General features: G+C 43.4%; 1 protein-coding gene across 2 annotated transcripts; it reads right to left on the bottom strand.

The window, feature by feature from the left end:
• Positions 1–20523: 20523 nt before the first annotated feature.
• LOC147431992 (DEAD-box ATP-dependent RNA helicase 40-like) lies at positions 20524–67439 on the bottom strand. Of its 2 annotated transcripts, none has more exons than XM_086491810.1 (7): positions 66291–67439; positions 24353–24592; positions 24203–24271; positions 23836–24105; positions 23386–23736; positions 23008–23285; positions 20524–22923 (listed from the first exon to the last, which is right to left on the bottom strand). In XM_086491810.1, exons 1-7 carry the CDS (start codon positions 67269–67271, stop codon positions 20835–20837), a joined length of 4278 nt encoding a protein of 1425 aa, XP_086347936.1. In that variant the 5' UTR covers positions 67272–67439; the 3' UTR covers positions 20524–20834. The 2 variants fall into 2 exon arrangements, with proteins under 2 accessions (XP_086347936.1, XP_086347937.1); XM_086491811.1 differs by lacking the exon at positions 66291–67439 and adding an exon at positions 64846–66232.
• Between the last annotated feature and the right edge of the window lie 4650 nt (positions 67440–72089).

Here is a 72089-nt window from a genome sequence, read left to right as displayed (position 1 = left end):
CACCATATTGTTGCTTCCATTTACATAATCGAGACAAAGAGCCATTTTACTGTCAAGCAATGTCCATATCCAGATGTAGCAGATGTTAAGAACGGCCATTAAGCCAAGCCAACCATCACACTCCCAACCATATACACACATACATAATATTCTAAGCAGAGGTGAAGTCCCTCAGCGGCTGTTTATAGAGCCATCTCATCATTTTGTGGCAAGCCCTAGCTTCTATGCAAGTTTTACTTTCATCAAAAAACACCAACCGTCGTTTTTTATGCACAAGTGATCCCAAGGCCATCAATAGTACCTAGGCCTAGCAAAATACCCAGTGACTCAGTAATTATCAAGGCCAAGAATAACCCTATTTTTTTGAGAGAAGAAAACCAGTTATGCCAAGATTTAGGTACAGCAAGCAAACGGCAATTCCCTACAGCATTTTTGCACATAGTTCCTTTCCCAAACAAACACAAAAAAAGGTCCCCTATTCTCTGATGTATACCAAAGTATTCCAGTTAAGTATTGCCTAAGAGGTGCCAACCATATAAATTATGAAGAGTCAACAGATCCCGACAGCTTACCAAAGAAGTGGCATGACCGGTCCAAGGTTAGGAGCCCCTCACATATTACCATGATGTTATATCCTATTATGTCAGCCCATAGCAGACGGCGGTATATTATGCCCCTAGTTACCATCCCATGCTAACACTATTCCTTCAAGTGTACAGTCAGTAAGATATACTAGAAAAACCCGATGCTTTGTATGCACAAGCAGTCCCAAGGCTCAAAAAAATCTCACAGTACAGTGGTCGAAATTATGCAGCGGCTACTTTCTGAGCCGATTATATGCAGGTAAAAGAATCCATTATTTTGCTCAAGTGCTTTAGGCAAAGCAAGAAGTACACAGTGTAAAGCTCAGAAGACTTCATTCCTCTCTTACTATGCAAGGTATTGCAACATTACTTGAACAAAATCCTAAGCTTAGTAAGGTACCTGTGTTACTTGAGTTGCAAGCTACATGTTGGCAAGATCAGACAGCAGCGAAAAAAGCAGAAATAAATACCTACTCCAGAGCTAAGTGAGGGTCAAGGTGCACCCTCACCTTATTTATAGAGGCTGAGCTGCATTTCCTGAACGTGATCAGTGAGAGAGGCAAGCCGCCCTCCTGTTAAGCGTCTTCAAGTGATGCACAGAAACTTTGCAAGGGGAGATCTCAGCCCAGGATGCGCAGGCCGCCTCATGAGAGCCCAATGTTTTTACTCACGCTTATTTTTAGGAGAGTTTTTTTATGCAAGGGCCTAGTCCCACCGGCCATGAGTGGCATGTTATGAGTAAGTGTCGCATGAGTTCTTCAGAAGAGGGGTGTTTTGGGGGGGGGGGGGGGGGGGGGATATATATAGAAGGAGGGTAAAAATAAAGCATTTAGTAATACCACAGTCTGTGTGTGTGTGTGTGTGTGTGTTCCAATAACAATATAACATATACACCAAAGAATCCTTTCAAATTACAAAAGACACTAAAAACTATGTCAATGAAAAGGTGGTATAATTCCCATTCATAGTACAAAAGAGTCTTTATACACTAGTACTGAAATCAAGAGCCAGAAGATATAAAAGTTCGCCATCTTCAAGCCAAGGAACTTTGAAAACCATAGTTGATAAGGTAACCCTCACCTGCACCCATGGAAACAACACAACATATAGTTAGTATTGGCATTGTATGCAGGTGACACATGGGTATCCCACATGTTATAGATGTCACCCACCTAGATTGCTTTCAAAGACAAATAGTAAGAAAGGTAAAGCTACACATAACATATATTCAGAGATGGTTTCATTTATAAGGGGTTGCAGGGAAACCAAGTGGTGCCCCTTTTGTTTTGCAAGCTCTCATGAGATAAGGTCAGAGACGAGTTTTATGAGGTTACCTAGCCCCAAAGTGGGCCACATATACATGTTTCTTAACTTTAGAGAGTTTGTCATTAATTGTCTCTATTTTTTTGGTTCAGTAATAGTGCTCATACGTGCAGTCAATCTATACTTTGGCATCCCCTGTAACACAAAGAAATGTTAGTAATTGTGTACTACTCCTACCTAGATGGAGTCAAAAAAACCATATGAAAGATAGTAAGTATGAATGTTCAATCCCCATTAGCAATAAACCCATAACGGTGAGACATTCTAGAGTCCCTTAGTTGTTCCATAAGCCAAGGGAGTTTATCATCAATGCCCATTACATAATATGAAAATGATGCAATAAGTACTGGTATATTGGTACTGATACACCAAAGAATCCTTTCAAATTACTTAGTATAGTCAAAAACATGCATCAATTTTATATTGTTAAACTGCTATACTAGTATTGATATAATGATACTGCTATATTGCAATACTAGTATATGTATATTGGTAAACTGGTACTGGTCTCAGATTTCAGTGCTAGTACTGGTAGTTATCTCAAATTTCAGTGCTAGTTTGGTATTGGTAGTATTGGTACTGATAGTACTGGTACTAGTAGTAGTGGTATATGTATACTGGTACACTACTATATTGGTATATATATATTGGTATACTGGTATCGGTCTCAAATTTTCATTGCTAGTACTGGTACTTGTAGTACTGGATTGGTAGTAATGATAATGGTAGTAATGGTAATGGTAGTATTGGTATACTGGTACTGGTACACCAAAGAATCCTTTCACTATGTCAATGAAAAGTTGGTATAGTTCCCATTCATAGTACAAAACAATCTCTATACACAAGTACTAAAATCAAGAGCCTGCAGATATAAAAGTCCGCCATCTTCAAGCCAAGGAACATTGAAAACCATAGTTGAGAAGGTAACCCTCACCCAAGGGTCAGAAGAAGTAGCCAACTATTCCCATAATAGTCATACATCGACTTAGTATATTCAAGAACATGCATGAGTTCTATTACCATATCAAAGGTGAATCACAACACAACCAAGAGCTCAAACAGTAGTCCATAATGGAGACAAAGTCACTTGAGATTGAGTTGGAGCAGCTAGCTCCACAATAGCTTGCTTGTCTTTGCCTTTTTCCATAGAGCCAACAACACACACCCTTGCGAGTTAAATCCTCACACTCTCAAGGTACAGACAACCTTTCACTAGTACACACACACACACACCATAGATGCACACCTATACCAATTCTAAGTGAGCATGGAAGCTCACCTTTTATAGGCTTCGGTGCCAGTAGCCACATTCCATTCATAGCAGCAAGGTGGGTCCGTCTTCAAGAGGGGGAAGAACCAACAGCACCGCCTCATACACACACACACACACACACACACACACAGACGCACTGCAGAGCAAGTTCCATAGCAGGGAGCCACCGCATCATCAAGCATATGAGGACACATTATACAGAGTCAGGCCAGCTCGTCTAAAACCCATTATCTTCCTTAACTCACTAGGTGTTAGGTACATTATATTACACAACCACCCACAAATTTCCTATAAGAGTTTCACCTCGTAAATACAAACCCCTTTTTTTACAAGAGATTTCCTAGGTCAATACAAGATATTTAGGTTAATCCCCAGTTAATTATACCAAGGCCGTGGCAACAAGCCACTCCTATATCCAAAAGGAGTTTAATCCTTGTATTAATAGTAGCATGTGTGTGTGTGTGTGTGTGTGTGTGTGTGTGTGTGTGTGTGTGTGTGTGTGTGTGTGTGTGTGTGTGTGTGTGTGTGTGTGTGTGTGTGTGTGTGTGTGTGACCACCCGTACCCAGGCACCATACTCAATGTTAAGGCAGTAGGCCCATTGAGTATGGGCCTACTGCCTCATCAAGTAGATGAGAGTAGAATAGTCGAGTATGAAGCTTTAGTGGCGATGTACCATATCAAAGTTTCATTGAAGAAAGTAAAGCCGATCTTATCAACACAATATTTGAAAATGTCTTCAAGGAAGACTATACTCTGATAGGAGTTTTAAGGCTTTGACAGCCAATTTAGAAAAAATTATGGTTGTCATTCGTAGTCTTTAGATGATGCATATCATGCTTTTGATCAAGACCATGAAAAAATACTCATACTGCGTACAGTCTGTTTGAAAGTAAAATGTTCTTGAAATCATCAAAACAAAGTTAATCAAGCATAGGTGAGTAGATTTGGAGCTAACTCTCCTTTGTGAGAAAGTTTCAGGGGTGGGAATGTTTTCAATGAATTCATATAACTCTGCCACCCCTTCCTTTTTAGAGTTGTTGACAAGTTGGGCAAGGGTATGGACACACTTATCAAACGACATAGTTTGAACCAAGGAGTTGGCTAGATTAGCTGAAGCCCCTACTATCAATGCAAATGCCATAGGGTGATGAATGCATCTAAGTACCTAAAGCGAGGCTTTAGTAAGAGGCTCCGTAGGAAGCTCTAACCCTTGATATAGTGCTAAATTTTGCATAGTCCATAAAAAGTTATTTAGAGAAATATTCACCAAAGGTAAGAACTAGTAGCCTCTTCAGCCTTCAACCAACCAAGAGAACCTATAAGGGACGTGTGAAGAGAGCCCAATTCCTAAAGGATCAGTCCAAGGTAAAGTTATCTAGGACAGACACCAAGAAACTAAAGTATGTCATAAAATATAATATCTAACTTTACCAAATGATTTTCTCATATTAAAATGATCACTTAATATGGGAAGATAAAAGGGGAACAAGAGTTAGTATATATATATGTGCTTCTAGACCTATCTCAACAGGGGATCGAAAGGAGAAATGGTTGCATCTCAATAGGGGTCCAAAAGGAAACAGTCTACCAAAGAGCAATGTGCAATAAGTGCTTCTAGATTTACCTCAGCAAGGGACCAAGAGGAGAGATGGTTACATCTCAAAAGGGGTCCAAACGGAGGTACTCTATCAAAGAGCAAAGTGCATCTAATGGAGCTTAAAAGACCTTAGGGTTAGCTTCATTAAAGACCTCCAAAATTTAGTGTTAAAAAGTCCTTTGACCTTACGCAAGGTAGGGCTAACCTCGAGGTGGGAATCGTACCCAAGCATGAGGTGCTAAGACACTTAAAGTGGTTGTGGGAACCTTGTCCAAATCTTGAGGTGATTTTTATGCTTAAATGAGTATTCAATTCAAAACAAATGACTTAAGAAGCATAAAAGATACATGCTTGCTTGATTGACTAAGTTCTTGAAGTATTCAATTCAACCAAATGACTTAATAAGCATGTTCAAATGATCCTCCACATGTGGCTCTCATGATGTGCTTGAATGCTATTGGTTAGGTTTTAAAGGGGTCCAATGAGAATTTAGATACATAAAAATAAATAATTAAGTTCTTTCTCTCAAAGAGGAAAAAGAGGACACGTGTCCAAATGAAATAATAAAATTATACGCGAGAGAGAGAGAGAGAGAGAGAGAGAGAGAGAGAGAGAGAGAGAGACCAAGCATGAGAGGGGGGTATACTCTCCCACACACACACACACATTCTCTCATTGTGTGGAGTGAAAAATGCAAGAGCTCCATCTCCTTCTTGAAGCTTGTGGAGAAGTGGAGAGCCTACACCAGCACTCTTTGCTATGGAATGCAAATCCAACCAAGAGCCATGCTTCAATGCTTAACTTACCATCTTCTTCATCTTCATTACTATGCTATTATGCTATGCTAAGCAAGAAGAGTGATGATAAGTGAGGAACTATTTCTTTCTCCTATGGAATGTTTCTTCTTCCTCTTCCCTACCCTCATTCCCTGCTAGCTCTATCCACCTTCGACGGTGTTTGAAGCCTTGGGATTGAGGCTTGGGATAGTTAATGCTTTTTGCAAAGTTTATGTTAAGCTCGTGATGCATGAAGTTTTCCATCTTCATAGCATCACCAAGGTCACAAGGAGCACAAAGATTGTATTGTAACAAAGTCTCTCTTGATGGGAGAATCTATAATACCAACGCCTTTTGGAGGGGGGACCCCCGGCTCCAAGTAAATCCGGTCCTCAACTATTGTCATGTTCTCTAATACTCTCTCTCTCTCTCTCTCTCTCTCTCTTACAAAATTATTGTTCATGCCAAGTTAATTAAGTACTATGTTTATGTTTCTACCATCAATTAAGTTCACCCTCTATGTTCTCAAAGTGATCTCACAAAAATGCTCACCTTAATTCTCTTAATTCCATTATTCTCAAAGTTCATAGGCCATTCCCATTATAAAGTATGGTAACTAGGTCCTTGAATAGTATCAATAGTAACTAGAATGGTCGAGACTGTCGTAAGTGCCGAAGAGAATGTCTCCACAAAAGCATACTATGGCAATAGCTACAACACAACATACGTCAAAGTATAATCACTGCTAATGATAGCAAGAAACTGTGTACAAACAAGCATCAAAAGTGCTTACTATATGCATAAATCAATATGCATACTCCCACCAAAAAACATAAATTGATGCAAAACTCTACCAAAGTGGATGTAGAAACTTGTACCAAATCCAAAAACACATGTAATCCAATAACTTGAAGCTGACTATGCCTCTAACAAACTAGAGACTGGGTTTGTTAAAGATTGTTATACAGACAGTCGTAGAACGCATATTTCCAATCAAAGAATCTCTTAATCTCTTAAAAAAGTAGAGAATCCACTAGATGCCTATAATACAACAAAAATCTCTAAACGAAGCATTGTTTTATGCTCCCAGCCTATAAACCCACTCTTGATGTGGAGAATACCAATTTGATCCTCTAGGGGGCACCACATGTACCTATGTTTTGATAAGAACTAACTCCACCTATTCCTCCTTGGTTGAGTTCAAATGCTCCCAAGAGTCACGTTCTATGTGTATCCAAAATCCTCTCTCTCTCTCTCTCTCTCTCTCTCTCTCTCTCTCTCTCTCTCTCTCTCTCTCTCTCTCTCTCTCTCTCTCTCTCTCTCTCTCTCTCTCTCTCTCTCTCTCTCTCTCTCTGCTCAACAGAGAAACCGTAAGCCTCCTCCCCTCTGTGCGTCTCCCCCTGGGCGAGGGCGGTCCTGTGGGGGGGTGTCACTTCATCAGCAATCCCCATGGGCCAAGAATCAAACCATCTATTCTGCTACCATTGCCCCTGCCGACCTGCACCCTCAGTGCAATGCCACCGTCTCTGTCAAACCCCTGTACACTCCGCCATTGGCGCCAGTGCTGCCTTTGTTCCCCCCCCCTCCCCTCCCCCGATAGTGCGGCCTCTGTGCCATCGAACCCCAACCCATTTCTTTTGGAAACCTATTTTTTAAAAACCTTACCTTCAATAGTGAAAGGGTATGTTCCCCCGAATGGCCACTCGTGCCTCATCTCGAAGCAAGTCCACCTTTGCGAGGATCGTGAGAACACCCCCTAAAACGGATAGTACTATCCGCCTTCAGCATGAAGTTGAAAGGCTCTGCAAGGAGAATGACGAGTTGAAACCATCATTGAGACCCGGCTAATCGCAGTGGAGAACCACCAAAAGAAAGAAATGGAACAGATGCAAACCAAGTTTGACAAAACAAAGGAAGAAGTGGAGACCACCCTTACAAAGGCGGTCAAAAATCAAGTACAAGAAGCCATCACCCACAAGGTTGATGACCGTGTGGCATCCACGCTACACGAAGGACAACAACAAGAGGATATTGCCGTCAATGTTTGCATTGGTGGGCTGCCAAGTGACTGGAAAGGGGAGGGAGACCTCAACCACAAATCCATTGCCCGCATCCAAACAACAAAACCCACATGATAGAATGGGATCCAGGAACAATCGACTCCATCACACATGAGCATTGCACCAATCATGTGATCCTCACTTTCAAGACCAAAGTGGACCAAATTAAATTCCTTGAGCAATCAAGGCTTCTCAAGGGCACTAAAATTTGGTTTGCAAAAGATCTTACCCCCTGTCAACTCAAGCACAAGAAGGTAGAACTACAAAAGGTGCGAGCAGCCCGCACGGCAGGAAAGTGGGCAGTTTATTGAGAAGGTAAAGCCATTATTCAGGAGTTTTGTACTCCCAAAATATTTATGTCCTCTCAACCACCCCCCCTTAGGTTTTTAGAGTTTTGTCTTTTGTTCACCCTCAATGGACCCTCGGTCCTTAACTGAGATGTATCTGACAATCCCATCTCTTAGAAGGAACCTTTTTGTAATGCGTTGTTTTCGGTCCCATAGGTCATATCTGACCTCCATGTATGATAATTCAATCTATCTGTGTGTGTGTGTGTGTGTGTGTGTGTGTGTGTGTGTGTGTGTGTGTGTGTGTGTGTGTGTGTGTGTGTGTGTGTGTGTGTGTGTGTGTGTGTGTGTGTGTGTGCACGTGCGCGCGCGTATCCCCGTCGGTGTCAAGAACTTGTCTTTGTCTCCTGCTCAAGTGATGTATAGGCTCATTTGAGATCCAAAATAGCTATCAAAAATTTTTCTTTTGATACGCTAATCAAATGGAGATTTTGGGGGAGAAAATGGCTTCAAAAGGGGGGTAAAATTGCAAGCCACCTATTGGGAATAATCTCTGCATGAGGAGTGTGCTACCATAGCAACCAAAATCAATACCCACCTTGAAAATGTGCGTGCACTAATTCAAACAAAAAGGCTCAACACTCAAACTCATATGCGATGAGTATGTGCTCTACTTCTTGTGCTTGCCAATTTCCCACTATGTGAGCTCTTCACCTACTACACTCTCTGCACAATACATAGAATAGATTTTCATTTCAATTCTTATTTGTGTAGCTCACCTAAGTCTACAAGCCTTAGCTTTGATTGGAGGGAAAGGTCACCCAATAAGAAGAGGACCGGAATTTCCAAGCTTGGTGCTAGTTGAAAGGAGTGTAAGTGCGGATGCATGCATGCGATGAGGAAGAGTACACATTGTATGGTGGAGTCCGTAGTGAGAAAACGCTCGTTAATTCCTTATTCATATTCAATATAAGAATAAGTTTAGCTATGAGTTACTATGGGTATCTTTGGTTGGCCATATTTCCCATTACCCCAACAATGGCGTCCATAGTCCTTGTTGTATTAGGGTATTAAACTAATAAAGACCATGGTTTGTTAAGTGTGATCAAATATGGCGAATGGTGGTGATCAAGCCACCATAGAGTCTGGTGTGTGTGTGTGTGTGTGTGTGCGCACGCGTGTGTGTGTGTGTGCGCACGCGTGTGTGTGTGTGTGCGTGTGCGTGTGCGTGTTGTTGTTGTTGTTGTTGTTGTTGTTGTTGTTGTTGTTGTTGTTGTTGTTGTTGTTGTTGTTGTTGTTGTTGTTGTTGTTGTTGTTGTTGTTGTTGTTGTTGTAAACCAAGTTGGTAGTGCTCAAGACACCAAAGGAATTCCGATGGCATGACTATGATGACGTTGAATTCCGATGGCATGACTGTGATGACGTTGAGCTCAAGCGATGTGCTCAAATCCCAAACATTATGAACTAAGAGCAGCCACCATCTCAAAATACACTAATGTACTTAGATAGGGAATAATAGCTCATAATGCAAAACCTAGAGCTAGATGCATAATGATAAGAGGAATAATACTAGTACTACAATTATTAAACTCTCGCTGCAATTATTATTTCTACTCATGAGCCATGATAGTGTGTTGGAAAGTAAGAGTGAGAGAGAGAACCCACACACACACACACACACACACACACACACACACACACACAAAAATACTAAAGCCACAAGAAACTAATGAAATAATTGTATGATATGCTTGAAAATACAATGAGAGTAAACTTGTATAGCCAAATACACTACATGCACACTATGAGAAATTATATCAATGAAAATTGTAGCTATTTTAGGGATAGTTGCCGATAGGTAGGACACTAGAGCAAGCACACAACCCATCCACACACTCCCCCCTCTATTCATCCCCTAGAAGAGATAATTTCAGGAAATGATACCTAGATAGAAAATTCTCTAAAAAATTAAATAGACCATTAAAAGCAGTGAACAAAACTAACTTAGCCCAATTTGGAGGTGATGACATAGCATGATTCATGTTACAATACGAATGCCAGTGGAGGACTGATCAATTGTCAACATATCTTGGAGATATGTACAAATATCTTCATAGGTTAAGCCTCAGATGATCCTTAAGATTACTCAGAGGATACATTTAGTCCCCGTTGAACACAATCGCTATAAAGGAGTACTATCCCCCATTAAAATATTATGCTTAAGTAACAATAAAAGATGCAAGGAATATGCCTAGTGTCTAAGCTCCTTACTCCAATTCTCTTGAGAGACCAATTGAGGAGAAACCTTTCAATTTATTGTGCAATGCATACTAACTAACCTATTTAGGTGGAACAATTAAAGTTAGAGGTTCCCAACTCAAATTTTGACAAGATTGTTTAGAACTTTTAGTGAAGGTGTGCTCAAACTCTTGATCAATTGTTGCAATCTCATCTTGTGAATCTCATTTTTAGACACTCACTCCACGCAGTTAAATATTTCCTGATATTAAAGGGCCAAGACACACAACTATGTTGGCTATTTGCCAAAGATACGTTGTAGCTAGATTTCAGTAAATAGGCCTTGATTGCAAGTTGCCTCTTGTTGTTGCATGTCTAACCATGACTAATAATGGCATGCCTTATTATCAAGCTAAATGCTTGATATTAAGATGATTCAATATTAATATCAACAATGATTCAGTAGAGATACATACCTTCTAACCATGATATCTAATGGCACTAAGTGAGACTCCAAGCACAAAAGACCCACAAGATAATGATATTATATGCTAGTCGATGCAAAGACAAAGTAGGCTTAAATAACTCAATTAAAGGCATGCTTGACATCATCATTTAGGCCTATATAGAGAGTATTTAGTAAGAACAGTTCCCACCATGTAGGATATTAGAGACTATTTAGTAAGGATAGTTCCCACTATGTAGGATATTAGAGCCAACAAGAGAAAAGGAATAGATTCTTCACCGCACCCTACTAACCATAACAAGAGGAAAGAAGTGTAACATTTTGTGTGGGACTCTACATGGTTGCTAGTTTCATTGTTCCTCAAAGCAAAGGCACATACAAAAACATGAATAGTTATAAACAAGGCTCATATGTGAAATTTAATCTACCCTTAAATAAATGCTCAACCACTTTTTGAGACAAGGGGCACACATATACATATGGATATTCAATCAAGCACATTGTTTTTGGATATTTAATCAAGCACATTGTTTTTTGTCATGCCAAAGTATGATTAATGTGTACAAGTTCTTTCACAAGTAAGCCCTATAAATAACAAGAGAAACCCATGCCCAATTCCCATCATCGTTCCAAAAAAAAAATCCCTTATTTCAAACAAAATAGAGACATGTACCACATGGCTGTAAAAGTGTTTTTTGCTGACTTCTTTTTTTTTTGCAATTGTGTTTGTTTGTAAGCCATTTGTTGGCTTTGTGAGAAACTCAAGTGCCAAGGCTTAGCCACTCAAACCTCAACCTCAACTCTCAAGAAGTCCTCAATGAAAGGTTTAGGGGGGATTGGCAAGTGTAGCATTCATGTTAACATAATTATTACACAAATTACTCAATGCAAGAGAGAGAGAGAGAGAGAGAGAGAGAGAGAGAGAGAGAGAGACAGAGAGTAGACTCAAATGATAACTTGATTAATGATAAACTAACAACATGCGTAAAGTGTGTACAAGAAGTGGCTACTTATATAGTAGCTAGAAGTGGTAGGGTGCACCTCTCAAGTCACACAAGCATCTTTCCCAAGGGTCAAGGGGCAACTCCCAAAGGGCAAGGTTGAGTCCACAAAATGAGAAAAGGTTGGGTGATTGGGAATAGCTTTTGGACTCTTGTGCAATTCACCTACCATGTGTGCTCAGCCATGTGCCCTCACGATGATTGGGTTGTTGATTTTAGAAGAGATGGTTCACAAAGCAGTTGTCGATATATGCTAAAGGCCACAATCGCAACAAACCTCACCTTGGACTTTGGACTACACTAGTGACCTACTACAAAGAGCTCACACTACCACAGAGGCCAAACCACAAAGGTTATTCCACAAATGCTAGACCACAAAGTTCATGGTGACTCAATGGACTATGGTGCAATGAAGGCCAAAGACATCTCCCCTCAAACACGAGTCTCTCAGGACCAAGCTATCCACACAGACCAAGAGCTCTCCTCAAAGATAAATCTAAACATGAGGCACACACAAAAACATGAATAGTTATAAACAAGGCTCATATGTGAAATTTAATCTACCCTTAAATAAATGCTCAACCACTTTTTGAGACAAGGGGCACACATATGGATATTCAATCAAGCACATTGTTTTTGGATATTATCAATCACATTGTTTTTTCTTATGCCAAAATATGATTAATGTGTACAAGTTCTTTCACAAGTAAGCCCTATAAATAACAAGAGAAACCCATGTCCAATTCCCATCACCATTCAAAAAAAAATCCCTTATTTCAAACAAAATAGAGACATGTACCACATGGCTGTAAAAATGCTTTTTGCTGACTGCTTTTTTTTTTTTTTGCAATTGTGTTTGTTTGTAAGCCATCTGTTGGCTTTGTAAGAAACTCAAGCGCTAAGGCTTAGCCACTCAAACCTCAACCTCAACTCTCAAGGAGCACTCAATGAAAGGTTTAGGGGGGATTAGCAAGTGTAGCATACATGTTAACATAATTATTACACAAATTACTCAATGCAAGAGAGAGAGAGAGAGAGAGAGAGAGAGTGTGTAGACTCAAATGATAACTTGATTAATGATAAACTAACAACATGCTTAAAGTGTGTACAAAAAGTGGCTACTTATATGGCAGCTAGAAGTGGTTAGGTGCACCTCTCAAGTCACACAAGCATCTTTCCCAAGGGTCAAGGGGCAACTCCCAAAGGGCAAGGTTGACTCCACAAAATGAGAAAAGGTTGGGTGATTGGGAATAGCTTTTGGACTCTTGTGCAATTCACCTACCATGTGTGCTCAGCCATGTGCCCTCACGATGATTGGGTTGTTGATTTTAGAAGAGATGGTTCACAAAGCAGTTGTCGATATATGCTAAAGGCCACAATCGCAACAAACCTTACCTTGGACTTTGGACTACACTAGTGACCTACTACAAAGAGCTCACACTACCATAGAGGCCAAACCACAAAGGTTATTCCACAAATTCTAGACCACAAAGGTTTTGGTGACTCAATGGACTATGGTGCAATGAAGGCCAAAGACATCTCCCCTCAAACACGAGTCTCTTAGGACCAAGCTATCCACACAGACCAAGAGCTCTCCTCAAAGATAAATCTAAACATGAGGCTGAGGTTCACCCATCTTTTTCCCACAAGTTGTCATTGTCACTACCAAGTCATGGGACACTTGTTTCACGTCCATCTCTTCTATTATGCTGCTCTTTGGATGTTGTTTTTGCTTCTACACTTGGAAGAGGGATGCCCCATCCGGGCTTGTAGCATTTCTTGACACCTTTATTGGATGCAAAACTTGATGCAATGCTAAAAGATATTGTTGAAAATGATATAATGTGGCGACTAATGTCAATGCTCTTCCCTTGAAGTGAATTTTCCTCTTTTCTCTCCCATTGTGAGCGTTTGGATTTTTATCTCAAAGCCAATTTCTAAACTGTGTACAAATTCCACATAATAATATCCTCAATGATGGATGTATAAACATGCATGATGTTGTGCTCGGATGCAAAGAAAATGGCTCTATATGACAATAACTTGCTTTGAAAAATTTCTTTGAACCTCTTGAAAATGGCTCTATATGACAATAACTTGCTTTGAAAAATTCCTTTGAACCTCTTGAAATCCTTTACTTGGAGTCTTCCTTGAAGAAGCCTTTTTATTGCTCGTAGTCATCGTATTTGAGGATTCCTAAGTAAGAGGGAAACTCCTCAAAGGTTTTTGCTTGACGCCTTTTTAGAGATCCTTTGAATTCCCCTTCAATACCTTGAATTCTTCTTGAAGGCTCGAAGACCCTTGTGGCTTGCTTGGCAACTGTTGCAGCATGGGAATGGGCTGTGAGATTGCTCTGTCGGAGCTCACAAGAAGGACCCCTTTGGAAAGGGAAATTGGGAGATGGCTTGCATGAAGGCCCCCTAAAAGGGTCGCTCGCAGGACCGTGCCATGTCATAGTCAAAAACGATCCAAAATTGGATGTGATGAGGATTGAAGTCTGATGTTGAACTTTAGAAAAAGGCTTGGAGCCTTTGGGACTTCAAGCGCGTGATTTCCCTCTAGCAGAACAGCTCTAGTTTCTCGATTTGAATTTACCCGCTTTCTCACGTCCATTCGTATTGCCTTAAAATGGATTACCTAATTTGAGCTTATGACTCGAGTCACCCCCCCTATTTAAGGGTCAAACCCACTAGCCACTTGCCTTTGCTTGTCCAAGGCTCCCAAACTATGAAATGTTATGCTTGGCTTATACAATGCTTCACACACAAAAGCACACACGCATACACACACACCTATATTTAGAAATTCAATTGGATGGGGTGGGAGTATTGGATCATGGGGCTTGAGAGCTCATCGGAGGGATGTCAGAGAGAACTACCTCCAAACAAGATCAATGCAATGATATGAGGCTTTGAGTGAAATTTATTTAGGTTGGAAAACATGGAAAAAGAATACTAAAATGCAAATGCAACAAATTAAACACACACTAGTTGCTACCAATCATGTGCTCCTCTCATAGATGAGGGTAGTGGCTCGCAATGAACGTTCCCTAAATCTATGAGAGTCGCAACATGATTATGTAGCTTATTGCTAACAACACTTGATAGAAAAGAGGGATCAAGTATGTAATTAAGAGGATCGAGAGAGTGATTAGAATGGCTATGATAAGGGGAATTGGTAAGCATAGAATTCATGTTCACATACTTAATAATTACACTAATTACTCAACGCAAGAGAGGAGAGATTATAGACTCAAATGATAACTTGATTAATGATAAACTAATAATATTCTTAAAAGTGTACAAGAAGTGGCTATTTATATAGTAGCTTCGAGTGGCGAGGTCTCAAGGGTCACATAAGCATCTTTCCCAAGGTTCAAGGCGCAACTCCCAAAGATCTAAGGTTGACTCCACAAAATGGGGAAAGATAGGGTGACTGAGAATAGCTTTTGGACTTTTTTGCAACTCACCTGCCATGTGTGATAGGTTGTGTGTCCACATGCCATATGATGATTGGGCTATGGCTGTATAAGAGATGGTTCACACACAAGTTGTCGGTATAGGCCAAAGGCCACAATCCCAACACTCAAGGGCTCAATCAAGAGCTTGAGGGAAAACTTCAATTTTTAGGAAAGCACTCTTTTCATCTTGATTCTAGATCTTTTCGCAAATGCTTGAAAGAAGCATCACCAATTGGCAATATGTCATGCAAGCGAAGGCCCTTGGGAAAGGGTATTTCACATGTAAATGTCAAATTTTTCCCCATTAATGGGATGGAGCCCTCAGTGCATTCGGCACACATGGTTCTTTTGAGTGTCTATGGTGCACGCCCTTATGAAAGAGCCTTAAATGACATTAAAGTTGTATGCAGGAGATTACATGTGGATGCTTCTAGTAGAGGGCATAAGCTTTTGATGATGCTGTGCTCAATGAATTGGTTGAAAATGTATCTCAAAGAATGGAAATTGTCATCCAAGGGTACACAATGAAGTGCACATGCAAGTCAAAATGTAATTGTGGGATCATTGTCAGGTTCATAAGAGAAAGTGGGCCAAGGGAGTTTGGGAGACACATGGGATATGCAAACATACGAGCAAACAAACATTGCATCGAGCATATTATTTTCTAGACAAGACACTCCTCATTAGAAAATGGGGAGCCCTTACCGGATGGTGAATGAAATTGGGCATGTAGATCCTTCATATGTGCCTCCACCTTATTAGATATAATCATCTAGTAACCCAATTTGGAATATGAGGTGAAATGCATTTATCATAAGATAATGGATGTGCATAATAAATGGAAGATACATGGATGCACCGTAGTTTCTAACGGATGATCAAACACAAAGGGAACACCTATCATAAAGTTCCTTGCATTCTCCATTAACGGCATGTGTTTCTAAAAGGTTTTGACATGTCTAGGGAGTACAAGTCCCAAGAGTTCATTTTTGGGCACCTAAAGAAAGAGGTTATTGAAAGGGGCTTCCCAAGTTGTGTGCAAGTATATATAGATGCAACTAGTTTTGTTTGAGCTAGGAGATTTTTTGAGGAGAGCTCAAATATTTTGTACACTAGATGTGCTCAATAAAAGGCTTTCTACAATGCCATGCTTCATATGGAGTAATAGACTGCAAAGCTTTCGTAGGACACTTGTTTAGTACATAAGTGGCACACATGATGGCCTCGAGCCAAAAAGAATGCGGCAAAGCTTGACTTTTGACCATACATCGTGCCATTTTCGTAAGTGACTTGTTTTTCCTCTCAGCAACACCATTTTGTGAGGTGTATAAGGAACTGTACATTGGTGTTTTTTCCCACGACTAGCCAGAAATGCATTAAATTCATGAGACATATACTCCCCCCCTCGATCGGAACGAAGGGTACCCATAGTACATTTTGAGACATTTTCATCCATAGCCAGAAATTGTTTGAAGCACATAAAAACTTTGGACTTCGCTTTAAGCGGAAATACCCATGCATGCCTGGAGTAGTCATCAATGAAAGTCACGAAGTAAAGATAATTGCCCAAGGACGGAGTTTGCATGGGTCCACAAACATCACTATGCACAAGCTGCAACCTGCATGTGGCCCTGATTGAACCATCCTTTGGAAACTTCGAACGCTACATCTTACCCAAAATACAACCTTCACAAACATGTTTGATAGGTGCTTCAAGAGGTAGCAAAGAAGCAACCATATCAGATTTGCAAACGCAGCAAATTGGAAAAATTCAGATGACCAAAACGTGCATGCCAAAGTTTTGCATCTAAAATAGCCCTTGAATCAGCAACTGTATTTGCAAAATTTTGTCCACACTTGTCATACAAAGTGAGCTTACACAGCCCATGGCACCTGCAAACTCTCGCCAAAGCTCACTGAAATCGGAGAAAATGAGCAGGTGTCTGGTGGAGCTGCAGGTGACTAAGCCCGGGAGGACGCAACCTGCTCTGATACCAATTGTTGGAATTAGGGTTGCAGAGAAACGCACACAGCTTGGAGAAGACGAAGGAATCTCAAGGCACACAATAGAGAGTGTATTACTTAGTGTGCAATGGAAAGATAGATAGCCCTAGAGTGATGGACATATATATAATGCACAGGGGAAAAAACCTCCTAAAGAGGGAAAAAAATGCCCTGGTGTTCCTAGTGTGTTCACACATATCACTACCACATGTATATGGTAACATCATTTTCATAGTCTATGTGACTCTAGAGTCTAGAATCTAGGCCAAGATTTGGTTTTCTTTCTCTCATGCTATTTTAAGGCTCAAATTCTTCAAACTTGAGATCAATCTAGAATCTGACTTTTGAGCATCATTGTTTGTTTACATACTATAGTCTTTTGAGATCTCCATGCTCACGAAAGAAAAATCTTGCTACGGTAGAACTTCATACTGGTCATCACATCAAAAAACTTCATAGTTGCAATGGTGAAGAACATATTGCAATGGTGGAGAATATGTTTCAAATAAGTTTAATGAATAATGTACTGACTAGGACATTTATCATGAGCACATTGTTCCCTATCATCCTCAGCAGAATGACATTACAAAGTGCAAGAATCAAACTATTCCTAATGTTATAAGGTGTATGTTTATCCACTCTAGATTTTCTCAATATTTTTGCGTTGAAGTAGTGTTGACAGCTGTATTTGTGCAAAATCATCTTTCTAGAGTCACTCTTTCTAGTAAAATATAGATTACTATTGAACAAGCGAAATTCTTTTTCTCACATTTTTGAACCTTTGAGTGTATTGCTTATATCGGATATTCGAAGATACAAGTTTTAAGCATCATCTTTAAAGAAGGTAATAGTAAGTTGTGGTGCTATTCCCAATGAGCAACTCGTGGAAATTAGATGGTCTACAAGGAAAATTGGAAGGACATGGTGCATAGATGATGATGGTGATATCATGTCACTACTCATTGCTTGTCATTTTCTGTGTCATATTGAGCTTTGTTCAAAAGATAATATTAAATTTTTTAAATGGTTAACAACAAATACCTACTATGAATGAAGATGATATAAGAGTTGATATTTATGTTGATCTTTCAATTAATACCGAGCATGATACTTGTTATATTTATGATTATGATAATCTTGATAATGGTCTAACTACGTGCAAGGACTCTGTCAGTTACAATGATGCAATATCCAAAAAAGGATCAATGGCAAGAGGGGAGAGAAGTTGAATATGAATCTCTTCTCTCAAAAGGTACTTGGGTTCTTCTTAAATTTCTGCTTCAACGTACTCATATTAAATGCAAATGGGTTTACAAAACCAAAACCAAATCGGATAAATCTTTTGGCAGGCAAGCACTTTATACTCCCAAACAAGCTTCACGACATTGATATCAGAAGATTGATCTTTTTTTATATCATAAGAATTTATCTCTTGTCCTTCGGATCTTAATATTAAACATCAAAATGATAGTTTTGTTATTCTTGCTCTATATGTGGATGCAACGTACTTGTTTCCATCAATTTTAATTTTCTTCAACGAGTAAAGAGGGTTTTGTATTCTACATTTGACATAGTGGAGTTGAGACATACACTCTATTTTGGTACTCAAATTTAACGATATCGTCAAAAGAGTGTTTTGTTACTTTGTCAAAGTTCATTGAGTACATTGTTCAAAATTTTGGCTTGAGCTCTACACAGTGTACTACTACTATTTACGAGTTCTACCAAAAGTTCTCAATTTGTGCAAAGTGATGGAGAGTTAGCCAAGCTTATGATAATTTTGTTGTATTAAATACTCGTTTTGATATTTTCTGTTGCAAATTTTCTTGGACAACATCTTGCATCTCCATCTTGTAAGCATTGGTCTATAGCAACACGGGTTTTGAAATATTTGAAAAACACTACAGATTTCATATTGGTTAATTCAACAACGGCAAAACTCCAATTTCATAAAACTTAAGTTTTTTAAATATGTAGATGTAAATTGGGAAAGCTCACTTATGTATGCATTCTACAAGTGGAAATTGTTTCTTTATCATGGTTGCTTTGTTTTTTGAACCATTAAGAAACAATATAGTGTAGCGCAATCTCTACTTCAGAGGTTAAATATATAGTTGCATCTATAGCAACTCAACAATTCATCTAATTTTCACAAATGATTACAAACATGGATCATCCTCCCGCATCCAATAGGTCACCCCGATGTGAGAATCAAAGTTCCATCGGTCTTGCTAAAGGCTATGCTCCAACACAAGTATTTGAAACATATTGTGATGCATTAGCATTTGTTCAATATGAAGTAAAGAAAGGCACAATCATAATTGAACAATAGCCCAATGATTATCTGCTTCTAAATATATTTACCAAAGGACAATTAATCTCAATTCACTCTCTTAGACTCAAATCTTGGAATCGTCTCAACCTCACTCTTTGGAGATTAACCTATTTGCATCTTGTAGTATCACTATATATACGGCGTTGTAACCTTGTAGACACTATACACGTCACATATACACATGCACTCAAAGTCATTTTATACATATGTATATAGTTTCACTTCATGCATGTATCATGATTCTTCTTGGTTATCATTGTACATAAACAAATTGGTCACTTAGCAATGAATCAGCATCCATTCAATTAGCAACTAGATTACTTGCGAGTAAACGTAGACCCGGGACAGCAAGTAGGCCTTCTCATAAAAAGAAACTGCAGACAGGAACCTAAAGAACCATTGTTCATAGTGCCAACCATCTTTTAGCACATAAACCATCTTGAAACATCCAGTTCTTTGAACTTCCAGCATCTATGGGTATACTATAAACTACTATCTACGCCATGTATGCTGGACAATAGACTTGGTCACATTGCTGCAGCTTTTTAGGAAAAATGACAGCAGACAGACCAGTTCACCTTTTTCTTGAATGGAATAGAGCTCTCAAGTGTACCCTTTCCCCTAAATCAGATCCTAAAAGAATACAACGCAGAAGAAAATGCAGGCTCCCAAAAACCTTCCCTACAACATGAGGCTTACTGAGTGTCACCTCACGCCCTCTTCATTTACTACCGTAAAGGCCGCACGTGCAAAACTAAGGCCAAGCCCAAATCGTATCCTATGTAAGACGACTCTTGTACTACTTGTGTATGTGTGCATGCTGTCAAACAGTATCTATGAGAAGGGCTGGATATCTTTGACCTCATAAAATCAGTGAAACCACCAGTAGGTTTGAATGTAGGAGTCCCTTGGTCAGCAAGTATCCACATCTCTCCCAGTGCAAGGTAACACATACCTTAAACAGTACCTCCTGTGAAACAACTTCAAAAAGTATACCAAGCCAATCAACTAATCGTTGGTGACAGCAACACACAAAATGGTCTAAAAATAAACCAAATGTGTTGTCAGAAGCAAAACTCCTCTTTCACAGTCAACTCCGTCTATGAAACAACCTAATCTCCAAAAAACCCTTCAATAGAAAAACAAATCAGAGTTTTACCGCCTACTTCTGTAAGTACTTAAAAAGCCATCATGCTACCAAGGACAGAAAGGATTGCACAAGACGCCCCACAAAATGGCGAATATGACGACCTGCAAGTACGTGGCCTCAACAAGTTGTACAGATGCTTGCCCATCAATGGGAATAATATGGCTTTGCCCCAAAAAGAGAATTAATTCTTAGAATCAAAGATCCCAAGATGAGTTGACTGGAACGCTAGACAGATAATGTGACACTTGCTCGCACCAAAGCACACAACACCTTGTTCTTTTACAAAACCATTCCCTCCTCTGGGCTGCTAACAACTCCATCAGCCGCTTCAGTGAGAACAGCACCAGTATCAGTAGAATGATCACCGGATGTGTGTACTTCATGTACTGTACTGCAACCCTTGCCATCCACAAACTCTCTACTTTCACTGAGCCTCTGCAATTCTTCTAAGCTACCGTCAAGATTTGAACCTGCAGTATGATCTGTAAAGGTGCTAGTTTGTCCACCAGATGCAAGTAAGATACCACTGTCATTTGTAGTGGCATCAGCTTTAGGAATTTCTGTGGTCATGTGTTCACAAAGTCCTGGCTTTGATGGTGAGTGCTCCTTCGTTAAACCAATCTGAGAGGGTGATTGCTGTTCATCAGCGGGCAAACCAGATGCTGACATGCTGTGCACCTTTATCTGAGTAGCCTCCTCCAAGGGAACAAGATCTAGAAGATTACGGTCGTCCGCTGCAGTGTGAAGCTCAGAATTTGCAGAAATATTGCTGTGTTTGTCAGACACAAATGGTTCTTGGCCTTCACTGTGTTGTAAGACTGTTTTGGACACGCTCATACCAATTACACGATTACTTTCTACAGAAGGTCTGTCAGCACCATCTTGAGCCGACGGCAGTAAAACAGAGTGACATCTTTGTTCTTTACTAAAACCTTCAACCCCTGCTTCTCTTCCGTAATCCTCAGAATTCTTTAGCCCATCTCTATATTCCCCATGATGCTTCCCATGTTCCTCCTGTGAAGGCTGTTGACTAAAGAGTAAAGAACTTTTGTCTCCCTGTGAAGCATGTAATGAAGCTGGAGAGCTAATAGACCTGCTGCCACTGCCATCAAGTCCTTGGGAAAAGGACTCCGACTGCCCATGGTGATCGTCACCATGCCTGCCATGATTTGGGCTCCCACTGTTGGTTCCAACCCTGCCAGGGCTGCCACTACAGCTTCGTTTTCCCCAGCCTTTCTTTGGGCTGGTACCACCCCACACCTTACGTGGACTTCGACTACGGCTTCGACTTCTTCCCCAACCTTTACTTGGGGTTCGGCTGCGACTTCTTGTTGCACCCTTCCTGGGACTCGGACTGCCTCTCCAACTTTTACCTGGACTACGACTATAACTGGCCCCCCTACGAATTTCTTCCTTGCCTCCAACTGGTTTCTTTGAGCCATCTACACCAGCCATTCTACCATCAGAAGAAGAATCTTTGCGCCCACTTCTCTCACTTGACCTTCCTCGATCACCCAAACGATCAAAAATCCTTCCACGCGACTCAGGCAGCCTAGCCGCCGGACCGAGAGAGCTTCTGCCACCAAAACCACCACTTAAGCCATCACCATGGCCTGCATCACCCCATACGTCTTTACGCACTCTGCCACGTTCAATATCATGCCCAGCTGATCCACTCTGCCCCCACCCACCACTGCCACTTGGAGCAGGAGCACCCCACCCATCATCATGATCTGCAGCATCATCCCATCCATCCATATGTCCTCCTCCAGTATTCCTGCCAGCTCCACCACCTCTCATACCCATAGTCCCATTTACAACTTCCCTCCTCATGGACACAACATCCCCTCCTAACCCCATGCCTCCAGTTCGGCTTGCGCTACCTTCCACTCTGCTGCCTATCCGCAAGTCTCTATTGCCCATACCCCCAACTCTGTCGCTTATACCTCCAGCCCGGCCACCCACACTAAAACCTCTCCCTGCATCCCTACTAGGGAAACCTGGATCAACAAAACCCCATCGCCCAGCTGCCTCATTATTTCTAGCATTTGCATCTCTGCTGCTTAAGCTCATATCTCGGTGTCCTAGGCCTCCCCTACCATCAAACGATCCTTCAGAAGCCACTACACCTCCAGTCTGCCATCGGCCTCTACCTCTTGACTGCCCTGCCCTTCCTGCAAATTGGCGAAGCTCCAAAGGAACCTTTTGATCCGCACTCTCCAATATCTTTACAAGCTCCCTCGCAAACTTTGAATCCTGATCTGAAAAAAAGGTATAGGCCTCACCAGTGGCTCCAGCCCTTCCTGTCCGTCCAATTCGATGAACATAGTCTTCGACTCCTGTTGGAAAATCATAGTTGATGACAACCCTGTCACAATAAACGACACCATCATTTACAAGATAAATAACAAACCCTTCTTATTGAGCCATACAAGTGTTATGTGAGCATCACCTGATATCTTTGACATCGAGTCCCCTGGCAGCAACATCAGTCGCAACCAAAATTGGACACCTACCAGCTTTGAACTGAGCCAGGACGTGATCTCTTTCACTCTGTGACTTATCACCATGAATGGCAACGGCTCGAAATCCTCGTGATAGACTGCGTGCAAGCTGATCACACATCTTTTTGGTGGAGCAAAAGATAATCACTTTCGCCCCTGGTTCTTGGTTGCGAAGAATCTCCTCTAGCCTTCTTTGTTTGTGAAAGGGCTGCACCACCTCTACATGCTGCAAGGAAATTCAGGACATCTTGTGAAACAAGTGCAAAAAAACCTAGATGCAAGCAAAGAAACAAAAAAAAAAACAAAATTAGATGACGACCAAATACCTGTGTTATGGCCTTGTTCGCCGTAAGCTCGTCTGCATTTCCAATGTTGACATGCGCAGCATTAACCAGCAAGTCTGCAGCTATTTTTCTGACTTCTTTAGGCCAAGTAGCTGTAAACATTAATGTCTGTCTGGAAGAAGGCACATCTTTTACAATTTTTCGAATCTGAGGTTCAAAACCCATGTCCAGCATTCGGTCAGCTTCATCAAGGACAAGATATGACACCTGCCTTAAGCTTACTTTCTTTGCCTCTAAAAAGTCATTCAAGCGTCCAGGAGTTGCAATGACAATGTCAGCACCTCGTTCCAGATCTCGTAGTTGTGGTCCTTTCGGGGCCCCTCCATAAACACACTTTCCCAAAAGACACATTAAGTTCTTATATCAGGATTTAACACCAACAGACTAAGAAAGAAGAGCAACGTTTCCTGCAAGTACGACAAAATGACTTACAGTAGATGTGATTCTTGAAGACCTTCCAAACTTTACTGCCTCGTCTTGTATCTGAGTTGCTAATTCTCGCGTTGGTGCCAACACTAGAACAATCGGCCCAGCTCGAGAATTACCTTTAATATGAAGTAAGCGTAAAAAGGCAGGAAGAAGATAACCCAACGTCTTTCCTGACCCCGTTTTGGCAATAGCAACGATGTCTCGCTTTTGCAGGGCTATTGGCCAAGACTGAGCTTGAATCGGTGTTGGTGCTGTAAAACCAGCAGCACGAAGCTGCAAAACAGACAATCCCACCAAGTAAATAAAAACAACTTACATGATACCTGTCCAAGCTGACTTTTCCAAAAGTACAAGTTTGTCAGGCTCATACTTCCTTGATTATTTCAGAAGGAAAATTGCCTTCATCAAATGTCATTAAAGGAGGTGGTACATCCTCACCCTGAAAAAGAGGTCGCATGTCAGGCATATAAGAATCAGCAAAAAATGCAAGTAAATATATTAATAACTAGTTGATACACACAATGACAGTTATCTCGTGCTGAATTCGATAAGTTTGCACATCAGAAGGTATGCCAGTCCCAGAAAATGACTGTAAGCGAGGCCTCTTCTGAACCTCCGAAATACCAGGAGGATAGTCACCAGCTGACCGCTTGAAAGTTCCTACAGGTGAAGCAGATAGTGAAGAGCGTCCTAGACCTGAAGCACTTGAATGTCCCATTTGGCGCTGTTGATCAGAGTACTGCGATCCTTTCATGTCATTCTGTACAAATAAATAACAGAAGCTTCATCCACTGAGTAGATTTTCGAGTGTGAAAGATTATAGAAAACTCATTGGAAATAACTGGAGCAAATTTTCCTTTGCATAAACAAACATCCATTTAAGGGAGGGAAGGCAAATAATAATAATGAAGGGTCCAAGAGTGTGAGACCTGGTTGCTACTGTGGAACAAAAACCTAATCAGATTCTGGTGTGAGTAAATAATTCTGATTTCTTGTTTGAACCCTACTCCTTGGGCCTAGCATAAATAGACTCTACGTCAAGATTCTCCTCCTGAAAATTTCTTACAAAACAGAGCCTCCAAGTGTCACCAGCGTGTAACTACTATCTATCCTTTTTGCTGATTTCTTTCTTATTATCTATTTACTTTCACTTTCTAGAAACACCCCTCGGGAAATCTAACTGCCCTGCATTGCATAGCTAGTGTGGAACTGTCCAGAGGGAGTCCAGGCCTGAGGACAAGAGAGCACTAAGGTTGGACAAAGACTATGGTTAGCCAAAGTGGGGTCATTGACTAGCCAAAGTGGAATCCTTTGCTACAGAGGCTACATTTCAATTCTGGGTGTGGCCACAGTGTACAAAGAGGGTCGGATGACCTAGAAAGATACAATGGCAGCATCTCCTAAAATTTAGGGAACTGCTATTTTGGGACCTGAAAATGTGTTGACGTCATTACCTCCGGAATGACAAGGGGAACATTTTCTTACTCTGCCGTGAAGTCAACTGGGCAACCGGTTGGGATATTTTTAGACGGCAACCCCAAAACGGGAAAATGCTTATAAATGTGGCAAGTGGCACCTTCTGGTGCACTTGCCTCATGCAACAAGAGTTGGCGCTGAATTTAGGAGGGGGAGAGCCTCATTTTCAGAATTTGTCACAGGTTAAGAGCTATGGAGTGCTTGCTTTCCCTCTTATGCGCAGTGCGGTGCCAGAAGTGATGCCCTGCACGCTACGCACTGCCCTCTCTCTCCCCTTTGGCAGTATGTTATGCCCCTCTAGTGGGCTCTTCATTTGACCAATGAACAGTTGTGTGGGTTCATGCGCGATTGCCGAGGCAAGAGCCTCTTGTACAGGTACTGGATTAGCTAGCGGCTAATCCCCCCACAGGTACAGGTGAATTCGGAGAGGTTTCACGCCAGAAATCTCGTCCGATTCAAAGGGCAAGTAGCCCTACAGGTGCGGGAGCTCGAGGACTTGCTACGGATGCGACCGGCACGCGAAACGGAGCCCGATACAGTGAATTACAGCCTGCTGTGTATTTTTGCAGGTTTAGGGTTTTGGCCCTAAACGGACCCTAATACCCCCAGGACGTTCGGGGACGCAAGGGAACCGCTGTACAGGTGATCTGGCGCATTTTCAGGGCTGAAAACAGAGAATTCAGCGTGCTGCAGATTCTCGCCAGGTTTTGCAAAGTGCCCGTATGTGTCGGGAAAGTCAGTCAATGCGTGGGATTCATACCGCACAGTCAATGGAAACACCTGTACACTTGACGGAGAACATGCAGTCTCCACAACCTATGCCTAAGGTGCAAAAACAGGTGGCTGAGATGCCAGTCTTTCAAGCTGTACCAGTTCAGCCCGCCACCTTTCAGCAGCCTATAGCTGGTTCTAATGGGCAGGGAAGCAACCTACAGGCTATGCAATAGGTCTTCCCACCACCTTCAATACACCCTGGCTATTTTGGAGGTGGATCGGTATTCTAGAGCATGGCTGGTCATGCACCTGGAAATCAGTTTTACACGCCAGGAACAGTGTTCGGGGGTGCTCAAACGATGATGCCTAACCCCATGTATGGTGTCACGGGCATGCTACCAAGGTTTCAGAGCACTCAGGGCCAATTTGGGATGCCACAGGCAAATTTTGGTATGGATGGAATTACAAATCAACAGCCAAATATAGCATTTCCAGGTCAAGTTAATAGCGGCCAAGGAACACAGATGAACCCTAATAGTGTTCCCATGTTTCAATCACTTCCATATGACAATTTGACGCCGCTGGAGAGGCCAACTCCGTACAAAGAAGGTGGCAAAGGTGTGTCTTTCACGACCTTTACAGGGTTTGATGACAGGAAGAAGACTCTCATTCCTCCAGCAGTTTGACAAGGCCTATGCAGGGGGAAACTTTACAGAGGCTTCAAAGGTCCGCAAGGCAGCCACTTTCTTGACAGGGAATGCGGGAAAATGGTGGACAACTTTATTGCTTCAAGGGCAAGCTCCATCCACATGCATTTACTTCAAGCAGATTTTTGCAGCAACATGGTTATCTGATGACTTTGAAGCAGATGTCATGACAGAATGGCACCAGCTAAATGCTGCTACTTGCAGAAATCTGGATGATTACAATCGGAAGTTTTGGAAAGCTCTACTTCCAGTAACTTCCTATAGGTTTGTGCCATTGACAGAACAGATTGAAAAATACTGTTGTGGCCTACCTAAAGGATTGAGAAAGTATTGTACGAAGACAAAAGTCACTACTTTGACGCAGCTCATCGAGGTAGCAAACACTAGCAATGGTTTGCTCAAGGGAGAAGATTGTGAATTTAACACCAGCGTCAAGGCAAGACCAGGCAAGAAAAATTCAGCCAAGAAGCACGTTCCCAATGAGGCTCCTAAAGGGACTCAGGAGTCAGCCAATGCAGGGAAAGATAAAGCTACGGCTGAATCAGAAAAGGGACCAGCAAAGAAATGGAAAAGACGTTTTCCTCGCAAGTCAAAAGAGCAAAAGAAGGTCCTGAGGACAAAGAACAAATGCTTTATATGTGAGCAACCTGGCCACATTGCTTACAACTGTCCTACAAAGAAAAGACCAGCTGATTCTGAAGACAAGGAGGACAAGAAAGGAAAGAAGCCCATGGCTGGTCTAGTGCCAGATATGGTGGGCGACAAGCCAAATTCAGATGCAAGTGAGCTTTGCAGAGCATGGGGAAAGGTCAAGGATCAAACAGTGCTTACCTTCTTTGATCCAGGTGCCAAAGCCAACTTCATTTCCCCAGAATTGGCTTCAAAGTTGGGAATCAAACCTGAAGAGATGGGGTATACAGCAGAGGCAGGTTTGGCATGTCCTGGCCATTCACAGGCTGTGACACCCATCATTGGAAAGTTGTGTCTACATATCCAGTCCTATGTAGATGCTGAAGAATTTTACATCATGCCACTGGACGGATGTGATGTGTTGTTAGGTATTCCTTCGTTGTTTCGTGTACAGGGAATCATGGATGCCTACAACAAAAAGATCACTGTACAAAGCAGGGGAAAGACTCACATTCTGGATGTAAAGCTTAAAGGGGAGTCTATTCCTACTGTATCAGCTTCTGCTATTACTTCTGTAATGAAAAAGCATCTTTCTGCGTACTTGGTTTTTGCACGTGAAGTGTCAGATTGTGATGAATCAAATTTATCTATGCTAGATAAAGAAAGGTCAATGTTTTTACAACAGTATAGTGACTGTTTTTCCGATTCATTACCGTCTCAATTACCGCCAGAGAGACCCGAGGACCATGCGATAGATTTGGTGCCAGGCAGTAGCCCACCAAATAAGCCTCCGTACAGGGTTAGTGCGGCTCAGCAGAAAGAGATAATGGGCCAAGTACAGGAGTTGTTAGAAAAGGGGCTGATTCAGCCCAGTTCATCTCCATTCTGCTCTCCAGTGTTGTTGGTGCAGAAAAAGGATGGCTCATGGCGTATGTGCATCGACTACCGTGCACTGAACAAGAATACCATCAAGAATAGGTTCCCTATACCTAGAATTGATGATATTATGGACAAATTAGAAGGAGCAGCTATGATTAGCAAGATAGATCTAAAGAGTGGGTACCATCAGATCCGCATTAGATCAGAGGATGTGCACAAGACTGCTTTTAGAACAACGTTTGGCCTTTACGAATTTTTAGTGATGCCCTTTGGTCTCACAAATGCTCCTGCTACGTTCAATAGGATGATGGACAGAATTTTCCGTCCACACCAGCAGTTTGTTGGTACATTCTTTGATGATATGATAGTCTACTCAAAGAATGAAGAGGAGCATAGGTATCACTTGGCCAATGTGTTCAAAGAGCTACGCAGTCATAGGTTGCTCATCAATGCAAAGAAAAGTGAGTTTTTTCTAGAAGAGATTCACTTTCTGGGACACATTGTCTCAAAGGATGGTGTCAGAATGGATCCTGCAAAAGTTGAAGCGATCAAGTCATGGCCAAATTTGAAGACAGTGCACGATGTCCGAAGCTTCTTGGGACTATGCTCCTATTACAGAAGGTTTATCCGAAATTTCGTTGAGATTGCTTCACCTTTACATGCTCTTCAAAAGAAGGCGTCACCTTTAGATGGACACAGAAAGAGATTTCAGCTTTTAATCTCTTAAAGGAAAAGATGACTTCAGATCCAGTCATTGTGTTGCCAAATCTTAGGAAGTCATTTGTGGTCCAGTGTGACGCCTGCGGTAGTAGCATTGGTGCAGTGCTAATGCAAGATGACAGGGTAGTAGCCTATGAGAGCAGAATTTTGCAAGGGCCAGAGATGACCATGCAGGTCTATGAGAAAGAGTTACTGGCTGTGATTCATGCGCTCTTAAGTTGGAAACACTACCTGCTAGGTGCAGATTTCGTTGTCCAAACGGACCATCAGACCTTGCGATACTTCTTGACACAGACAAAGTTATCTGAGAAGCATATGCGATGGGCAAATATCTTGTCCATGTTCCATTTTCAGATTGTGCATGTGGAAGGCAAGAAGAACGTTGTGGTTGATGCCTTGTCAAGGAAGCCACAAATTTCAGCTGTGTCAATTCCTTATCATCATGAACTTGATGATATGAGAGAACAGTATGAAAATGATGAAGATTTTGCAAGGGTCTTCGAGCAACTAATGGATGGACAACGTCATGAACACTATCTTCTCAAAGATGGGTTCATGATGATGCATGGCAGATTGTGTGTCACAAAGCCATTGCGACGCAAAGTCATGGAAGAGAGTCATGTCCCACCGTATGCAGGGCATCGTGGTATCGATGCTACAGTTAAAGCGGTTGAGACATTCTTCTATTGGCCTACATTGAGAAGGGATGTGGATGCCTTTGTGCGAGAATGCCTAATATGCCAAAAGGTCAAGTTTGACAGGCAAAAGGCACCAGGGTTATTGCAACCACTACCTATTCCAGATAAACCATGGGAAAGTATTGCTATGGATTTTATATTTGATCTTCCGAGAACGCAGACAGGAAACGATGGTATTTGGACCATTATTTGCAGATTCAGCAAACAGGCTCATTTTATTCCTGTCAGGAAGAAGATAAAGCCAGATCAGATGGCACGCTTGTTTATGAGCAATATTTTCAAGTATCATGGCATGCCACAGTCGATTGTTAGCGACCGTGATCCACGCATGACAAGTTTGTTCTGGAGAGGCTTGTTTGAGAATATGGGCACAACGCTCAAATTCTCTTCGTCATTTCATCCTCAAACAAATGGGCAGTCAGAAGAGGCAAATTCTACTGTCCTAGATCTGCTGAAGTGTTATGTGTCAGAGCATAAAGGGAAGTGGGAGCAGTATTTGCCATTGGTGGAGTATGCATACAATAATACAATGTATTCATCAACTGGCAAGGCACCTTTTGAGATAGTTGAAGGTGGCAAGAAAGTTCCTCCCATACTGCATACAAAGGACAAGATATTTGAAGCAGATAAGTATGTTCAGGACATGGATGAAATGTATAAGAAGGTCAAAGTGGCCTTAGAAAAGACTCAGGCAAAGCAAAAGAAAGCAGCTGATCGTCACCGTCGTGAAGTGGTATATTCACTTGGTGATTGGGTGCTTTTACGCTTTGAAAAGGCAAGGTTAAAGAAGATGAAGGGCAAGGAAAGACTGTTTCCAAAGCTCAACATGCGTTACTATGGGCCTTTTCAAGTATGCGACATAATCAGTGATGTTGCATATAGGCTGAAATTGCCTGACAGTTGATTCACAATGCATTTCATGTGAGTCTTCTCAGACCCTATGTGGGTGATGTGCCAGAAGATATGCCAGCTGAAGATCAGCCGGAAGTCGAGGAACTTGACGAGATCTTGGTCCCGGAACAGATTTTGGCACACAAAGAAAGGAAAGTGAAAGGCAAGGTTGCTAGGCGATACTTGGTAAAGTTCAAAAACTATCCACCAATGGATGCTAAGTGGATGGAAGAAGGTGAACTTGCAGAATCACCAACTGTGTTATCACTTTACCTTGAAGCCTTCGATTTGCAACCTACCTTGACCCCTTGAGTTTCAAAGCTACATGGATTGTCAGTGTGACAATGGCTTCTGAAACAAATGATGTACATGGTATTTAAAGTGGGCTCAAATGAAATACCTGTTACATGAATGTTAGAGCTGTACAGATTGTCAGTTTGGCAAATGCTCTTATGGAATGTCCAAAAGTTTGGTTAGTGCTATAGAAGTGAGTATTTCTTGTCAGTTTGTCAAGGATACAGTGATTGCTTCTATTAAAGAGTACATGTGTAACTGCATTCTTAAACTGTCGGTTTGGGTATGCTCGAAAGTGTTACGGGATCCAACGTGTACTATAAGACAGTGGCAAAATGTGCAGCTACCATTTTGTCATTGGAAAGTTAGTGACTCAAAGCAATGGCAAAGTGCGAAGCTACCACTATGTCATTGGGACAGGGTTCACACGCAGACAATACATGAGTCGACGAGGTGTTGAATACACCAGGGTTGACAATGAGCATGTATGTGTCGTACATGTGTCGACAGGTGTTAAATACATCAATGTTGACTAGGAGCCTGTACGACGTAGATGCAAACGAGGACGTTTGAGATTTCAAGAGGGAGGTATGTCACCAGCGTGTGACTACTATCTATCTTTTTTGTTGATTTCTTTCTTATTATCTATTTACTTTCACTTTTTGAAAACACCCCTCGGGAAATCTAACTGCCTTGCATTGCATAGCTAGTGTGGAACTGTCCAGAGGGAGTCCAGGCCTGAGGGCAAGAGAGCACTAAGGTTGGACAAAGACTATGGTTAGCCAAAGTGGGATCATTGACTAGCCAAAGTGGAATCCTTTGCTACAGAGGCTACATTTCAATTCTGGGTGTGGCCACAGTGTACAAAGAGGGTCGGATGACCTAGAAAGATACAATGGCAGCATCTCCTAAAATTTAGGGAACTGCTATTTTGGGACCTGAAAATGTGTTGACGTCATTACCTCCGGAATGACAAGGGGAACATTTTCTTACTCTGCCGTGAAGTCAACTGGGTAACCGGTTGGGATATTTTTAGACGGCAACCCCGAAACGGGAAAATGCTTATAAATGTGCCAAGTGGCAACTTCTGGTGCACTTGCCTCATGCAACAAGAGTTGGCGCTGAATTTAGGAGGGGGAGAGCCTCATTTTCAGAATTTGTCACAGGTTAAGAGCTATGGAGTGCTTGCTTTCCCTCTTATGCACAGAGCGGTGCCAGGAGTGATGCCCTGCACGCTACGCACTGCCCTCTCTCTCCCCTTTGGCAGTATGTTATGCCCCTCTAGTGGGCTCTTCATTTGACCAATGTACAGTTGTGTGGGTTCATGCGCGATTGCCGAGGCAAGAGCCTCTTGTACAAGTACTGGATTAGCTAGCGGCTAATCCCCCCGCAGGTACAGGTGACTTTGGAGAGGTTTCACGCCAAAATCTCGTCCGATTCAAAGGGCAAGTAGCCCTACAGGTGCGGGAGCTCGAGGACTTGCTACGGATGCGACCGGCACGCGAAACGGAGCCCGAAACAGTGAATTACAGCCTGCTGTGTATTTTTGCAGGTTTAGGGTTTTGGCCCTAAACGGACCCTAATACCCCCAGGACGTTCGGGGACGCAAGGGGACCGTTGTACAGGTGATCTGGTGCATTTTCAGGGCTGAAAACAGAGAATTCAGCGTGCTGCAGATTCTCGCCAGGTTTTGCAAAGTGCCCGTATGTGTCGGGAAAGTCAGTCAATGCGTGGGAATACTGACTGTGAAGTGTCCTAGTACAGTTATGCTGCCGAAATCAGGCCGGAACAGTGGAAATTCGGCCGAGTTTGTGCGGGGCAGCTTGTAGGGATCCACAGCGTTTATTCCCTCTTTTGAACAATAAAGAAATACCGAAAGGGGCGCCTAAGTTAGGGGCCAATCTGGTGTCGGTCTACTCATACATGTGCAATCTAGCAGCCTGTATCCCTCTCCCCTTTGTTTTGTCTTGAAAGTACAAGTAAAATAGACGACTAATAATGGGTGAAAGTTAAATCAAGGTTTAAAGTAAAGTCTACCGCCCTTTTTGGATTGAACAGGCCGGTTTCACCAAGAGCCATAATACACTAAAAAAAATAGGGTAGAGGGCTTATAACACATGTTCAAACACTGTTGAGAGGATGAATAAGCGTTATAAGAGTATTCGATCTTCATTATATAGAAACCTAGTCATTAGAAACTACCTCAAGCAGCCTCGCAGGGTTTGAGTACCCCAAGTTGCCAGGGCAAATCACACCATGCCCTTATGCCCAAAGGATGTCAAAGAAGCCATCCTTGAAAGCATTCACAATAATCAATAATGCAAAAGGGCCGTGGAAATTGGCCAAGATGGCAAGCCAAAGTGAGTGTCCCAAGAGCCTCAAGAGAATGCTCCAAGAGCCACCAGCCCTTCTTACTCTCCCACTGCCTCTCCACGGCAACTCATTCCTCTTCCGCTTCTGCTTCAGATTCCTCCAAAAGAAGCCATCACATGAAGCAACCATCCCTTGCAGAAGCCATATATGTCACCTTGACAACCAAGTCCCACATAAAAAGGCTGAAGAGGAGATTGCTTGCACAGTCATCGATTTGAATCTAGAGTTGGAGTCCTAGAACTATACAAAAATAGCCACTTTAGCAACATTCCTCTAGCTTCTAAGTAGTTGCCCCCAACAAACAATTGTCCTCAACTCTAATGCTTCAAAATAATTGCCCAAGAGATCAGGGACCATGGTAAGGCTTCGAGTCTTCCTCGATCATCCACTCAGCGTCTGAAGGAGAAGAATCCTTAGACTTGACCGAAAACTTATTGGTTGCTTACCATTCTTCAATCGGTGCTCTTGATGGTGAAAAATCTGCTCCGTCTCGAGATTTTCTCCCGTCTCCTCTACTTTTAGAGAATCACTGAATAGGTTCACTAGCAAGTGGACCAACATATGGTCGACATAAACATACGAGACCTGCACTATGAATGTTCTAGTTTGCAAGAAAATCCAAGCGAAAGATCACATCATAAATGCGTCTATAATCTTGAGTGTCCCGTAATATGATTGAAAAGTTTTACGACTTTACCTGTCAAGAGATTGTGACAAACACTATCTATATTCGTTGGTTTCTTTCAATTGATATTTCTCTAACTTTTGGAACCCTCTTTGAAATCATACATGCCCCAATGCATGGCCAGTGTGAAACACCTGTTGACCGAGAGTTTCACCCGCAAGAGTCAAGGCCAGATAACCATGAGATGATTGGGCCGATCAACACTCGAATCCGACTAGTAAAGGAGTGGCTAGGCTCAATTCAGTCATTTAGGCCCCTCTACAAGACTTTATAAGTTGGTGGGTACTAGGAATTAAACCAAAAGGAGCAAAACTAGACGCAATAGGAGAGCAACCTGCAGGTCAATTCTCACTCTAGCAGTCTCATGCCAAGAGAGGGCGCCCAAAACTAAGAGAGGAGGCTGATTTTTACTCATAAATGAACACACTGTGTGAGAGAGTAGTGGGTGCAGGTGATCACAGCTTTAATGGAAAGTTGCCTTCTCCCTTGTCTCATGTAGAGCGATAATTTGCTCTCATGCATCTCTCTCCCCCCTTTGCACATATGGTAATGCCCCACTAGTTGAGCTTCTCACATGACCATGTACTGTTTTGGGGGTTTTATGCCCGTTTGAGCCTTCTATACAAGAACCGGATTAGCTAATTGCTTATCCCCCACAGGAACGCATAGTTCCATTGAAAAGAATTGCCAAAAGGGAGAGTTTTCTGGCGTGAGAACTCGTCCAAACCAAAGGGGAAATGTCCCATTGCTTTTCAAGTTTGAGTTCTGTTTGAGAACTTGTTTGGTGATCCTATTTGAATTTGTTTGAAATCGATGGTATATGTTTTGAACCTGTCTTGGTGCCAATTTGAATTGTTTGACTCTGCTTTTAATGCCGGTTTCAATGATTGGTGATTTAACTCCCAGGTGGAGCAGTGATAATGTTTGAGAATGCTTGTTTATACTCATGGCCCAGAACCTTGTGGTTATCTGCAGGAGAGTATTGAATGATTGAAAAGTGATGTTTTTACTCATGGCCCGGACCCTTGTGGTTATTTATAGGGGGAGTATTGTTGTTGTTACTCATGGCCCGAACCCTTGTGGTTAATTACGGGGGAAGTATTGAGAAGTTTGAGCAGTGGTTACTCTCACCACCTCCAAACGATGCAGGCTGCGGTCTAGGGGGCGTTTGGTTGTAAAAGGCCTCTATCTCTCCCGGCCCGGACCCTTTTAGGTTATGCGGGAGGAGTGATGAGGGAGTCGTTGAATACCCTCCCGGCCCGGACCTTGTTAGGTTATGCAAGAGGAGTGTTCATTGGCGACTTTATGTTTCTACTCCTTGTAACATGCATATGTGAGCATTTGTGTTGCATTGTGATGTGCCAACCACTGAATATTCCTAATTCGATGAGATTGCCTGGGTATGTAATTTTAGTGCATCAAGACACCCGTGGAAGATCAGTGCGGTCTGGGTGTGATGGCTAATTTTACTACACCGGAATATCAAGAGTTCCGATATGGACGAAAGGAGAAGCCAACTCCTCGATCAAAAGAGCCGAAAGGAGAAGCCAACTCCTTAACAAAAAAAAAAAAAAAGAGGAAATTGATTGTCCCTCGGAATATCCCTCGAAAATTTTTGAGCTAACTTGAGTTGTTTTGCAGATACGTTGTAATTGCCGACGATTACTCTCTTTCAAGAAGGGGGGATGTCACAAACTGCTTACGTGTCAAGCCACTGAGGAACGGAGCTACTGTGCACATCACCAGCCAAGGGGCCTATACCCTAAGAAGCAGAAGCAGTAGAGAAAGATGGCGTGGCAAACTGTACGAAACTCCGCATTTCGCATTGGCTTGCTGACATGGCAGAATGTACGAAATCCTACGTTTCACGCTGACTGCTGACGTGCAGACTGTATGGATTTCTGTGATTTGTGCTAGCAGCTTTTGGACAAGATGCTTTTGCACCAGATGCTTTTGAGTTTAAAGCTTTTCATGTAATCTGCTTTTGGGCCTAGGGCCTTCAAATATGAGGACATGGGCTCATTCTCTCGCATCCTTCAGGACGAAGGTGCAGAGGATGGAGTACCGGTTGATACTTTGATGATGCAATATAAAGAAATACTGAAAGGGGCACCAAGGTTTGGGGCCAATACTCTCTGTGGTGGAATTCTGCCACTCTGTGTCGCATGTCGTCTCTCTTTCGGTTCAGTTGTTATTGAAGTGCTAGAAGTCTGTTCAATCTGTTCTTTTCCATTGGCACGTGGTGCCCGTCTTGTGACACAGGAGGTCAGCACCCACTTTTACATATAGTAACAAGACGGTGGAGTATACAGCTGCATACACCTAACTTGGGGTAGCCTTCAGTGGACCGAAGTTTTCATTGAGGAGAGCCGCAGAGACTAGATTGACGAGAGCCATAGTTACAAGGGACGGAGGGGACGGGGCCTAGGGCCGCCTGACGGCCGAAACCGGGCCGAGGACGGAGGGGAACGGTCGGAAATTCATCCGACCGGCAGGGTCGCAAGCTGCCGGACCGGGGACGGACGGGTAGAAATTTAAAATTTGAAAAAATGGACCGTTTTTAACGGTCACTTGCAACCAACGTCCAATTCTTTTTGGGGGCCCTGGGGAGGTTGGCCCTTGGGAGGCTATAAAAGCACCCTTGGGCCTCATCTTCTCTCAAGCTCTCCTCTCTACGGTCTAACGTCTACTCTTTACACTCTACGCTGTCTATGGTCTACCTACAAGCGCTCAAGCTCTACCCTTGAGTCTCTCTACCCATGTCACAAAGTGATAACGTGGCTGCCCGAAACCCTAATTCTATCAGAAACCCTAGCCCTAATTCTGGCATGACGCGTGGCAGCAATACAGACGTCCGAGATTTGTGGCGAAATTTGTGACGTAATTTGCACTGACTGTACGGCAGCTTTTGGATATTGCTTTTTCTACGCAAATTGAAAGAGAGAATGAGAACTCTTTTGCTTTAAAATTCTAGGGCAAGAGAGAGAGAACTTGAGAGAGAAAAAAAAAGCACAAGCTTTTACTGGAGCTTTTGATTTTCAGCTTTTGGGCTCTGCTTTTGGCAACCCTTGTAACCTTTAAATACACGGGTAGGCCTCTCACAACTCAGAGCATCTAGACGCAGAGTCTGAGTGTGAGTGCCTGCCCACACTCACACTGAGTGCCTGCCCGCACTCTTGTACTTTGAACTCGGATTAATACAAAAAGAAATACCAAAAGGGGCGCCAGTCTTTGGGGCCAATATCTCTAGGCACGGGTCTCCGCCGGGCCAGATTGAATCAATTGTGAACTGTGAATTGTTTTGAGGTGGTTATTTGGTGTTGTCGTGGTAGATTCTTGACTTGGAGTGTCCAAGTCTGTTACAGTGATATCAAAGCACGGCCAATTTCTCTTCTACGCGAAATTCGATCCCAAAAAAAAAATTCCCGCGGCACCTATGGCTTCACGCAAGGATCAATCGACTCCCTCTGCCTCCGGAGATGCGGCAAGGGATCACAACTAGAGTGCTTCGTTAGCCACATTTGTATTGATTGAATTGAGTCGGAGGGTCAGAGAAATCAAGAACCCAGAAGAGAAAATCTTGGGGGGAGAGAGAGAGAGAGAGAGAGAGAGAGAAGAAGAAGAAGAAGAAGAAGAGTATTTTAACGTCGTAGGAAACTATCCAAGAGACCTTAAAGATCTATCCAACGAGGAGAGTTCAACTCAAGACATGCTATGAGAGAGAGAGAGAGAGAGAGAGAGCTTGTGCTTTGTTTTCCACATAATCCTGTGTTTACAACACCATGATCTTCATGTCCTAATTTTGATATGGCTAAACATGTCCCTAGCTTTTTTATGTATTAATTCTTTGATTCAATCTCGCTCTGTTGTGTGCATTCTTGTTTTTTATGTGAGTGTGGTTGTCATTTGTGTGAAGGACACCGTATTTGGAGTACATGTCGTCCTAGACAATGCCAAGCACAACTTCTTTTTTCAACAGCCCCTGACTAAAGATATTGTCATGAATTTTGTTGCCCACATTAGCGTCTTGCATAGTGCCACATGAATTTAAGAGGAAAGTATAGGTGATTGCATCTGGAGCAATGTCCTCGCTTTGTATCTACTAAAACTTAAAAGCAGCGCAGGGCTGCCTGGCCTTGCTAGATTTGGCATACATGTCGACCACGACAATGCCAAGCATAAAGATTTTTATGACAATCCCTTTTCAGGAACCCCTTACTAACAATATCATCGTGAATTTTGTTGCCCATATCAACATCTTGCATAGTGCTACCTACCTTCAAGACGAAAGCATAGGTGATTGCATCTAGAGCGATCTCCTTGCTTCGCATTGGCTGAAAACAGCCCAGAGCTTCGTGCCCTGCAGAATTTGGCATACATAGGCAGTGCAAGCATAATATTTTGTTTTCGACAGCCATTGAGTAACAATATCATCGTGAGTTCTTTTGCCCATCTCAGCATCTTTCAAATTCCTTCACATTTGGTGAAAACAGCACAGAACCATTTGTGTTGAGCATATCCCGCAATCAGTGTATTCCAACAGACAAAATTTTGAAAAGAAATTTCCTCGAGCACTTTTTGGTGCTTTCTCGAGAGCATCACATCTCGCATATGTGATCATAGCTGCCACATGCCTTCAAGATGCAAGCATAAGTGATTACATCAAGAGAAATGTCCTCACGTTGCAAGTTCGAAACAGCTAGCCAGAGCTTCTTGGCCTTGGCCCTGTCCCTGTTGGGCATATCCCACAATCAATGCACTTGAAGAGATGACATTCCGACAACCAATCACAGCATCTTGGTCCCGTCCCTGTTGCGCATATCTCGCAATCGTTACACTTGAAGAGACAACATTCCGGACATCAACGCAACAGTGCCACATGCCTTCAAGATGAAAGCATAGGTGATTGCATTTGGAGGGATGCTCTCGCTTTGCATCTGTTGAAAACAGCCTAGAACTTTTTCCCATCTCAGCATCCTCCAACAACATTGCGAAGAACTCTAGCTCGCTTGATCATTGGCACCAACTCCTCCATGTGAAAAACGTAAGTCGGAGTTTGAGCTTGGATCTACGTAAATCTGTAACTCTAGTCGGAAAATTGGAGACCAAAAGTCGCACAGCAAGTAAGGATTGGGTTTCGATATATACCAGGAGGAAGACTAAGACTGAAGTTGGGAATAGGAAGAGCGAGTTTTGTTGCCCGTATCAGCATCTTGCATAGTGCCACCTACCTTCGAGACAAAAGCATAGGTGATCGCATCTAGAGCGATGTCCTCACTTCACATTGACAAAAAATAGCCCAGGGCTTCCTAGCCCTAGAGAATTTAAGGTAGTGCAAGAATAACATTTTGTTTTCGACAGCCGTTGAGTAACAATATCATCGTGAGTTCTTTTGCCCATCTCGGCGTCTTCCAAATTTCTTCGCATTTGGTGAAAACAGCCCAGAGCTTTTTGCGTTGAGCATATCCCGCAATTAGTGCCTTCCAAGAGACGACATTCTGGACAAAAAACTCTTCAAGCACTTTTTGGTGCTTTCTTGAGAGCACCACATCTCGCATATGTGATCATTGTCCCTACATAGTGCCACATGCCTGCAAGATGCAAGCATAGGTGATTACATCAGGAGAAATGTCCTCGCTTTGCATGTTAGAAACAACTAGCTAGAGCTTCTTGGCCTTGTCCCTATTGGGCATATCTTGCAATCAATGCACTTAAAGAGACGATAACCCAATAGCCAGCCATAACATCTTTGCCCTGTCCCTACTGCATATATCCGCGATCAGTGCACTTGAAGAGACAATATTCCGGACATCAAGGCAGTGCCACATGCCTTCAGGACGAAAGCATAGGTGATTGCATATGGAGATGCCCTCGCTTTGCATCTTTTGAAAACAGCCCAAGGCTTTTACCCATCTCAACATCTTCCAACAACTTTGCGAAGAACTCTAACTCATTTAATCATTGGCACCAACTCCTCCATGCAAAACCGTAAGTCAGAGTTTGAGCTTGGATCTACGTAAACCTGTAACGATTTTGTGAGGGAAATTGGAGGCCAAAAATCACAGAGTAAGTCAAAGTTGGGTTCTCATATATACTAGGAGGAAGACTAAGACTAAAGTTGGACATAGGAAGAGTATTTACATGGCGGTGAATGGTTAGATTTGGTTGAGTCTATGTTAGGATGCTACGGAGCACGAGAGCCAGAGGAATCGTCAAGGCAAGTCTTAGACTGTTGGAGTCAAGAAGCAGATCATTTAGTCGGAAATTTTGATGAACAAAGGTACCATTTTCAAGCTCCAAGCTGAAGGTTTGTGATATGTATTGAGGTTGAGACGCTTGTCTCAAAACATGCGTACATCTAGCATATACAACGACGATTTACTTAACAGCCCCTGACTAACAATATCATCGTGAATTATGTTGCCCATATTGGCGTTCTGCATAGTACCACATTTCTTCAAGATGAAAGCATAGGTGATTGCATCTAGAGAAATGCTCTTGCTTTGCATTCATTGAAAAGAGCCCAGAGATTTCTGTGTTGAGCATATCCCGCAATCAATGCGGTTCAAGAGATGACATTCTGGACAAAAAGCTCACATACATGATCGTTGCTCCTACGTAGTGCCACATGCTTTCAAGATGTAAGCATAGATAATTACATCAGGAGAAATGTCCTCGCTTCGCATCTTGAAAAGAGCCAGCCAAAGCTTCCTAGCCCTGTCCTGTCGGGCATATCCCACAATCAATGCACTTGAAAAGATGAGATTCCAAACAATGCCACATGTCTTCAAGACGAAAGCATAGGTGATTGCATCTGGAGAGATGCCCTCGCTTTGTATCTGCTGAAAACAGCCGAGGGCGTTGTGGCCCTACCAAATTTGGCACACACGTCGGCCAAGGTAGTACCAAGCATTACATTTTTTTTAAACAATCCCTGACTGAAAGATAAAAGCAAGAAGGTCCGAGAGTTTAAGGAAGGTGGACAGTCAATTAAATTTGACACGTTTTCAGGATATAGAGATGCTTCGAAGGCTTTGTCTTTTGTACAACAGTTTGACATCGCCTTCGCGGGAGGACGCTACTCAGAGCACTCTAAGATTCGGAGAGCTGTCTCTTACTTTAAGGGGAATGCTCGAACTTGGTGGTCCACGCTTCTTTTAAACAAGACTGCGCCAATTAAATCGTTGAAATTTAAGAAGCTTTTTATTTCTTCTTGGCAAACTCAAGAGTGTGAACGAGATATACGAGCTGCTTGGAACCATCTTCGGATGACCAAGAAGGATACAGTGGACGCTTATTGCGAGAGATTCTGGAGCTCTTTTCTACCCGCCTCTTCATTCAAGAAGATGTTGTTCAGAGAACAGATTGAACAGTTTACCTTGGGTCTACCTACAGAGATCCGAGATCACTGCTTGGAACAGAATTCAGCTTCTATTCAGGAATTGATGAGTCATGCGAAACGGGGTTTTGCCATTCACTCTGGCAGTCTAACCTACCTCACCGATGAGGTCATGACACAACGAGCCGAACAGACTTTAGCAAATGAAAGTAGAAAGAGAAAGAGCAACCCAGAAAAGAAGGATGCACGACCCAAGCTTACTCCTCAGGAGAGAGCTCGCTTCATCAAGGAGGGGAAGTGCTTCGGATGCGGGGAACCTGGACATATCTCCGCGAAGTGCCCTAAAAAGGCACAGAAAGGACAGAATGACAAGAACGACGAAAGGCCTCAGAGTTCGAGAGCAACTCAAGAACGTGGAAGAAAAGGCAAGATGAAAACAGGACTGGTTCCAGACTGTGTGGGTACCGATCCCAACACAATGGACGAGAGTACAGAACTTTGTTGAGCTTGGGGCAAAGTGAAAGACCAAGAGGCCTTGATCTTCTTTGATGGAGGAGCCAAGGTCAACTTCATTTCATCGGAATTGGCGGCGTGACTCGCGATCACTCTCGATTGGATGGGACCACATGTGGAGGCTATTCTAGTGGCACCCGGCAGGGACGTAGCCCTTACACCTGTCATTGGCAAACTTCGGTTGCATTGTCAGGGGTATTTGGGGCATGAGGACTTTTACATAATGCCTTTGGAAGGTTGTAATGTTCTCTTAGGAATTCCCTCGTACCACAAGAACAGCACCATGGTCGACTATCGGGCGAGGAAAGTGACTTTGACGACAGAGAAGGGTAGAACCATTGTACTTGACATTAAACTGAAGGGCGAGTCTGTCCCTATTGTATCGACTTCGACCATTTCTAAATTAATGAAATCCAGTCTGTTTGTTTACTCTATCTTTATGAAAGAGTTGAGTGATGAGGATAGGACAAATATGTCTAAACTTGATAAAGAACGCCAAGATTTTCTCCACTCTCACGCCGATTGCTTCTCAGAGGGCCTACCAAGCGAGTTACCACCTCCTCGTCCTGAAGATCATTCCATTGATCTGATACCTGGAAGCACACCACCGAACCGGCCACCTTACCGTGTGAGCCGAGCACAGAATGAAGAGATTATGAACCAAGTGGATCTTGTCCAACCTAGTACTTCACCGTATTGCTCTCCAGTGTTGTTGGTTTTGAAGAAAGACGGATCTTGGAGAATGTGCATCAATTATAGAGCTCTCAACAAAATCACCATCAAGAACAGATTTTCGATTCCTAGGATCGATGATATACTCGACAGATTACAGGGATCCTCGTGCTTTAGCAGGATTGATTTGAAGAGTGGATATCATCAGATCAGAATCGCGCGAGGGGACGTCTACAAGACAGCCTTTCGAACGACTTTTGGGTTATTTGAGTTTTTGGTGATGCCTTTTGGCTTAACCAATGCTCCTGCGACATTTAACCGGATGATGGACAGGATTTTTCGAGAGTACAGGCTATTTGTTGGCACTTTCTTTGACGATATCATTGTTTTCTCCAAGAATGAGGCAGAACATAGAGATCATCTGCTTCAAGTCTTTCAGGCATTACGAGATCACAAGTTAGTCATTAATGCAAAGAAAAGTGAATGTTTCCTACCAGAGATACACTTTTTGGGACACATTGTGCCAGCAGCAGCAGGAGTGCAAATGGATCCGGCTAAGATAGAGACTATCCGTGATTGGCCCGCTTTGAAGAATGTCCATGAAGTTAGAAGCTTCTTGGGATTGTGTTCGTACTACATGCAGTTCATTAGAAAGTTTGCAGAGGTTACTTCCCCTTTGCATATCTTGACACAGAAAGGAGTCCCTTTCTCGTGGGGACCCACAGAGGTGATTGCCTTTCAAACTTTGAAAAAGAAATTGACTGCGAGACCAGTTTTGACTTTGTCGGACTTGCAGAAGTCATTTGAAGTATATTGTGATGCTTGTGTTCGTAGTCTCAGGGCGGTCTTAATGCAAGAAGGCCGTGTCATTGCTTACGAGAGCCAATTGTTCTCAAGGCCGGAATTGACAGCACAGATTTATGAGAAAGAGCTTTTGGCGGTTATCCATGCTCTTACCCAGTGGCGGCATTACCTACTCGGAGAGGATTTTATTGTCTTTACAGACCATCAGAGTTTACACTACTTCTTGTCACAGAAGCAACTGTCGGAAAAGCAGATGCAATGCGCGAACATCTTGTCACAATTTCACTTCCAGATTGTCCATGTGCAGGGACAGAAGAATGTGGTGGCAGATGCTTTGTCTCGGAAGCCGTTGGTTCTCGCTATTTCCGCGATACATCATAGGAGCTTCGAGGATATGGTCGACCAGTATGCCACAGATACAGATTTTGCAAACGTTTTCACACAGATACGGGATGGGGAGACAGTAGCGGGATATTCTATTCGGGATGGCTACTTGATGAGAAAAACCATGTTGTGCGTTACACAGCCGTTGAGGGAAAAGGTTACGACTGAATGCCATTGTCCACCTTTTACGGATCACCGCGGCATCGCTACCACCATGAAAGGGGTAGAGAGAGATACTTCTTTTGGCCGAGACTCAAGAAGGATGTACAAGAGTTCGTGCGCAGTTGCTTGGTATGCCAGAAGGTCAAGTTTGACAGGCATAAAGCACAGGGATTGTTACAGCCTTTGCCCATATCCACGCGCCCCTGGGAAAGTATTGCAATGGATTTCATTTTTTATCTCCCGAGAACACAAAGTGGTCACGATGGTATCTGGACTGTTACTGACAGATTTAGCAAGCAGGCTCATTTCATTCCAATGAAGAAAACAATCAAGCCAGATCACTTAGCGAGACTGTTTGTGGCCCAGATCTTCAGATTACATGGCATGCCTGAGACGATTGCCTCCGACAGGAACCCCAGATTTACGAGTTTGTTTTGGAAGGCAATTTGGGAGAACATTGGCACGCGGTTGCAGTTCTCGTCATCGTTCCACCCGCAGACTGACAGGCAATCTGAGATTGCCAATTCAGTGGTTTTAGATTTATTGAAGTCTTATATCTCGGATTAGAAGACTCAATGGGAAAAGTATCTACCTTTGGTGGAATTTGCCTACAATAACACGATACACTCTTCGACGGGGAAGGCGCCATTTGAGATTGTTGAAGGTGCTGCGAAGGTTCCACCCTTCCTAAGCACGAAAGATAAGATTTTTGAAGCGGATGAGTATACGCGCAACTTAGACACGGCTTTTGCTCTTACGTTTTGAGAAGGCGCACTTGAGAAAGAAGAAGGGAAAGGAGAGCCTTTTTCCAAAGCTTAGTATGAGATACTACGGACCTTTCCAGATCTCTGAAAAGATCCATGATGTCTCCTTCCGATTGAAACTGCCTGACACTTGGAGGATTCACAATGCATTCCATGTGAGTCTCTTGAAACCTTTTAAAGGTGATGTGCCTGATGATGGGGAGCCTGATGAGCAACCCGAAGTGGAAGAAAACGAGATCCTTGTTCCTGAACAGATTTTGGCACATAAGGACACAAAGAATAAAGGTAAAGTCCGAAGGCAGTTCTTGGTTAAATTCAAGAACTATCTTGCATTGGATGCGAAGTGGATGGAGGAGGAGATACTCCTCAAATTGTGAAACTTTACCTCGAAGCTTTTGGTTTAGCATAGTCTACTCCAAATGGAACCCAGAATTCAGCTTGGCCGGAGATCTGGTGTAGTGGGATGCACAAGAGGGGAGTTACTCCGATCCTTTGTCAACAGATACCTTGATTTTAGAATACTAGAGTCACTGATGTCTCTTTGAGCTTCAGGGATACTGAGAGCTGACAATATTCTGCTGTATGACTTTATGAAATCCTGAATATGAAACTGATTGGTTTTTGACTTGTTTGTAAGTGCAAGAACTGATAGACGAAATGACTGCAGCATTTTGGTCTAATTGATCTTGAATAGACACGGTTGCAATAGGGGTTAGTCAATCGGCCATCTATGAGGTCCTGACTGGATCTAGATGCGATTGCTAGCTACATTGCCGATAAATCACGGTCTAAGATCCGAATGAATGTTGAATGTCATGTGATGTCCTGTGATGTCTAGTGATGTCCTGTGATGTCGTGTGATGTGATTGGAGATTGGTACATGTGCTAGATGTGTGTTCCTAGTACGTAGGTACTAACAGTCAGTGTCTGCTAAGACGGTTTATGGCCTCAGTCTGTTTTGCAAACGTAATCGAGGGCGATTACAATGGTTTCAAGAGGCGAGTATGTCACAAAAGTGATGATGTGGCTGCTCGAAACCCTAATTCTGTTGAAACCCTAATTCTGCCAAAAACCCTAACCCTAATTCTGGCATGACATGTGGCAACAGTACGAACGTCCGAGATTTGTGGCGGAATTTGCGGTGTGATTTGCGCTGGCTGTACGGCAGTTTTTGGATATTGCTTTTTATACGCAAATTGAAAGAGAGAGAATGATAACTCTTTTGCTTTAAAATTCTAGGGCAAGAGAGAGAGAGAGAGAGAGAGAGAGAGAGAGAGAGAGAGAGAGAGAGAGAGAACTTGAGAGAGGAAAAAAAAAAGCACAAGCTTTTACTGGAGCTTTTGATTTTCAGCTTTTGGGCTCTGCTTTTGGCAACCCTTGTAACCTTTAAAAACACGGGTAGGCCTCTCACAACTCAGAGCCTCCTGACGCAGAGTCTAAGTGTACCCGCACTCTTGTACTTTGAACTCAGATTAATACAAAAAGAAATACTGAAAGGGGCGCCAGTCTTTGGGGCCACTATCTCTAGGCACGGAACTCCGCCGGGCCAGTGTTGAATCAATTGTAAACTATGAACTGTTTTGAAGTGGTTATTTGGTGTTGTCGTGGTAGATTCTTGACTTGGAGTGTCCAAGTCTGTTACAACCCACTCTCTCCCTCTTCTACCCTCTCAACTTTAAAGCTCTCCTCTACTCTCTCTCCACACAAGCTCTCATCTAAGCTCTTAGCTCTACTCTCTCTCCACCATCATGTCATCTCAAGCTAAGTCCACTTCTCAAGCAAGCTCTTCTCGAAGGAGGCCCGCCGTGCAAACATGCTCGTGGTGGGATGAAGTCGAAACTACCACGCGTGGTAAAGGTGGCGGTGCAAGACCATGGACGTGCAAGCTATGCCCGTACAAGAGAACGGATGGTGCAAACAAAGTGCGAGCCCATCTTCTTCACGAACCCGGTCACGAGGTGAAGTTTTGCCCTCAAGTATCTCGTGAGAAGAGGTTGGAGCTTCTTGAGAAGCTCCAGGTGTATGAGGTCACGGAAGCGGCCAAGAGGAGCCGTTTTGTTGCCATTGATCCTTGCGCCACGGCGACACCATGAGAGCAAAGGGAAGCCAACCTTGACGACACCTCTCAAGCTTTCAAGACAAATGCATCTACACCGTCCTCTTCCGTTGCGCATCGCCAAAGCATCCTCAACGAAAATTGGAATCCTAAATTGAAGGAAGAGGTGGATAGGTCGATTGCCCGATTCTTCTTCCACAACCACATTGCCTTCCATGCTTCGCGGTGAGTTTCCCTTGGCATATGCACATTGCAATCTCCCATTTTGTATTCATTATGGGGTCTGGACTCTCGACTCTCCATACTAACACAACATGCTCTATATTGTGTGGATAGGTCTCAATACTTTCGAACCATGGTTACGAAAATAGGGAAATATGGCTCCTCTTATGTGCCACCTTCGTCGGAGAGGCTTCGCACCACCCTCCTTGACAAAGAGAAGCTTGCCGTGGAGCAAGCAGCCAAAGCAACAAAGGATTTGTGGGAGACCAATGGCATCTCTCTCCTTGTAGATGGATGGAGCGACACCCGCAAGCGGTCCATCCACGGAGTGGTGGCCTACTCTCGGGGGGAGATATACTTTGTGGAGTCACATGATGCATCTGACAGTGGCAAGGCCGCGGAGATGCTTGCTGCATAGTGGACAAGCACCATAGAGATCACCGGCCCGGAGAATGTCCTTTGTATGGTTGCAGATGGAGAGGCGTCAAATAGGGCAGTCGGCGCTATCATTGAGGGCATGTATGCCAGCATCCATGTCACATTTTGCATGGCGCATTGCCTCAATAACCTCCTCAAGGACATAGGGAGCTTGTCATGGATTTCACCCACCATTGGTGACGCCTCTCAAATTGTCTCCTTTGTGCTCAACCATCAACAAGTGCGCCATGAGTTCTTACAGAGGAGCCACTTGTCCTTGCTCAAATATTCAGAGACAAGATTTGCATTCAATTGGCTTATGCTAGGCCGCTTGTCTACATGTAGCGGGGCCTTTAGGGGCCTCTTTCTCAGTGATGAGTTCCAGGCCATGCCAGAGTCTACATCAACAATAGGATTGAAATGCCGAGAATGGGCCGACGACGCCGCTTGATGGGAGGAGGTGAAGATCTTGACGCCACGGTCAAGCCTATTCTACACCTACTTCGAGTTGTGGATGGCTTGCAGCCATGCATCGGCAAAGTCTACGAAGCCATGGATCAAATAAATTTGAGAAGCTTGTGTCTGACAATGTTCAGTATGCGGAGATTCATGGCTTGTGTGAGTCGAGGTGGAATGGATACTACTCTCCACTTCATGCGGCAGCTTATGTGCTTGACCCTGTGTCACGTGACACATCCAACCCTATGTGTCCGTGGACAAGCTACTTCATAACAAGGGTTCAATCAGTCCAGTTAGTCTAGATTTAGAAGTGATCTGGCACTTTCGTGAGTCTGTTCGTAGACCGTGCATGCCCAGACACTTAGTGTAGATGCATATCTATAACCGGCCCGTACAACGTAGAGGGCGGTACTATTTCAATTACCTATTAACTTTACACAGAGCACTGAGAAGGGAAGAGAACACAGTTGCGTCCAGCGACTAGAATGTCACTGCGCACACAAGACCGACACCCTGTAGGCCCCAAAGACTGGCGCCCCTTTCGGTATTTCTTTATTCAAATTAAGGTAGACGATCCGACCACTTAGCACAAGCTTTCACAAAGCTGTCCAAACCTGGCGAGGGTTGAAAACGCAGGTTTTCGACCGGATTTCGACAGCATAACGACGCAAAAACCCCTGTAGGTCAAAGACACCTATCTAGGACGGATTCCCTCGATATCTGGAAGCTTTCTGGTGAGCTGTCACAGAAATTCAGCGGGCTGTAATTCTCTGTTTTTCACTGCCGAGAGCCCAAAAGCCTGTACACTCATCCCAAGGCTTTCACGAGGCTCCCCCGATGTTCCCTTGCAGTTTAGGTGCGAAACCCTAAACCTGCAGAAAAACACAGCAGGCTGTAATTCCCTGTTTCGGATCGTTTTTAGCGGAGCGAACACGCCTACACGTGTCCCAAGGGCTCCCGCACGCAATGGGACAGTTCCCCTGTGAATTGGACGAGTTTTCACGCAAGAAAACTCTCCAAACTCGCAATCTTTCGTGATGGAACTGTGCGTACCTGTGGGGGATTAGCAATTAGCTAATCCGGTTCCTGTTCAGAAGGCTCTTGCCTTGGCAAACGCGCATAAACCCCCAAAATTGTACATAGGTCAAATGAGAAGCCCACTAGTGGGGCATAACATACTGTACGTAGGGGAGAAAGAGAGCAGTATGTAGCATGCGGGGCATCACTCACGTCACCATACTGTGCATAGAGGGCAAGGTAAGCATTCCATAGCTTCTGTACCTGCTACAATCCACCTCAGGCTGAAAATGGCACCCCCTTTGTTGATATGCAGCTCGTTTTTGCCTCCCAGAGTGGCAGAATCGCTCACAGGCTGACACGTCGCCCAGTTTCCGAGTTTGGGCTTTCCCTGCTAAAAATATCTCAACTGGTGCGTCAGTTGACTTGGCAGCAGAGCAATAAAATGTTCCCCTTGTCATTCCAGAGCTAATGACGCGAACACATTTTCCGGTCAAAAATAGCAGTTCCCTAAATTTTAGGAGATGCTTCCATGGCGTCCCTATCGGTCTCCTGACCATCATTGAAGACTACCATTTGACCAACATCTACAATGTGGGTTAATTTACTGGCCCCTTTCAACTTATAAAGTTGCAGTGACTTGACGAGTGGCCCAAATTCTAGTTTGGCGCACACGAGCTTCCATACTCATCAAAATTCAGTGCTAACTGGCCCGGGCAATCCCTATCTGACCGACCTAGATCCCCGATGTGAGAAACCCATTTGGCTGCAGCCGTTTCACACTTGCCATGCAATGTCCACTTGCACCTTTTCAAGGGTTTTGGGACAAACAAGTAAAAATAAAATAAATATATCTATTACTTATTTACGGAAGGCAACAGGAAAAATACACCTCCTGGTGACACACCCCACCCTTGAAATACTGCAAGCGACCTCGCTTGCATGCCAATAATACATACAGATATCTCCTGATATCACATATATTCTATGATGGGAATCCAAGATATACATGCTTCCGGAAATGTAGCGTTGGACGATTAAACAATCCCACCAACCTGGCTACGACACATATATCAGGCATAGAAGTCTTCTAGTGTACTCTTGAGCACAAACTTCTCTAGCTAAATTCTCTATAGAAAGTTAGATACAATTGCTTAACTACTCTCTTGAGCATCATGAACCATGCTCTTGCCTTGCTCCAAAAAGGCTGCATCAAGTCACTGTGGGTTCCATTTGAAAGGCTTCAAGATACAATTGCAATAGCTGAGGTGAATCAAGCAATTCAGACTCTTCCATCCATTTGGCATCTAATGATGGATAGTTCTTGAACTTCACCAAATAGCGTCTTGCAACCTTTCCTCTAACCTTTCTTTCTTATGTGCCAATATCTGTTCAGGAACAAGGATTTCATCCAATTCTTCCACTTCGGGTTGTTCCTCATCAAGCATATTCTCTGGCACATCACCAACAAAGGGCCTTAGAAGGCTGACATGAAAAGCATTATGTATTTTCCAGCCTTCTGGTAGCTTTAACCTGTAAGCTACATCGCTGATCTTTTCTGAAATCTGAAAAGGATCGTAATATCGCATACTGAGCTTCAGAAACAAGCGTTCCTTGCCTTTCCTTTTCCTTAACCTGGCCTTTTCAAAGCGCAAAAGTACCCAATCACCAAGTAAAAATACAAGTTCACGACGGTGACAATCAGCAGCTTTCTTTTGCTTAGCCTGAGTCTTCTCAAGAGCAATCTTTATCTTCCTGTATGTTTCATCCATATCTTGCACATACTTGTCTGCCTCAAATATCTTGTCCTTAGTCTGCAAAATGGGTGGGACTTTCTTTCCTCCTTCCACTATGTCGAATGGTGCCTTACCTGTTGATGTATGCACAGTGTTATTGTAAGCATATTCAACCAATGGGAGATGGTGTTCCCAAGTTGCCTTGTGCTCTGAGACATAACATTTGAGTAGATCCAAGACAGTAGAATTTGCTTCTTCTGACTGTCCATCAGTTTGCGGATGAAACGAAGAAGAGAACTTGAGCGTAGTGCCCATGTTCTCAAACAATGCCTTCCAGAAAAGACTCGTCATACGTGGATCCCTGTCACTGACAATTGACTGAGGCATCCTATGATATTTAAAGATATTGCTCATGAATATCTTGACCATGTGTTATGGCTTTATCTTCTTCCTAACAAGAATGAAATGGGCCTGCTTACTGAACCTACAAATGATAGTCCAAATCCCATCGTTTCCTGTTTGCGTCCTTGGAAGACCAAAGATAAAGTCCATTGCTATACTTTCCCATGGCCTATCAGGGATCGGCAATGGCTGCAACAATCCCGGTTGCTTTTGTCTGTCAAATTTGACTTTTTGGCATACTAAGCATGATCTTACAAATGTGTCAACATCTTGACGCAAAGCTGGCCAATAGAAGAATGCCTCAACCCCTTTCACTGTCGCATCAATTCCACGATGCCCAGCATAAGGTGAAGCATGACTTTCCATCAAAATCTTTGGCCGTAACTGTTTAGTAACGCATAACTTTCCATGCATTATGAGAAAGTCATTCTTAAGCATATAGTGCTCATGATGTTGCCCATCAACAAGCTGGTCATAGATCCTTGCAAAATCTGAATCTTCAGCATATTGTGTCTTCATTTCGTCTAGTTCACAATGGTACGGAATTGACACTGCTGAAATTTGGGGCTTTCGTGACAACGCATCAGCCACCACGTTCTTTTTCCCTTGCACATGCACAATCTGAAAATGGAACATTGACAAGAAGTTTACCCATCGCATGTGCTTCTCAGACAACTTCGTTTGTGTAAGAAAATATCGCAAGGTTTGATGATCCGTTTGGACAACAAAATCAGCCCCTAGCAAATAGTGTTTCCAACTAGTGAGAGCATGAATTACTGCCAGCAATTCTTTCTCATAGACTTGCAAGTTCCTTTCAGTCTTCAAAAGAATTCTGCTCTCATATGCGACTAATCGGCCATTCTGCATTAGAACTGCACCAAGACTATGGCCACACGCATCACATTGAACCACAAAAGGTTTAGAAAGGTCTGGCAAAATAATTACCGGATCTGAAGTCAGCTTCTCTTTCAAGTGTTTGTCAACCATGCAGGCCCAAAAAGTTGTTTGAATTGGACCCACGTTGTTGGGGCTTGACCCTGGTTCAACAATGCGGTCCACCATTGGAGCGCATTCCCTTTCAAGAAAGTGGCAACCTTGCGTATCTTTGAAGATTCCGTGAAGTTGCCTCCAGCATAAGCTGCATCGAACTGCTGTATAAAGGTCAAAGCCTTTAATTGGTCCTCAGTTCCTCTGAAAGTTTCAAACTTCACTCCCTGCCCACCTTCCTTGTAATCCTTAGGCTGACTCAAAGGAGCCACATTATCATAAACAGGTGCTTGTAGCAGTGGTGCTCCATGAGTGTTCATTCCAGCACTCGCATCAACTGTTTTCCCTGTCATATCTGCATTTTGTACGTATGGCTGCGAAAAACCAGCCATACCAAATTGTGTTCCAGGCACTCGAAACTGGCCATAGGCACCCTGAAAACCAGGTTGGACACCCATGTTCGCGTACATAGGGTTACCCATGCCTGTTTGCATTGTCCCGAACACATTCCCTGGCATATAACCTGTGGAAGGTCCAGCCATAGCTTGAAACACTGAACCACCTCCAAAATAACCAGGATAAGTATTAGGTAATGGAAGGGTCTGACGCATAGCCTGTTCATTGCTCCCTTGACCATTCACAAACGGTTCCTGTCCAGTTAAAGCAAGTTGCTTTGGATCATTGGACACCGCTAGTTGCTCAACCACATGGGCTTTCCCTCGAGCATCATGAGTCCTCTGCGCATTGGAAATCTCCTTTTCCTGCAACGGCTCAGTTATGCCCTGTGTAGGAGGCTGAAAACCCTGTGTCGGAGCCTGTAAGAATTCCTGCATCCTTGGGTTGTTAGCCAGCTGCTGAAACATGTCCATGCAACAACGCAGTTAAGTTCTAAACAACCTGTCCTCTTCTTGAAGAGTTGAAGGAATTTTCTCTGTGCCATGTGAGGAAGATCCCTCTTCAGGTACTTGGTCTCTCTTCTCTGCGATATCGACAAGCTCTGTGTTGCTTTCACCCACAACAATCCACGCTGCACTTTTTGAAGAAAAAGTGACTATCCCGTCGATGGAACCATATAACCGGCCCGTACAACGTAGAGGGCGGTACTATTTCAATTACCTGTTAACTTTACACAAAGCACTGAGAAGGGAAGAGAACACAGTTGCGTCCAGCGACTAGAATGTCACTGCGCACACGAGACCGACACCCTGTAGGCCCCAAAGACTGGCGCCCCTTTCGGTATTTCTTTATTCAAATTAAGGTAGACGATCCGACCACTTAGCACAAGCTTTCACAAAGCTGTCCAAACCTGGCAAGGGCTGAAAACACAGGTTTTCGACCGGATTTCGACAGCATAACGGCGCAAAAACCCCTGTAGGTCAAAAACACCTGTCTAGGACGAATTCCCTCGATATCTGGAAGCTTTCTGGTGAGCTGTCACAGAAATTCAGCGGGCTGCAATTCTCTGTTTTTCACTGCCGAGAGCCCAAAAGCCTGTACACTCATCCCAAGGCTCTCACGAGGCTCCCCCGATGTTCCCTTGTAGTTTAGGTGCGAAACCCTAAACCTGCAAAAAAACACAGCAGGCTGTAATTCCCTGTTTCGGATCGTTTTTAGCGGAGCGAACACGCCTACACGTGTCCCAAGGTCTCCCGCACGCAATGGGATAGTTCCCCTGTGAATTGGACGAGTTTTCACGCGAGAAAACTCTCCAAACTCGCAATCTTTTGTGATGCAACTGTGCGTACCTGTGGGGGATTAGCAATTAGCTAATCCGGTTCCTGTTCAGAAGGCTCTTGCCTTGGCAAACGCGCATAAACCCCCAGAATTGTACATAGGTCAAATGAGAAGCCCACTAGTGGGGCATAACATACAGTACGTAGGGGAGAAAGAGAGCAGTATGTAGCGTGCGGGGCATCACTCCCGTCACCATACTGTGCATAGAGGGCAAGGTAAGCATTCCATAGCTTCTGTACCTGCTACAATCCACCTCATGCTGAAAATGGCATCCCCTTTGTTGATATGCAGCTCGTTTTTGCCTCCCAGAGTGGCAGAATCGCTCACAGGCTGACACGTCGCCCAGTTTCCGAGTTTGGGCTTTCCCTGCTAAAAATATCTCAACTGGTGCGTCAGTTGACTTGGCAGCAGAGCAATAAAATGTTCCCCTTGTCATTCCAGAGCTAATGACGCGAACACATTTTCCGGTCAAAAATAGCAGTTCCCTAAATTTTAGGAGATGCTTCCATGGCGTCCCTATCGGTCTCCTGACCATCATTGAAGACTACCATTTGACCAACATCTACAATGTGGGTTAATTTACTGACCCCTTTCAACTTATAAAGTTGCAGTGACTTGACGAGTGGCCCAAATTCCAGTTTGGCGCACACGAGCTTCCATACTCATCAAAATTCAATGCTAACTGGCCCGGGCAATCCCTGTCTGACCGACCTAGATCCCCGATGTGAAACCCATTTGGCTGCAACCGTTTCACACTGGCCATGCAATGTCCACTTGCACCTTTTCAAGGGTCTTGGGACAAACAAGTAAAAATAAAATAAATATATCTAATACTTATTTACGGAAGGCAACAGGAAAAATACACCTCCTGGTGACAATATCCTCTGTTGCACACAGCATGATCTAAGCATTCGCATCAGAATCCTTCAGGGGAATTTTCCAGTGCATTTAGCCTATTTTCCCTATTTTTGATATTTTTCACTTATTATTTTTAAGTGGCTTTTGTTGGAAAGTAGGTAGGGCAAATTGAGTAAGTTTGTATATAAGCAAACCTAGACTAGCATTAATTGGCAGAAGAGGCAGCAGGAGCTCCATCGCTCAACAGGCAACTTCTCAGCAAGAACCCCCTTGGTGGTTTTCCCTCCAAGCAGAAGATCCCCCGTGCTAGCGTTTTTCATCAACCTCAGCCCTTGGCGTTTCCATCAGCAAGCTTCACCCGCAGGAGACCCAACAGTCCTAGCGTTTTTGATCCAAGCAAGCATCACCAGAATTCCTCAGTGCTAGCGTTTTTCCTCCATGCAGCCTACCGTTTTCTAGACCTCTATCGCCTTGTGTACATGGCGATTTCAGAAGACAAAGACCTGCAGTTTCCAGCCCTAAAGATCAGTTTCAAGCCCCAAGGAACCGCAGATTTTCAGCCATAAAGACCAGCAAGGGCAGCGTTTTCTCTTGCGTTTTCAGCCGCAGCAGATTTCAGCCCATTAGCGTTTTTGGACAGCAGATAAAGAGTAGCGGATTTCAGCCCTTAGATCGGTCTTGCCATCCCCGTCGTCGTCATCGATCGAGCCTAGACTTGTATCAGTCACATGCATTCACTTTGTACCAGTTTGCGCAATCAATAGTAGACCACTCTCGCCGACGAGAGTGGGGCCTTCGGAGGAGGGTTTTACGTCGTCTCTGGTGTCGTATCTCTTCTCTCTATCTCTCACTCTCAAGCACTTGCACGCACAGTGTCCATTCACTTTGTTATGATCATTGCACTCTCTCCTTAAGAACGGAAGGGAGATCCATAAGAACAAAAAAGAACCTTGAGCACAGTTCGGAGCACTCATCTTGAGCAAAGTTCAAACATTCATTCCGTTGCACCTTACATTGGTATCAGAGCTTTCGCAGTGTTCTGTATCACTCAAGAAAAGAACCACAAGAATCACAAGAATTTTTTTTGCTTGTTGAGGTCGCACGAACCCAAGTTCGCTTGGGCGTGTCGATTCCTAATCGTGTTTTTAAAGAGTGACAGGAATCCCAAGAAAGAAGGGCTTGTCCAGTCTCCCCTTGTGCCTCTTTTCACTCATTGAGAGCGGACCGTGCACTTAGCGGCCGACCACTCGACGTGAGGTGGGAAAAAGCAACCTTGGTGTGAGCGCAAGGCCGCCAAGGGGTGCGCCCGTGGAAAAGAGCAGAACTCGGGTGAAGAGAAGATGCTTCTCAAACACAGATTGCAAGCGAAAGAAAACCTCAAGAACCTCAAGACCCTCAAGAACCCAAGAACCCAAGACCCTCAAGAACCCAAGTTCCTCGTGAACTTAAGAACCAAAGATCATAGTGCATGGTCGTCACCCGAAGCGGAATGGATACTTCGCATACAGGTGATGAGCATGAGAGAGGCGACGAAGAGTTCTCCCCACCAAGAGATTTTTCCGACCCTCCCCCTTCCCCATCTACGCCACGAGTTGTACCAAATTCTATGGAGGTGATGGTCAAGTCGATGATGGAGATGATGGCACAATTAGAAAGAAAAGTAGAACGACAGGAAGCCAAGGACCGCGAGCGCAAAGAACGAAACAAAAAAAATGCAATACAACAAGAAGCGACTCGCATTGCCTTGGAACGCGAGCTCGAAGAACGCAACGAAAGAATTGCCATACAACAAGAAGCGACTCGCATTGCCTTGGAACACGAGCGCGATGAACAGAAGGAAAGGAAAGCACAAAGACAAGAGGAATCTGAAGCAAGACGAGCGGCCTTGGAGGCCGAGCGTCAGGCTCAAAGAGACCTCCGCACTCAAGAATTGGTTCGACAAGTTCTTGCCTCGAGATCCGAACCAACCAAAGATCGTGGGAGTTCCTCAAGTGGCGAAGCCACGATGCGGATTCCAACAACCAAGTCACAAAAAAGTTGACTTTCAGTAAGTATGATGGTTAGATGGATGCTACGGTTATTCATTCTTGGTTGCATCAATTTAATGCTTATTTTGCGACAACTAAGAAGACATGAAATAGCAAAGTTTTGACGGCAGCTATGTACTTTGCCGGTGATGCCATCAATTGGTACCACGCATGGCAAGAGGCACAGTTAGCCGTGCACCTAGAGGAAGGCGACGAATTCACATCCCTTTCCTTCAATTAGGCTGATTTCCAAGACAAGCTCAAGGCGCGGTTTATGCCACCTCAGTACCTCGCACGATTGAAGGAAGATCAGTACGCTCTCAAGCAAAATGGTATGCCGGTTATGTCTTTTTCTAATCGTGTTTCGCAGCTAGGTACACAATTACGCAAGTCGGATGATGAATGCAAAGAGACATTCCTTTATGGATTGGACAAGTATATCAAGTACAACGTTGAGGTGCTCGATCCAATCGATCTCAACAAGGCGGTAGCGATTGCTCTTGCACGAGATGAAGCACAACAAGGGAAAGCCTAAGGAGAACAAGACTTCCACAAGTACCTCTCGGACTTCTCAGAACCCTCAGAATGGTAATAACGGTAACTCTTCTAACCAATCTTCCAACAGTCTCTCAGAAAAGAATTCTTTCAATGAACCGAAGGCTAAGGCTAACACAATTGCTAAACCTAAGCTCACGCCAGATGAAAAGGTAGCACAAGGAATTTTAGGAGGATACATCACGTCGGAAGAGCAAAGCACTTATTCTAAGGAAGGTCGTTGTTTTCATTGTCACATTAAGGGTCACATAAAAAGAACATGTCCTAAGCTTGTATCGAATGCATCTAAAGAATCCACAGAACCCACTTCCTCTGTCAATGCAATTAATGATAACACGAGTGTGCCCCAAGTTTCTCCCGACCCTCCCATTGATGATTCTCTCATTAAATAAATGTTATGTTCATATGACGGACAGCGTTTTGTCATATTGTTTGACCCAGGTAGTATGCATGATGTGATCAGTCCCTCTCTTGTTGAGAAAGCCCGCCTAGAGGTTAGTCAAAAATCTCCTCTCGAGGTCTCTAACTTTGCTCCCGGTATGGACTCTCTCATCACGAGAGAGTGTCTTGGTGTGTTGTTTACAATTCAACAAGCTGCTGTCCGTAGAAGATTTTTTGTCTCTCCTCTCTCAGGATGTGTGATGATTTTGGGCATTTGATGGTTGCGTGAGCTTAACCCTCTCATTGATTGCGCGGAAAATACGTTCACTTTGAATGCCAAAAGTGACTCTCCCATTGTCATTCGTGGAGAGGAAGTTGTTCATTCTCCCTCTCTCATTACTAATGTGCAGGCGAAGATTGAACGGATTCAGGAGAAGGAGACTCTCTCAGTCTCTTCATCTCCAAAGCATGACACACAGGATCTGCATGATTATGAGAAGCATGATGAATTGAATGATAATGATGAGCATGTTGGTTTGAATGCCAATGATGAGCATGATGATTTGGATGACACTGACAAGCATGATGATTTGCATGATCAAGATGTGATTTCTCACAAGCATGATGAGTTGCATGAAGATGACGTGATTGTTCACAAGGATGATGAGTTAGTGATGCTTTTTCTAGCGAAGCTAACCTTGTTTCAAATTCGATCAATCACGAAGGATCGATCTTGGCTCCCGAGCCTAGGTCCAAAGAACCCCTTCAGGAAGAACCGATCTTGGCTCTCGAGCCTCGGTCCAAAGAACCCTCACAGAGGAATTATGTGTTCGCATGATTCATACGCACGCATTGTACGAGTGTTTCATTCGTGATCGTTTCCTGTATTTTCGTCAACGTCTTTATGTGATCCCTTTTTCTAGGCATGACATATTGTACGTTGAGCACGCGGATTTTTCATGGAAAGCTGAAAAGTATGCATTCAAGGAAGTCACATTCCATGTCTCTCCCTTGGCACGACGCAGTTGCAAAAAGAGCACAAGAAAGAATGAGCACCAAGCATGGGCATTTCCATTGTGAATTGCCACAGTTGATTGCTTTAGATCAAAAGAGAACGATTCGATCTCATTGTTGGCATGTGTGTGGTGAACGGTTTGGCACTCCGTCTCTTTGTTCATCTACATTGCATGCACAGTCTTTGAGAAGGACAAGATTTTTTCCACTCACTTTACATGGAATAGGTATGTTCATGGTTTTATGTTGGAAATGGTTTCAGGAATTTTCAGCCATGGAGATTCTTGAAGAAGAAAGAAGCATTACTCTCCACGAATTAGAAGCATTGAAGGAGCCACAAAAGACTTTGTTGCTTTCGGCGCGGCCCAAAGAAGCAAGCGTTGCAGACCTTATTGAAGTTCAAGTACCGCAGGATCCACACATCAGAGTGGGCCGGCAAAGAGTCCCTTCCAGGATTCCGGATGCTATTGGCGATCTCCCTCGACGCCATACAGTTCGGCACCAGTACCTCACTTTGAAAAGGAGGGGATGTCACGGGACACATCCAACCCTATGTGTCCATGGACAAGCTACTTCATAACAAGGGTTCAGTCAGTCCAGTCAGTCTAGATTTAGAAGTGATCTGGCAATTTTGTGAGTCTGTTCGCAGACTGTGCATGCCCAGACACTTAGTGTAGATGCATATCCTCTGGTTGCACACAGCATGATCATAAGAATTCCCCTCAAAATCCTTCAGGGAAATTTTCCACTGCATTTAGCCTATTTTCCCTATTTTTGACATTTTTCACTTATTATTTTTAAGTGACTTTTGTTGGAAAGTAGGTAGGGCAAATTGAGCAAGTTTGTATATAAGCAAACCAGACTAGCACTAATTGGCAGAAGAGGCAACAGGAGCTCCATCGCTCAACAGGCAACTTCTCAGCAAGAACCCCCTTGATGGTTTTCCCTCCAAGCAGAAGATCCCCCATGCTAGCGTTTTTCATCAACCTCAGGCCTTGGCGTTTCCATCAGCAAGCGTCACCGCAAGAGACCCAACAGTCCTAGCGTTTTTTTATCCAAGCAAGCATCGCCAGAGGTCCTCAGTGCTAGCGTTTTTCCTCCATGCAGCCTAGCGTTTTCTGGACCTCCATCGCCTTGTGTACATAGCGATTTCAGCAGACAAAGACTTGCACTTTTCATCCCTAAAGACCATCAGTTTCCAGCCCCAAGGAACCGCGGATTTTCAGCCATAAAGACCAGCAAGGGCAGCGTTTTCTCTTGCGTTTTCAGCCGCAGCAGATTTCAGCCCATTAGCGTTTTGGGACAGCAAATACAGAGTAGCAGATTTCAGCCCTTAGATCGGTCTCGCCATCCCCGTCGTCGATATGCACTTGCACGCACAGTGTCCATTCACTTTGTTATGATCATTGCACTCTCCTTAAGAACGGAAGGCTCTCCCTTCCATAAGAACAAAAAAGAACCTTGAGCACAGTTTGGAGCACTCATCTTGAGCAAAGTTCAAACATTCATTCCGTTGCACCTTACACCCTGAGTTTCAGGGAAGGAGTCAAGAGACCGACAAGGAGGTGAGCAAAGGATGGCAGCTTGCATTGGAGCACCTTGAGCTGCTAGACAGCATCTCCTCCAACTAACAGAGGATGGATATGTAATCAAACCGGCCTATATGGACACTCCTTTATCCTATGGGATACGATGTGCTATTGGTCAAACGCGCACGTCATCGCATCAGCTAGAGATTGAGACTGGCAGATTTAGGAGAGTACCAGCAAAAGCGAGGATATTCATATAGAGCCAGAGATAAAGTTACTTTTTCCTTTTCAGTACAAAAGTTGAGGGTCTAAATGCACATTAGTGATGAGTAATAGAAATAAAGACTTTACTACAAGGGATCAAAAATGGCAATGAAGTTCATTTGTGTTTCTTGAGCGAAAGATGCAAACGAAACTCAAAAAGTACAAAGATCCAAACTTGACAATATGTCACCTCAACTTCGCTGCTTGTCCAAGCAAGAAGAATAAGATTATCACCTTTATCATGCACAGCTTGGACAACAACACTCACATCATCAATGCCCAAGAGTACATGCTTTGAACGTACTTTATAAAACCAATGAACTGAGTTTCTGACACCCTCCAAAGGTGATGGGAAACTCTCGAGGGTCCACCTACTCGTTACGTGTGATGCTTAGTCAAAGAGTGGCTCCAAGGGCTCTTATAAACTATACAAAGGGTCCTAACAGCAGGCACCCCCATAAGCATCAATTCTAAAAGCTCTAATCCTCAAAAAGCTAGCACCCAATTTTCTGTTGTCCGTATGCTACTGTAACTTCTGTGTTTTGCGGCTAGGGTGTCACGTCAACAACTGGTCCGCGATTTACAAGCTGGGATGCCACGTCATTAGCTTTGTGCAATTTTGGAGATCTTTAGGGGTTTAGGCCCCTCAGCCATGCTCTTCCAATCGCTCAAGGTTAGGGTTTTTGAAAACCCTAGCCTCCCCTTTATCCATTGTGTGCCATGTCACTAATTTGTGACATACCCCCCTCTTGAAAGAAATGTAATCATCCTCGAGTAGGCCTACAAAACAAAGGACAAAAACTAGCTCAATAGACATTGACTCTAGGTACCCATGCACCAGACTGCACACATCCAATAGTTACACAAAGACATCAGTCACTGATAAATTAGATCATATTCTTGTCGAGGGTCCCAAAATCCTTGTAACATATTTAGCAATCACATCTAAACCGTGTTGATCTTTTCATGGATGTCTTGATCCACTAAATCTTGTCACGATCAGATTCAAATCCTTTCTCATTTTTCAAGCAGACATGCCAATGACCATCCCAAACAAGACATTACATTCACAGAGCATGTGTTTCCCAAAATCAAACAATTAGTTGACACTAAATACCGAGGTGCGAACATTCAATCTAGTCATCTCATCTAGGCCAGCTTGATGTGCCCAAACCTCTGTGTAGCCATCCCATCCTTCCGAAACTCTTGATGCACTTAACAAGAATATCCAACCATCTCATCCATATAGAAATCTCGATGCACTAGTATCACATTCACTTGGCCATCACATTCAGACTCGCCGATCTCTAACAGATATCTAGATGTACTATATTCATCAAATCCATCATCAGACAATATGTTTCAAACATTTCATCTTTCCAACACATACTCTATCAATACATAGATGAAAGAGCACATGTAAACAAGCTCAATCTAGAAAATTTCCAATTCAATGTACATCTTTTCATAAAGTCATCTGTCACGTGCAACGGAAGTGTCAATGGCAACACATGAATAGAAACTACAACAAACTAAACTGAACTTGAATAAATAGAGAGAGAGAGAGAGAGAGAGAGAGAGACTCGCATAGTTACCAGGAACAGGAAATCGAAACGGGAACGTGGAACGGCAGTTGCCACGAAATGCCATTCCCTATTACGGATACTCCGTCTAAACATAGAATGGGGATTCAGAATGAGAACCTAGAATGCGAACGGGGAACGGAGACATGAAAACTGTCATTCCTTGTAAGTATGAGAGAGAGAAGAGGAGAGACGACAAAAAACCATTCCCAAATGCATTGGCCCCAAAGACTAGCATCCCTTTCGTTATTCCTTTCTTGATTGCCGATCATGAAGGTACAACTCTCAAGGGTCCAACTCTCCCCGACTCTGCGTCTAGGTGCTCAGACAAAGAATGGCCCCAAGGGCTCTTATAAACTAGACATCTACAAAGCAGGTATCCCCAAAAGCATCAATTCTAAAAGCTTTGATCCTCAAAAAGCTAATGCTCAATTCTCTAATGTCCGTACAATGTTGCCACATCAACAGCTTTCACGTTTTACAATCACGATGCGATGTCAATAGCTGTTCGGTAATTTATGTGTTGGGATGCCACATCATCAGCTTTACGCAATTTTGGGAAACTTTAGGTTTTTAGGCCCCTCGGCCATGCTCTTCAAGTTAGTCAAGGCTAGGTTTTCTTTTTAACCCTAACCCCCCCTTCTATCCATTGTGTGCCACATCACTAATTTGTGACAAGTGTGCCATGCTGATTTCCAAGGTAGAAGCATTACCATTGTCATCCTCGTCAAGCTTGCCCTCACCTTTGCCCCTTCTCAAAACTCGAACCTTGCCCTTGCCTTTAGCTTTACTATCCCAAGATGAGTCGATCCATTTATGCAATGGGCTGCATTTCCAAACACCTTGGACAAATAACTCCCCTACCGCCTACAAAGTTTCACGGTTGGGAGTATAGGAACCCCCGTCGGGAAGCTTATCAAAACGCTAGAGCTTGGCTTGCAAAAAACGCCACCCATAGTCTGAGCATTCCAAAATGCTATTATCAGTCCTCCTCTTCTGACCCTCGCCGTGCCGTCGCTCTCTTCCCAAGATCAATGAGACGAATGCTCTAATATCATGTCAAAGTCAACGATACGGAAGCCTAGAGTTAGGGAGAGAATGCAAGAGAGAGAAAGAGAGTTTGCTGCACCAACTTATACAATGGGGACAATGATGCCTCTGATACACTAACTTATGGGCCTTATGTTCCCCCTCCGCGAATTGCCCTACCTATAGTCATGTCAAGTAAACCTACACCTACTAAACAAATTAAATAACTAGGCCACCCTAGGCATTCACTTGAGATGCATAAACTTTGACACACTGCGTTAAGGCTTCTATTCTTGAAGGGAAGCCATGTGCCTACACACAATGCTAAGGGCCCCTTTTGTATTGATAATCGGCCGTCCTCTGTCTAGACCACACAAAAGACGTTGAGCCAACAACTCTATATACTATCCATCACGCTTATTTTACTATTGTGTAGGAAAGGAGTGCCTACAAGGCAATGTGTGGTAATTCACGCCACTCTTCTGCAAGAGCAATCTAGCTCCCCTAATTCAAATTCTCTCTCTTCCTTGTCTATTCAAGCTTTAAGTTTTTGCACCAATTGTCCACAATTTTTGTCCTAAATTTTATAGGATACAAAGTTTGCCACCTTCTACAATGGTACCAGTTTGCTACACTTCCTGTCTTCCATGAAGCAGGCATTGTCTTTATATGAGTCACTTTCAACGTTACTTTACCATTCATTCGGGTAATGTTTGACTTCTTCATTCAAATGCCTAAAGTTTTCATCACATTTTACATGGCTCTTTCTCTACATATTTATCTGCACAATGCAGTCAAGTATGTTAGTCCAATGAATTATGTTTTTCATAGGTGCATATATTGTGCACTATCCCTCAAAACCAACATATTAGTTCGGATAGAAACTTATCTATGGAAATAGACTTTAAAATATTCACTAAGTAAGCAAATTTTCAGCCAGTGTTCAAGAAAAGTGTCTCAACTTCCAGTCATATTGCTTTGAAATCCAAAAATGCCAGTTAAGAGAAAGAGGAAAAGGAAAAATCTTGCCTAGATTTTGAGAAAAAACGTAGAATTAATAAAAATCGACTCAAAATTTGAAATTTTCCTCTAGGAAAATCCAAAAAATAGAATAATGTATGTACTCAAAATGATTTTTCCCGAACACTATTTCAAGCACCTTCTCCAAGTCGAGAAAAATTTTGTTCTCAAAACCAATCAATGCCAACATTGATGTTGCTTAGAGTACCCAACATACATTATGAAGGTTAGGTAGGTGAATGTATGCAAATATGAACCTACAAATATTGCACACCCCTTGTTAAGTGTTCACAAGTGTTGATTGTTTCATTTGACTCTAAGAGATACAAAAGCATGCTTGGCATACTAAAAGAAGAGACAAAAATTTGGTAAGATGGTTACTTTGGTTTGAGGTAGACAAAATCCAAAATCTTGTTTAAAAAATCGCTTGGTGGTGAACAAAAACAACCTTATTATTAGAGGGGAGATCTAGATTGTATCCTCCTAGATTGTATTCTCATACTAATACTGTCATAGAATTTATACAAATTAAAAAGCTGAAGAGAGTTCTAACGTAAACCCAAACATAAATAAAAACAAATATACACACTTTACCAAGATAGAATTAAATGCATTAAGAAGAATTAGAAATATCTCAGTTTATCCAAAAACCTGACTCCTAGATGACAATCCAAAAATACAAAACTGCTCTCTCTTGGATGAAAAACAAAAAGATTCACCTTTGCAAGTGCCAAGAGTTTACTGTACGCCATGACCACCCAAGAGGCACCATAGGCAAACACAAAGAGCTTGAATAGCAAATCCCGTAAAATCATGACACATTCCACTTGGAAAGCATGAACATAGGCACATACTATCACAAAAGGTTCTAACTCAACTTCATACCATAATTCCACACCAAAAAGATCAAAAATAACTGACATGTACACATCCAACAGTAAGCATAGTTCACTTGTTCATCAACAGCAAGAAAAATCCATTAAACAATACAAATATAAACAAGCTATTCTATGTTTACCCAGGAACTCCACTTTGTCCTCGACTTAAGCCATGTCACGTTCTGGACAACTAAATTATTCCTCTGCATGACAACTTCCTTCAACAGCTCTGTCTACCATTGCAATGCTGAGCATCTAATTTCGGCATCTCCACCTTGCAGCTTCATGTGAATCGAAACCAGTCGAGGCCCACCTCGCAAAAATCAAAACATCCTCAAGGCTTCTCCGAAAGCTCGAGAATCAGTGCCTGAGGTGATGCATTGCTGTCCATAGCAAGCTGGAACTGGCAGAAGCTTGCAATCAAGAACAGAGAGCTGAAGCCTTGACAGAGGTACAATCCCATCCAGCAAAGGTAGCAGAACAAGCTGGCAAGGACAAATTCTTTGCCCACCAGTGAAGAATGCCGCTTCAAAAAGCTATTGGGCATTAAGAACCACAAGCGCACCATGCAAGAGCGGAGTTACTAGAATAAGAGACAGCCTTAGTCTCAGATGTTGCACCAGGAGACAAGCGTAAAGCCACTTTGGTCAACAAGAAGAAGACGTGAAGTGTAGTTGAACCTACGCAGCTCCTATAGCATTTCTCGGCAGCTCACTCAGCTTTGATGCAAATCATTGAATCTGGACAGGCGGCAATCTGGGAGGGCATATTGCAAATAATGCTGGCCCACAAAGACTTCTTGCTGCAGTTTGAAGTTGCCGGAGAGGGTGGGAGCTGAGATTCTGATCGCTTCAGTAAGTCAGCTTGCACCCCCGTCTTGTCACAAAGCAATTTTCTCTATTAGAATCACCTCAGGATCTCCTGGCATCAAATCACAACTATGAAGAAAGATGTCGTGCAAAACATGCAGTCTTCAAGTTGAGCTTGAGCCAGATCTCATCAAACGTATTTGCCAATACTTTCAAGGGTGAAGAGCATCTGAATTGATTCTATAGACCGTACATCCAACGATGCCAAGTTCTGCCATGAAGCAGTCTGATACTTTGACTTGGCTGCTGGACTGAGGTGACTTTGGCAAAAGGCAATGTTCACTTTTGGACACCCCTTCATCACAACAAAGTAGCTGTGACTTATTCAAAGCTAGCTTCTGAAGATGAACAACAACTATCATCCTGAAGAACACATTGCATCCAGAAATGTGTCATCCCAGAAGTGCTTCTGAATCACAAAGCACAGCCCAATTTATGGCTCCATAAAATCCAAACTTTCAATCAAAGTAACGGACTCAGCGTTTCAAAACACCCTCTCCCTTCTACTGTAGGAATGATTAATTTGTTCAGACAGACATTCTGCCATACACCCCTGATATTAAAAGGGAGAAGAATAGAGCTAGAACCTCTTCCTTGCTTTCAAGAAGTTTAATGTAAGGGTTAAGTGTAAACAAAAGTTACTGCAGGATACACAAAATTCGCCTCTGAACCACTTTCTAGTAAGAAACAATCCCATAAAAGACATGAAGAAGCACCTGTTGTCGTTGAGGAATTGGAAGAGCAGCTAGCTTGGGTACGTTCCGAGCACCACCACCATCATATTCGCTTCTCGAAGACAGGGCTCCCTTGAGACCTATGGGACTGCCATGAGAATGTCTGCCACTGCTTGCTCCCCAAGAGCTATCAGTGTTATTCATATGCATGCCTCCACCAGGCATACCGTGTCCAGAAGACCTTGACCCACCGCCAGATACGGTATGTCCTGACCTAGGAGTCGCTAAGCCAATCTGCCCACTGTGATGCTCAGGCATAGGTGGCCGGTTATGATTGTGAGACATATGCCCAGTGGGCAAGGGCCCACCCTGAGATTCAGGTATAGACCTGCTACGATGATCTGACGTATGCCCACCATGGTGATCTGAGGTGGACCTGCTTGATGAGTGACCTCCGTGGTGATCTGATGAAGACCTGCTGTGATGATCAGACACATATCTGCTATGATATTCAGGCATGTGCCTGCCATGATGCTCTGAGATGTGTGACCTTTGCTGCTGGTTTGGTGCATTGCTGCTGTTGCTGCTATATATACTGTCAGGCAAGTCAGCCAACAAATGGCCTCTGCTTGATGAGAATCGACTTCCTGAGCCTAAACCTGACATGCGCATCGGAGAAACCATTGAATGTATCTCCTCAATTCGGTTAGGGTTGTTGCTCACAGAAACTGGTGACATGCCTGTACCTGCAGAACTCCTCTTTTCGAGAGGCTTGCTATCAGACGATGGTACACCAGGTAAGGAAGCTTGTTTAGGGGTGACACCAGAGAGGGAAGGGGCCGGGGGAGGACCCGGAGGGAGAGGGGGCACACCCGATGAGGCAGACGGCTTCTCATATTGTGTAACATTTGTGTCTGTATTCCAATAATATATATATCCAGTATTGCCATCCACGAGAGCTTTCCATGGCGGGGGAAGAGAGGGATCGTCGGGAGCAAATCGTGGCGCAGAGCCTCCCGCCATTTTGAAGATCCGCTCTGAGGAACTGCTAACCCTAGAATATACGGAGACTCCTTCTCGCCAGCATGTAGCAAGAAAGCACTTGAAAGCAGCTGTGAGACGGCGAGCATGAAGCTAAGAAAACCCTTGTGGTAATAACGAGAACACCCTCAAAGGATTCGAGACAAAACGGGGACAGAGAGAGCGATGCGTGACACGAAACGCCCCTATAGATTAAGAATATTGATTCCAGGTGGTACTCCTAACTGGCTTTTTGATAAAGAAATCATATTTCTTTATTAAGATCCATCGAATATTTCCCCCTCTTCTCAAGGCCATCCTCCACCTATGTCACCCTTCCTCTCTGTCTTCCTCCGGCTCATGTCAACTGCTCTCTGCCCAGGAAGGAGAGAGAGAGAGAGAGAGAGAGAGAGAGAGAGAGAGAAGGTTATCAACAAGCTCAATGAGCCACAGTAACTTGCAAGCCTTCACCTCTCCCTCAGCCTCTGGCATCCGCCCTCTACCCCGTATGCGAAAAGAAACCTCTTGCATTTACCCACTACGCCCTCTCTCTTCGCACCACACACACACACACAGTCTCTGCCCTCCCTGCTCCTAGTCTCAGTTTGCCCGCCTACTGCTCTACCTTCTTCCACACGAGCGAGCGAAAAGAGAGATAGAGAGAGAGAGAGAGAGAGAGAGAGAGAGAGAGAATCTAGATTCAGCATGCAGACTAGTAGTTCTCTCTCTTCCCAGATTCTGCATGCAGAGTCCAGCCTAGTAGTTTTTTGTTTGTGAGAGAGAGAGAGAGAGAGAGAGAGAGAGAGAGATGAAATGTTCTATTAACGTCTTCAAGATGCCAAAGTGACCTATGACACCAAAAGTTACAATTGGTGAATTTGATATAGTGTCTAAGTACCAAAAGTACAAAGTACTGAGAAATTGAAACTGAGACGAAATAGGTGGGGAGGGGTGAAGGCTGATATAACGGGTTAGCTAATACAAAGATGGATCAAATGAGATACAAATCATCAGATGAGATCCCTCATCGGCCGTTGTCGAATCTCCTCAATATCCTCCATGGTCAATGCTCAGACTGGTCGTCTCGCATGTCGAGATAGGATGAATTGGATCCTTTGTTGCCACCTTCGTCGATGATGTGAGGCCCCCCATGGTCATGGGCGCTTGGATCTGCCTAGCTCAATATCTCGATCGATCCGCGTGCCTTTGGTGTGGGTGGGATCTGAGATCTATTATGATGACTACTCCTCTGGTTGTCCCCTAGCCGGTGTAAAGAAATTTGTGATCTGTCTCTGAGACTGGCTCTCCCATGATGTCCTCAGCAAGCTCTCTCTCTGTTTGCACAGCTCTAGTAGAAACAATCCAAGACAACTTTGATCTTCGTATCTCATGACTCTAGAGAAAGGTCCAAAACCCTCTCTGTACAGATAGTTGAAGCGGCCTTGTATCTCATAGTATATCGGATAGTGACATGTGTAATGCAGCTCTGTCTCTCGCTCTAGGAAACATAAATGACATATCCTAGCCTCTGTTAGTACCCCTCGAAATACGGCAATCTCAATCTGAAACTGATGTGAGGACGTGTGTATCTGCCCAATAGCACATCGTATCCCATAAGATAAGTGTGTCTCCATGTATGTAGGCTTAGTCACAAAACCATCCTCCATGAGTTGGAGAAGATTCTCTCTATAGAAAGCCATCTTTGTGCCCAAATCTTGCGCCGGCAGTATCCATGTGCTCCTGATATCTAGCTGATCAAATCTTGACATATGAGTGTGATCTCTATCCGTGTGAGAGATAGGGAGGGTGCATCGAAGGAGTATTGGAACGAAGGCAATCTATTCATGTTGAAACCATGTGACTGAAATCATGATGTCATCTGCCCATACCAACATGTTGTGTCCTGCAATGCTAGCTGTCGGGATGACTCCAAGGCTAGCCAAGTGTATCTTTGTTTGGGCAGGTCCCATACACTATGTATAAAGGATATCAATCTAGTCAATGCCTCGACGACGAGGGGTGGCGCGGCTAGTCAGCTCGGATAATCTCATGTGGTATTAAGGCCTTATCCCAAATCATCCGAGAAATCATAGAGATTAGAGACCTCTCCATACATCTCCATCCATCCGTGATGCCAGATCTGCCATGGTGGTCTATTGAGGGGCCCCATATCTTAACTCCGTAAAGCATAGCTGAAGCCACTAGAGTGTCAAAAAGCCAGAGCTTTGTTCGGTGAACACATCCTCTCCGGTCCTCTCAAGGCGGCATAAGCTCTCATCAGTCTAGTCTCTACTACTCTCCTCAATGAGAACATCGGTCCATTGAAGGCTACCCCAAGATAAGTGTATGCATCTGTGTACTCCATTGTCTCCTGGCTATACGTAAATGTGGGTGCTGACCTCGTGACCCATTGTGATGTGGTGTCGAACACCAATAACCTTGGTTTTCCCAAGGTTGGCAGACAATCCACTCTCATGAGCTAATGTGTGCAAGGCATCCAAATGGTGTTGCATCCCCTCTGGCGAGTCAGAAATCAGCACTATATCATCAACATATAACAACATCGGAATCCATGTCCCTGCTAGTTGAGCATCTCTGTCTCCCTCTCGTTCTACATAGTCTAAAAAGTCATCCACATACATCCCAAAAAGAGTCAGAGATAGGGGGCATCCCTGCTTCACACCGATAGTGGAGTGGACCATGTTAGACATACCCTCGGTAATGTGTACCCGTCCTATCATTGTCCTATATAAAGCCAAGATCCCCCAAATTATCTCTATGGGCACACCAATGTCCTGTAGTCTGCATATAAGTCTGGCTCTCGGCACTGTGTCAAAAGCTTTGTGAAAATCCACAAAGCTACAGTAGATCCTCCTGCCATGGTGTCTATCCTCCTCAATTATAGCTCTAAGTGTTAGAATCTGGTCAAGAGTGGAGAAGCCTCTCCCAATCTTGCTTGCCACGATGCTCATATGCCCTTTCTCTCTGCACATTTACTTAGCTCCCTCTCAAGAATAGATGCATATAGCCTAGCCAACGTGTGACCAACCATGATGGTGCAATAGTTTTTGAGAATCATGGGAACTCCCGATTTGAAAATAGGTACAATCGTGGACATACTCCAAGTCTTGGGAAAACCCTCATACATGGCTTGAATAAAAATCATAGCAAGAAGCTCTACAATCATATCTTTAGCATGGATGAAGTGCTCTACTACTAGACCATCATGGTCATGTGCTCTCCCTGTCTTCATCCTGTCAATGTCTTTCCAAGGGCTTTCCTTACCCTCTCAGTCGTTGTTGGGCAAAAGAAAAAGTGGGAAGCTTCTATAGCTATATAGACCAAGAGTGTTCAAACTTCACCCTCAGCACCAAAAAGTATACCAAACCAAACTTAGTAAACCCCAACCAAAAGGCCTATGCTCCCTTGGGAATTTACAAGCACACTCCCACCCAAAGGACCATAGCACATAGGAGTAAAACCCTGTCAAAGCACGGATTTTTAGCACACGCCAACCAATGCATATGAATACAAAGGCCTCCCCTTTCACAATTGAACCTCACAAACCCACAAATTCAACATCAATTTACAATTCATAGATACATGCCATCCCAATCTGTCTGCACACAATTTGCCACTAGGCTGCCATAGTCATAGCCCTGCAGAGAACTTGTCATAACTTGAAGAGCACAACTCCAATTGGGTCACTTTAAAGCTTGGAAGAAATCTTGAAAAATGAATTTCAAGAAAGCTGAAGATGACAAAATTTGAATCTACACGTCTCTATATGCAAAATTGATGCGAACAGAGAGTTGTCCCGATACGAGTACACGTAAGAAGGCAACGTTGAATTCTTGGGTACACATATCCTTCCTACAATACTTTATGCAAAGTGATCTTTGAAGCAAAGTGATCTTCGAAGCAAAGTGACCACCACAAGAACCCTCATGATTCTCCTCCAAAATTCTGTAAGTTTTCTCTTTCCAAGGAACTTTTCTCACCCTTTCATATACAAAGCATCACCAAGTAGCACATACCTTTTGGCACAACAAAGGAAGGCATACTTCTTTGATTTCTCCAACTCTTATGAAAGCATACCTATTTGTAGAAACTCTTCTTCCCTCTCCAAAGCTTCCCTTCCCAAATAAAGAGGAGAATCAGCCTTTATCACATACAATTGGCCAATTGAAGCTTGTGATGCACCATGTGCTTCTTCATTTTGAGACTTGTCCACATGCCTTGAGCAGATTCCTCACTTGAAAACACATATTTATCAGCCTTGGGTTCTTACTTTGCCACACCCCAAGCACTTGTTTAACCACCAAAAGAGCATCACCTCTTACCCTCCCACAATGGATACCAAGCTCAAGGCAAAGGTTGAGCCCTTTCTCCAAAGTAGAAAACTCAACTTCATTGTTGCTTTGTGTTGTAAGCTTCAAACTCCTGTTAATTACCAAAGCACCTCAAGGATCATAAATTACAACACCTCTTGAATCTTCACCATGCACTTTCCTGTAAGAGCCATCAAAAAACAACAGATATGCATTGTCTATGTCAAGCTTCCATGTGTTGCTTCTTCATCGCGTCCTCCTTAAGAAGAAGAGGGCTTTCCTTATAAGTAAGCAAATCAGATAACGTAGCCTTTGTACTCTCCTCGACAAGAAAAGAGAATTGGAATTCTTGTAGCTCCACAATCCACTTCATGAGCCTCTTTGACAAAGTAGGGCTATTCATCAATTGAGGTAGAAGAGTGTAGCTAGTGAGAAATGTGAATGGTTTGGGGAAAAGGTAGTGCCTTAACCTTCTACATGCATAAATCAC

Source organism: Adiantum capillus-veneris, chromosome 20 (assembly GCF_014529385.1).
Source record: "Adiantum capillus-veneris isolate H3 chromosome 20, ASM1452938v2, whole genome shotgun sequence".
Lineage (NCBI taxonomy): Eukaryota > Viridiplantae > Streptophyta > Polypodiopsida > Polypodiales > Pteridaceae > Adiantum > Adiantum capillus-veneris.
This window is presented reverse-complemented; position numbering and strand designations above follow the sequence as displayed.

Excerpts from the sequence above, each read along its gene's own strand:
- LOC147431992 (XM_086491810.1), bottom strand. The coding sequence starts at position 67,271 with ATGGCGGGAGGCTCTGCGCCACGATTTGCTCCCGACGATCCCTCTCTT. Across the intron at positions 24,272-24,352 it reads AGCACGAGATAACTGTCATT|GGTGAGGATGTACCACCTCC; the intron begins GTGTGTATCAAC and ends CCTCTTTTTCAG. Across the intron at positions 24,106-24,202 it reads CTTCTGAAATAATCAAGGAA|CTTCGTGCTGCTGGTTTTAC; the intron begins GTATGAGCCTGA and ends TCTGTTTTGCAG.